Below are 66,765 nucleotides of genomic sequence, written 5' to 3' on the forward strand. Positions count from 1 at the left end.
TTTTGAAAAAAAAAAAACAATGGCCCAGATTCAGGTACGATTTGCCCCTTTTTTACGGAGGCACAGGGCAGCGTTTTTGCCCTGCGCCCCCGCAAATTATCTGCACTGCGCGCGATTCACGGAGCAGTAGCTCCGTAAATTGCGTGTGCGCACTTTAAAATTGCCCTGCGTAAGGGCGCCTAATGTAAATGATCCCGTAGGGGGCGGGAATCATTTAAATTAGGCGCGCCGAGCGTAGAGCGCATGCTCCGTCGGGAAACTTTCCCGACGTGCATTGCGGCAAATGACGTCGCAAGGACGTCATTTGCTTCCAAGTGAACGTGAATGGCGTCCAGCGCCATTCACGAATCACTTACGCAAACGACGTGAAATTCAAATTTCAAGACGCGGGAACGGCGGGTATACTTTAGCATTGGCTGCCCCTACTATTAGAAGGGGCAGCCTTACGCTAAAGACGCCGTACGGCACCCCTCCGTTACGGGGCCAATGGCGACCGTTATTCGAGTGTGGGCGACTTCTAGGGCTCGAATGTTGAAGCCCAACACCGTCTCCCCACATACCCCGCTTTGGGGTAACCCCCTCCTCCCCCACCTGAACACGGTCCCTGACCCGGTGGTCTGGGCTCGGCGGGGCGTCCTTACCCTCCGGCATATTATGCCGGGAGGTGTGGTGATGCCCTTTCAGGAGCTGAGCCGGATCTACAAGGTTCCATCCTCCCTTACTTTTAGGTATGCACAACTCAAGCACGCTCTTGCAGCCCAGTTCCCGGAACCGGTTGCGCTCGAGTCGGACTCGATTGAGCGCCTCCTGATTTCGGGTGTCATGGGGAAGCCCCTTTCATCCCTATACCTACGTTTCACGGTAGCATACGACACTACCACGGCAGAGGCCCTGGCCAAATGGAATGCGGACATTCCGGATCTGGACGAGGAGATTTGGGAGGACTGTGTCTCTTCCTTTCTTCCGTCTATGATCGCCTCCAGAGACCGATTTATACAATTAAAATTTTTGCACCGGGCCTACTACACTCCGCAGAGATTGGCTAAGATTTATCCCTCCAGGAGCCCCAGGTGCACCAGGTGTTTGGGGGAAACGGGCTCGTTCCTTCACATGGTATGGTCCTGCCCCAAGCTAGCTTCGTATTGGGGGGAGGTGGCGGAGGTCCTCTCGCACCGTTGTGGGGTGGAGCTCGTAAGGGATCCGAAAGTGTTCCTCCTTAGTTACCTGGGCGAGGTTGAGGGTGACAGGTACACCAAACTGGGTATCACCTTTGCTTTGTTCTATGCCAGGAGGGAGATCCTGCTGCGCTGGCGGGGCACTGAGCTCCCCACAGTGTCCTCCTGGCTGGCTACGATTAATAGAGTTCTCCCACTCTATAGGTTGACGTATGAGAGCAGGAACTGTCCAGCCAAATTTGAAAAAATCTGGTCGAAGTGGATTGACTCACCTAACTGATCTGTTGATAACCCCCCTGTGATGGCCCCTGACTGAGGTGTCCCGCGGGTCGCTGCCCCCCCCCTCTCCTCCCCCCCCCTCTCCTTCCCCCCCTCCTTCTCCTTCACCTCCCTCTCCTTCCCCCCCCCTCCCCTGCCCTTGTCCTTGTTGTCTCCCCTGCCTTTCTACCTCCCTCCTGCGGTTGGTGCCCCGAGACTGGCACTTGTTTTATTCATGAAGTCTGTCCTGTGAGTTGTGTGGCCGGCCTACTATCCCACCATAGCTATGCTATATATATGCTGATTTACTATGATTGTGTAATCACTCTGCTGCCCTTGTGGCTTGTACTGTCGTTGATTTGTGTGTGTCTTTGTTGTCTGTCTTCAAAATAAAAAAAATTTTACTGTTAAAAAAAAAAAAAAAGACGCCGTACGGAAACTCCGTAACTTGTGTACGCAGGGCCCGCGCAACATTGTGAATCGGTGTTAGTATGCAATTTGCATACTATACACTGAGCACAATGGGAGCGTCCCCTAGCGGTCATCGCAAGAATGCAGCCTAAAATTTGCGTATAATAAGAGCCTTATGCCACGCAGATTTTAGGCTGCAGTTGGCGTTACGATGTTCCTGAATCAGGAGCATTCGTAACGCCGGAGCAAGTAAGTAATTGCGCTGTGTAACCTATGGTTACGCAGGCGCAATTGCTTCTTGAATCTGGGCCAATATTTTTTACTTTTTGCTATAATAAATATCCCATTAAAAAATTTTTTTTTTTTTTTTTCAGTTTGGTCCGATACGTATTCTTCTACATATTTTTGGTATAAAAAAATAATTAAAAGACTTCTGCTGAATTTCAATTGTTATACGATTGCCATCGGGAACAGAACAGGATGCCGAGAAACTGTGCGCTACTTTGCTGACCTGATTCAGAGGAGATTTTTTGCACCCCTTAATGTTGCCTACTGCATTACCAATGAAGCGGGTGCATCCATCTATAGCGTTAGTCCAGATGCTGCCAAGGAGATGCCAGACCTAGATCCCGATCTGAGGAGTGCAGTTTCCATAGCGAGACGTGTACAAGATCCATTAGCTGAGCTTGTGAAAGTTGAGCCTAAACACATTGGCGTCGGGATGTACCAGCACGATGTCTCACAGGTGCTTTTGAAAGGCACCCTGGACAGTGCGGTGGAGGAATGTGTCAGCTTTGTAGGGGTGGATATTAACATCTGCTCTGAAACTCTATTGAGGCATATTGCTGGTTCAAACTCAGTACGGGCAAAGAACATAATTGAATATCGAGAAAAGAATGGACCGTTTTTGAACAGAGAGCAGCTGAAGTGTGTGAAGGGTCTGGGTCCAAAGACCTTCCAGCAATGCGTGGTATGAAAAAAAAAAAATTAAATTAAAAGACTTCTGCTGAATTTCAATTGTAATACGATTGCCATCGGGAACGGAACAGGATGCCGAGAAACTGTGCGCTACTTTGCTGACCTGATTCAGAGGAGATTTTTTGCACCCCTTAATGTTGCCTACTGCATTACCAATGAAGCGGGTGCATCCATCTATAGCGTTAGTCCAGATGCTGCCAAGGAGATGCCAGACCTAGATCCCGATCTGAGGAGTGCAGTTTTCATAGCGAGACGTGTACAAGATCCATTAGCTGAGCTTGTGAAAGTTGAGCCTAAACACATTGGCGTCGGGATGTACCAGCACGATGTCTCACAGGTGTTTTTGAAAGGCACCCTGGACAGTGCGGTGGAGGAATGGGTCAGCTTTGTAGGGGTGGATATTAACATCTGCTCTGAAACTCTATTGAGGCATATTGCTGGTTCAAACTCAGTACGGGCAAAGAACATAATTGAATGTTGAGAAAAGAATGGACCGTTTTTGAACAGAGAGCAGCTGAAGTGTGTGAAGGGTCTGGGTCCAAAGACCTTCCAGCAATGCGTCGGATTTATACGAATTAACCAGGAACAGGGACCGAAGAGCAGATGAGAACTCAAATATTTCTGGACCCTGTGCACAATCATCCCACATCGCTGCTCCCAAACAGGGCAAAAAAAATTTGCAAAATCTGCACTCAATGTTCCAGCCAAGCCAAATCCACTGGATCAGACTTGTATTCATCCTGAGTCGTACAGCATAGCAGCAAGGTTATTGAGTCTCGTAAGTGGAAGTGCTGAAGACATCGGATCAGAAAAAGGGGCAAATTAATGAGTTCGTCCAAAGAGAAGGAGTTGATAAATGATCTGAGAAGTTGAAGACGACTGTGCTCACATTGCAGCTAATTATAGACGGTCTCTGCCAACCTGAAGGCTATGACATTCATACAGCATTTGATAAATCGGATTTCAAGACCAATATCATCAGCATGGAAGACCTGAAGATTGGAACTATTCTCACTGGGAAGGTTGAAAGTGCCACATTATTTGGAGTTTTTGTGGACGTTGGTGTAGGAAAAGCTGGGCTAATCCCTATGCAATATATAACCAAGGATAAACTCTGCAAGGAGAAAAGACAGAGAAGTCTTGGGCTTGGACCTGGAGAGCGTGTGGAGGTTCGAGTTCTAAGTGTTGATGCTCGACAGTCAAGAATTGCACTTGAACTTTTGCGTGTTTTAAAATGAGGTTTGGCGGACTCAGTAGATGCACTCAGTTCTGTTTTTAAATATGAAGTGCCTTTTTTTTTGTATCCCCAGCCCGGGAATAAATTGCCGTGGCCTTTTACCAGGATCGCGGCGAGCTGCGGGCAGGATGTTTTAGGCGAGGCTTCGGCCTTGTCCGTGGATCGCCGGTCCTAAGTTTTTAGGTGAGGCCGCGGCTTTGGCCTAGTCCGCGGCCTTTTCCCAGGATCGCGGCGGACTAGACCGAAGCCGCGGCCTCGCCTAAAACATCTTGCCCGCAACTCGCCGCAATGCTGTGATGCCGCTCGCGGCCTTTTCCCAGGATCGCGGCGAGCAGGATGTTTTAAGCGAGGCTTCGGCCTAGTCCGCGAGCGGCATCCTGATCAAAGTCACCACACACTTTTACAGAGGCTTTTTCCAGATCTGCCAGGCTGAAGAGAAAAGTTGCTTTACGCCCCAGTTGCATGAAGATGGGAGTATGAAAATAAATAATACATTTTCTATACACACACTCTAACCTATTGGCCACCCATTGTTCTTGGTGTGAGATGCACCATTAGATATTTGTGTTGCATTGTTGTCTTTTATTCTAATGCAGGCAGCGTTTCTATGGAATCACAGTAAAATCAATCAGGACCTGACACTAGAAGAACGGAGGGGGACTAATGGGGACTAAGGAAAAAGGTTGGGACCTGACACTAGGCCAGTCGGCTGTCTGTTTCTTTCAAGATAGAGGTATATCTGTTTTTTTTTTCTTTTGTATATATTTACCTTTTAAAATTGCTTGGCTATGTTTATTGGTCACATGATCTGTGACCAATGAATATCCATAAGTAGGGTGATAAATATACATCACTTAGGGAGGCACTTTATATAACAGGAATTTTTAGGTGTTTTTTCTTTCTTCTTTTAGTTATTGGGTTTGGAATGCACTTTTACAGAGACATTTTCCAGATTTTTTTTTTTGAAGAACCCATGTACGGGAAAGAAGCTGAAGGTGAGCAAATAGTTTACAATAAGCTCCATTGTTGACCTTTTGAGACTTTTTTATTTTATTTAATCTTGCCTCGGATTATCCTGAACGCGCTAAGCAGCTCAATCCTTTTCTTCCAGAAACATCCTGAGTTTCCCAAGAAGCCCCTGACCTCCTACTTCCGCTTCTTTATGCAGAAGAGAGCAAATTATGCCAAGCTGCATCCAGAGATGAGCAACTTGGACCTCACCAAGATCCTTTCTAAAAAATATAAAGAGTTGCCAGAGAAGAAAAAGGTAACGTAACACAACATTTGGTTTGAATGGGTTGACCCTTAAAAGTGAGATATATGGCAGACCTAAACACATATGGACGGTTATACATACTTTTAGGCCGGGTACACACGGGCAAACATGTACGATGAAACCGGTCCGTCGGACCGTTTTCACCGTACATGTCTGCCCGGGGACTTCTGTACGATGGCTGTACTAACCATCGTACAGAAGTCCGCGCGTAAACAATACGCGTGGCGTGTCCGCGCCATCGCCGCGCCGATGACGTGGGCGGGCCTGCCTTTTAAATGCTTCCACGCATGCGTCAAAGTCTTTAGACGCATGCGAGGGACGGTGGGCACTCGGACATGTACGGTAGGTCTGTACAGACGACCATACATGTCCGAGCGGGCAGGATTCCAGCGGACGGTTTTAAAACAAGTCCAGGAATATTTGCCCGCTGGGAAAAGGCCCGGCGGGCAAATGTTTGCTGGAATTCTGCCCGCTCGCGCCTACACACGACCGAACATGTATGCTGAAACTGGTCCGCGATTTTTATTTAAATTTTTTTTTTTACCAAAAATATGTAGAAGAATACGTTTTGGCAAAAGGGGGAATAAATATTTTTATATATATTTTTATTATTAATAAACGTGAACAAGCCAAAGGTCAAGGGTCACAAGCAGGCAGGGATAGTCGAGAACATGCCAAAGGTCAGGGTCATAAGCAAGCGGGGATGGTCGGGAACACGCCAAGATCGGGAACACGCCAAGATCGGTAACAGAGACAAACATAAAGCACACAGCAAGCAGGAAACCAAACACACAATAGTTGAACGGCAAGGCAGGCTTGGAGAACACGGTGTTAAATAGTGGTTCCTGTTGAGGCGAGGGTGGAGCCACACTGAGGGAAGATTACTTTACCATGCAGGTGTGAGGAGGCAAACCCTAAGGCTGATTCACAGACAAGGTAAGAGACAGACAGGTCATGAAGGTATTACTGCAAGGTCATGACAAGTACCCATTTAAATGATCACTGAACTATATCTACATCACCACTTTTTAGTGCTTTGTTCCATAGGAAACCTACCTTGTTAAATGGACTGTAGTGCAAATCTTCAAAAAGCACTCTAAATGCATCGGTGTGAATCCAGCCTTACACACACACTGCTTGTATTCATTAACAGTAGAATTCGGCTTCTTGGAATTGGAGCGTCGGCAGAACACCCTCTCAGCCCTGCTTCACACCTATGCATTTTTTTTGGTGCGTTTTAAGTTTTGCAAAAGCACACTACTACAGTCCATTTAACATGGTTTCCTGTAGTAGTTGACATCTGTGCATTTTATGGAAAGGGCCATGGATTTTTTTTCTGTTTTTTGGTTACCTATAATTAAATTGATCAAAATAAGCATGTATTTAAAAGCGCAAAATGCACCTGCCATATGAAAACTGTAACCTGCATAGCAGGTTTGAATCAGGCCTTAGCGAATGAATGCCTAGATATCACAACATTTACACCTGCCTTTGAGAGATCAAAGACCTGAAACCGTGTGTGGGCCAGGTTTTGGTAGATAAAAAATGTGTCAAGTGATTTTCACATTTCCAGTGGGATGTTTCCAGCGCACTCTTGCAACAGCGAACAAATGCTGCAGCCTGTAGTGAATAGTGGGTGTATACTTTTTATATACAAAAATAAATTAATCTCATGAACACTAAATACACATATTAAGTTAAAAAAAACGATTTAGACATGGGAAAATTAAGGTATACCAAGTTCAGGAAAGCAAACTCTAAATTCGAAATAATTTCTTCATAGGATATGGATATCAGAATGTTTTTCAGCAAAAAAGGGGCATCGGGAAAAGCTGAGCCTGAGTCTCAGGAAGAAGCCGTGAGTACCGATCAAATTTCAGAATGTGAGGACAGTATTTTACTTGCAGAGGAAGGCACTAGTACCACAACAGATACAGAAGTGGGTGATGGGTCCATTGATATGACTGCAGCAGTGTTGCCAACCGTTCGTATTCTTACGGACAGTTCGTAAAAACGGGCACTTTTTTCCCCCGTTCGTAAATGTCCATGGTTGCGGGAATGTGCCAGTAAAAATAGTCGAGATCGGTTCGGCTTGGAACTGCGCATGGAGATTGGAGGCAGGGGGTGATGGTGGCTGCGGTGGCACCACAGAGGGGAATGGAGGCAGGGGGTGATGGTGGCTGCGGTGGCACCACAGAGGGGAATGGAGGCAGGGGGTGATGGTGGCTGCGGTGGCACCGCAGAGGGGAATGGAGGCAGGGGGTGTTAGTGGCACCGCATAGGGGGGTGGTGGCACCACAGAGCGTGGGGGGGTGGAGGCAGGGGGAGATTGTGGCACTGCAGAAGGGGGTGAAGGCAGGGGGTGTTGGAGGCAGGGGTTGTTGGCACTGCAGAGGGGGATGGAGGCAGGGGGAGATTGGAGACCGGGGGCCTGGGGGAGATTGGAGGCAGGGGGGTGAAGGCAGGGGGTGTTGGTGGCAGAGGGGGATGTGACTAAATAATATTCCCTTATATTGAAAATAACAAATATTTTTTTTACCTAAATATCTACCTTAAATCACATTGCTATTTGCCTAGCGTACTTGTTTGTAGCCTAAATACTGAAATTTGCACCTAAAAATTAAATTTAGTAACTTTTGTGAAATGCCAGTAAAAATGTGGGTGCGCCAGTAAATTTCGGGTGTCGTGCCAGTAAATTTCAATCTGGTAGGTTGGCAACACTGGACTGCAGTTTGTGATGTTACTGATATAGGAGATGTGGATAGTTGTCCCATGCAGCCTAAACTATAGCAATATCCTTATGAAATGTTTGGTTCACAAAAGCGATCATTCCAATTCCACTGGTTTGAAAGATATTATTGGCTAGAATATTCCTGCAAAAAAAGCAGGAACAGGAGGTGAGAAATTCAGACAAATAAAACATTTAGAAGGGAAATTGAAGGAAAAGGCAAGTGAACCAACAATGCACTAGCTTAAGGGCTCTTTCACACGGGGCGGATCAGTAATGATCCGCCTCCGTGTGTCAGTAAGCTCATCGGGGATCGCTCCGTAAATCCCTGCTGAGCCGTCGGATGACGGGGCGGTCTCCGCACATTGTGCAGGGACTGCCCTGTCTTTTCTCTGCTCTCCCCTATGGGGGAGCGGATGAACACGGGCCGTGTGTCTGTGTTCATCCGATTCGATCCGCAGACGGAAGAAATCGGATCTTTGCGGAGGCGGGTGATTATGGGTGCCAGCGGATGTTCATCCGCTGGCACCCGCAATCACATAGGGACCAATGTATGTCCCGTTTTCATCCGCAAACGGATGGATGAAAATGCGGACATACTATCCGCACATGTGAAAGGAACCTATTTAGAAAATAAAAAACTACCGTATTTTTCGCCGTATAAGACGCACCCAATTTTAAAGGAGGAAAATCTAGAAAAAAAAGATTCTGACCCAAATACTGTAGTAAAATATTTGCCCCCCACTCGTCATCACCATCACACCACCCCCACATTAGTAATAGCCAGTAACATTGCCCCCACATAATAATAGCCAGTAACATTGCCCCCACATAATATTAGCCAGTAACATTGCCCCCACATAATAGCCAGTAACATTGCCCCCACATAATAGCCAGTAACATTGCCCCCACATAATAGCCAGTAACATTGCCCCCACATAATATTAGCCAGTAACATTGCCCCCACATAATAGCCAGTAACATTGCCCCCACATAATAGCCAGTAACATTGCCCCCACATGTTAGCCAGTAACATTGCCCCCCCATGTTAGCCAGTAACATTGCCCCCACATAGCCAGCAACATTGCCCCCACATGTTAGCCAGTAACATTGCCCCCACATAGCCAGCCAGTAACATTGCCCCCACATGTTAGCCAGTAACATTGCCCCCACATGTTAGCCAGTAACATTGCCCCCACATGTTAGCCAGTAACATTGCCCCCACATGTTAGCCAGTAACATTGCCCCCACATAGCCAGCCAGTAACATTGCCCCCACATGTTAGCCAGTAACATTGCCCCCACATAGCCAGCCAGTAACATTGCCCCCACATAGCCAGCCAGTAACATTGCCCCCACATAGCCAGCCAGTAACATTGCCCCCACATAGCCAGCCAGTAACATTGCCCCCACATAGCCAGCCAGTAACATTGCCCCCACATAGCCAGCCAGTAACATTGCCCCCACATGTTAGCCAGTAACATTGCCCCCACATGTTAGCCAGTAACATTGCCCCCACATGCCAGCCAGTAACATTGCCCCCACATAGCCAGCCAGTAACATTGCCCCCACATAGCCAGCCAGTAACATTGCCCCCACATAGCCAGCCAGTAACATTGCCCCCACATGTTAGACAGTAACATTGCCCCCACATGTTAGACAGTAACATTGCCCCCACATAGCCAGCCAGTAACATTGCCCCCAACTCACTGTTGCAGATCGCTCTGGTAGGAATAGAAGATCCCACGCGAGTACCAAGATGGCCGACCGCTCCGGGGCTAGGCCAAAGCCGCGGCCTTTCCTAAGACCGCGGCGGCGGTGCGCTCCGCTCCGCGGATCGGTGAGTAAAAAAAAGGTATATTCGTCGTATAAGACGCACCAACTTTCCCCCCCCCAGTTTTGGGGAAGAAAAAGTGCGTCTTATAAGGCGAAAAAAACGGTAACCTTTACAACCCCTTTAAATGAGTGTTATAACAGGTGTCTTAAATATTGCCTAAGAAACCCATGCCAATGTGCCATGTTTAGGGTATCTTTCCTTACAGTATACCTCTATGACCCTAAAAGTGGGATAGTTATATCCACACTCTTCAAAGGTTTACTATAGGCCAACACTGTATCCTGGTCTAGGCCAACAAGGCCCAGGCCTAAAACAGTACTTTGCAGGGGGCAGCACGGAAAGGTTCCCTGCCAGCTTGCGCTACACTGTTAGTGTAACACAAGCTGCTTCTAATTTTGACTGTCCTATCATCCTGGACCACAAACCTTCCTCACTGTGCTATGTTTTATGCTGCACCACTGACATGTTATATCTTCTTAGTCCTCTCCATAAAATTATCAGAAATTAGTGCCTAAAGTAGAACTATAGGCAACACTTTTTATTTATTTTTTCATTTTGGATAGACGAAGGGAGGGTTACAGCCCCTGTCAGTTTATTTTTTTATCACTGCAGAGATTTCCCTTCACTTCCTGCCCCATAGCCAAACAGGAAGTGAGAGGAAATGTATGCAAATTAAGGCAATCCAATGTCCCCACGCAAACATTTTAGGGTGGGTCTTAAACAGAAAGGGGTGTGGCCTTGACAGGAAGGGGTGGGTCATGTTTAAATTAGGGGTGACCGAGTTTAGTCAGGCCTAGGGCAGCACAAATCCTAAATACACTACTGCTATAGGCACCAAAATAACTTTAACTTAATGAAGCAGATCCCATGTGTTAGGAAGCTTTCTCTACTTCATGTGGGGCCCCTCATGTAGGTTCCTTCTGTCCGGGCTGAATAAAGGTAGGTTCCTTTTTTTTCGGTGACTGTGGCAGCGCACATTTTTGCACATGTATAAATATATATATATGTTATAAGCAATTGTGTTTCTTATATATTGATTTTGTTTCTTTGATAGAGCTGGCTGTTTAAAGTTTGGTGGTCATAGCGTACTCCACTGAGGAAACCAAGTTGGCGAAATATATCGGGATATGACATCTCACCTGACCACTGCTATCAGAATTGGGAACACCAGCGACCCATGCAGTCTATGACATCTGTTTGATTAATTTGTTTTGTTTTTATGTAAATATTTCTACTATATATTCTGTACATTAGTTACCTGATATATTTTAATAAAAAAATTAAGTTTTATTGATGTTGACATTGTGATATTTCAGCACCGCTATAATCCATTACCTCTTTTTCCTACATCTCCATATTGGCTATTTTTATCCTGCATTTTGCAGTGTGATCTTTGCTATCGTTTGGCATTTATTGAAGAAACCCGTGTTAGGGCGCGTACACACGATCGGTCAAAACCGATGAAAACGGACTGAACGTCCGTTTCATCGGCCCAAACCGATCGTGTGTGGGCCCCATCGGTCAGTTATCCTTCGGTCAAAAAAAAGAGAACTTGCTTTAAAATTGAACCGATGGACGCCTGACCGATGGGTCAAAAACGATCGTTGGTATGCAAAGGCATTGGTCAAAAGGCCGCGCATGCTCAGAATCAAGTCGACGCATGCTTGGAAGCATTGAACTACGTATTATTCAGCACGTAGTGTGTTTTACGTCACCGCGTTCTGACACGATAGTTTTTTTAACCGATGGTGTGTAGGCACATCAGACCGTCAGTCGGCTTCGCCAGTTAACCGATAAACGGTCCTTAGGACCGTTCTCGTCGGATGGACTGATCGTGTGTACGCGGCCTTATGTGTTACATGAGTGTCATATAACAAGTGTCTTTAATATTGCCTAAGACCTCCATGAGGCATGGGTTCATTGAGGTAGACTGGAAGGAGAGAATAACCTAAACATGGCATAGGCCATGCCATGTTTTGGGTATTTTCTCCTTCCAGTCTACCTCTATGACCCTTGGGCCTGGTTCACACCTATGCATTGTTTGTGCTTTTTCCATTTTGCAGATTTGCATTGCACTATTTAACATGGTTTCCTATGGAGCAAATTCTGTAGTGCAAATCTGCAAAATGCACTATAAATGCATAGGTGTCAATCAGGCTTAAAAGGTATACTGTAGGCACCAACATAACTTTATCTTAATGAAGCATGCAGTCTCACTGCTCAATTCTATGCCATTTAGCAGTTAAATCACTGATTTTTTTTTCTTTTTTTTTTGTCTTTCGCACCCCTGCCTTGTGTGACTCACACAGCCAGGCCATTAGGATTTTTCTGTCAAGAGACATCCAATGTTTAGACTTCCTTTATTGTACATTGGGGTTGGTTTTCTAAAACGGGAGAGTGCAAAATGTGGTGCATCTGTGCATAGTAACCAATCAGCTTCCAGGTGGTATTGTGAAAGCTGATCTGAACAAGCTGAAGTTAGAAGCTGATTGGCTACCATGCACAGCTGCACCACCAGATTTTGCACTCTACCATTTTGTGTTTAAAATGTATCATCTGACTGCACTGTAATTCGCCTATAGGAGCCACCTCCTGTATATGCTAAAGCCGGGCTCAAAATTTCAAGTCTTGAGCCACTAGCCAGGCCTCAAGGGTTGCTCGCCACCAGTTTCCCCGCCCAACCCCTACCATGCCCCGCCCCTAATTCTGCCGCTAATTACGCCCTCATAAATTATCTCCTGAAATGACACTTAAATGTTTTATGCAGAATTAAGTTACAAAAATAAATATTAACAACTTTATCAGTTCCCCTCAGTACAGCCTCACCGTGCCCACCATTGGAGCCTCACCGTGCCCACCATTGGAGCCTCACCGTGCCCACCATTGGAGCCTCACCGTGCCCCCCCCATTGCAGCCTCACCGTGCCCCCCCCATTGCAGCCTCACCGTGCCCCCCCCATTGCAGCCTCATTGTGCCCTCACTGCGGACTCACTGTGCCCCTATTGGTGGCCAGATCATGACAGGAGAAAGAGGAGAGCTGCGGAATCACTGAGCGGTATAACCCACTGTCAATTAACACCTACACATTTCCCTTTAAATGGAAGAGCAGGTAATTGGCCACCCTTTACCTGACAACCTTAAATATTAAATGCGCCTCACCGCTTCATTGCATGATTGTTGTCAAAAAGTCTGATCGTGTGTATGGGCAAGCTGCCTGCTGTGGGGGCACTCGGCAGGAGGGATGGGTCAGAAGAGCCGGCGAGGGACGCAAGAAGAGGGATTTGAGCTGCACTGTGCAAAACCCCTGAAGAAAACAGACTTTAGTATCACTTTAAGGCATTGGGAAGACACAGTAGAACACTCACGTTGCAGGAGGCTGATTGGATGATTTGCTGCAGTGTCCGGGATGCAGGGAGGAAAAGTCTCATTTTCTGGTCTGTAGGACCCCACTATCAAGTCTAATGTTGCCCCCTGGTCATAGGGAAGATGTCACAGCAGCTGGCATTGCTGAGCCCCGGACGGAGAGTGGGTGGAGACAAGTGGTCAGTGAGAGGCCTTGGGTCATACTCTTTGCTCACCTTTAAAAGGAATAGTATTGCCACACCGTTTAGGCACTTACAGCTGTGTTTGTGGGAAAGGGTATAGACGCTGTTTCGGTTCCTCCACAACCCACACATCTGTATCCTGCAGTAGACACACCTGCAGGGATATAAGACTATTTGCCTTAAAAAAGCTAGGGTGGGACACAACTATCACACCACCTATTTCACCTATGCTCGTGGGGTCAGCATCTTAGTCTGGAAATCTGCCATTTCGGCCTATTGAAATAAGGACTGACAGGGAGGGCAGGTATGTTATTATCCATGCCTCGATATATGACAGGAACGTGGTGTTGGTGGGTCTGTATCTACCCCCACCAACTCCACTCAGATCCTCCATAAAATTATGCAAATTGTAGTTCAATTAGATTCCAATCTTGTTTTTCTACTTGGTGATTTTAATATGGTTCCACATGCAACAGTTTGTATCCACTCCTGATGATGTCCATTAACAAACTTGGCAAGAGGCACTACGTAGCTGTCAGGTCACCTGTGGCCAGATGACCGATGCACCCCGTTGGAGTCAGGAGTGCACCACAAGTTAGTGAACCCTTTGGCAGACTGCTGCGGATGGACCATGGATATGGATATGGAGGACAGGCCCACTGGAGCTCAAACAGGGATCCCACAGGAAGCTTGAGCCCAAGATTCCCCAGGGCGCGGAGTCTAAGATCCAGCTGGTATTCACCAGAGCCCCTAGTGGTGAGGATGGCCTTAGCTGCAACTGGATCCAGGTCGCGGCCCCCAGGGTCCCCCAGGTCACGCTCCGTAGGGAGAGAGGGGAAGCAGCCACACAGGACACAAAATAGTGAAGGGTTAAGCCAAGGTCAGAGCGACAAGCAGACAAGAATAAACAAGGGACAAGCCAAGGGTCAGGGTCACAGGCAAACAGGAGTAGTCGGGGACAAGCCAAGATCGGTACACAGAGATAAACGTAGCACACGGCAAGCAGGAACCCAAACACACAAAGCTTAACAAACAACGTTGGTCAACAAGGGAGACCTGCAGTGCACTGGTTAGCAAGGTAAGCTGCCAGACATTACTGCATATCCATGACAGTAGCCTCCATGATGCCAGAGAGAGGAAACAGATAGGGCCCTTTTGTACTCAGTTTAATGTGTATTTGAATTTGGAGGAAAAAATGGGAAACTTCTGGCATGGCTGGCTAGGGGTGCTACCCCTTCTACTCCCATTGGCTCTATTAGAGACAGTTGCTCCCAGCTGCTTACCACGCCTTCTAGATTCAGTATCTTTCCCAGTTTTGACCCTGGCTGCCAGCGAGGGTCTGGAGGCTGATATCACCCTGGAGGAAGTAAAGGTTGCTGTGGGAGGGCTGAAGGGAGGTAAGGCCCCCAGGGGCGGATGGCTTACCGTCCAAATTTTATACCACTTTTACCGAACTCCTGTACCTTAAACTGACAAAGTTGTTTTCTAGGTTTGCTTCCCTGGAGGCCCTGCCTGACACCATGAATGAGGCTATAATAGTGCTGGTCGCTAAGCCAGGTAAAGACCCCCTCAACTCTTTGTTCTACAGACCCATCCCCCTACTGAACCTGGATGCCAAGATCTTTGCTAAGATCTTGGCCAACAGACTGACTCAAGTGATTAGGACTTGATTGATATAGACCAGACAGGATTCATGCCGGGAAAGGGAGTCGATATTAATATTCGACAACTCTTTTTAAATACATCTGTGACATATGACAACCCAGGAGTAATTGCTTCCTTAGACGCCAAAAAGGCGTTCGACTCTGTCAAATGGCCATACTGGTGGGAGGTTTTGCGACGGTTTGGTTTTGGGCCTTAGTTTATCCACGGCATCCGGCTCCTGTACTGGGCACCCAGAGCACGTGTTCGGACGAACAATTGGCTCTCGGAGACATTTGACCTTTTTCAGGGCACGTGACAGGGATACCCAATCTCCCCCAGTCTGTTCGTCCTGGCTCTGGAACCCCTGGCAATTCTGATCAGGGGTGCCCCGGGTGTGCTGGGTTTTAGGCTGGGCAAGCTGGAAGAGCGGCTATCCCTATACGGCTGACTGCTGCGGATGGAACTTGCGGTGGTTAAGGAAGGCAGGTCCACTGGAGCACCAACAGGGATCCCACAGGGAGCTAGAGCATAAGATTCCCCAGGGCGCGGAGTCTAAGAGCCAGCAGGTTTTCACCAGAGCCTCTAGTGGTGAGGATGGCCTGGGCTGCAACTGGCTCCAGGTCGCGGCCCCCAGAGTCTCCCAGCTCACGCTCACAGTAGGCTACAGGAGGATAGAGAGGAAGCAGCAGACCAAGATAACAAGAGATAGTAAGGAGATAAGCCAAAGGTCGGGGTAACTAGCAGACAAGGATAAACATAACACACCAAAGGTCAGGGTCACAAGCAAGCAGGGATAGTGGAGAACAAGCCACGTTCCCCCACGTTCCCGCTGAAAAAAAGCCCTGGGTGGGACCAATAAGGTAACCCACTTGACTAAATGGTTAAAGTGAAAAAGCTCTATATGCATGTGTACATAGAGCAGGGCTCGACAAATCCCGGGCGCCAGGTCGCCATGGCGACTAGAAATAGGGTCCTGGCGACTTGAATTGGAAGGGGGGGCAAAAAAAAAAAATTTTTTTTTTTTTTTTTTTTTTTTTTTGAGCTGGGGCCATCTGGTGGTGAGCCGTTGGTATTACAAGTTATTACCACCAGATGTGAGCTGGCGCCATCTGGTGGTGGCCGTTGGTATTACACGTTAAGCATTACAAGTTAAACAGCAATTCTAATGTTGTTTTTCACTATTTTCACTGCCATCTTCTTCCCTCTAATTAGAACCCCCAAACATTATATATATTTTTTATCCTAACACCCTAGAGAATGGCGATCGTTGCAATACTTTCTGTCACGCCGTATTTGCGCAGCGGTCTTACAAGCGCACTTTTTTTGTGAAAAAATTACACTTTTTTAAATTAAAAAATAAGACAACAGTAAAGTTATCCCCATTTTTTTTTATATTATGAAAGATAATGTTACGCCGAGTAAATTCATACCCAACATGTCACGCTTCAAAATTGCGTCCGCTCGTGGAATGCCGACAAACTTTTACCCTTTAAAATCTTCATAGGCGACGTTTAAAAAAAATCTACAGGTTGCATGTTTTGAGTTACAGAGGAGGTCTAGGGCTAGAATTATTGCTCTCGCTCTACCAATCGCGACGATACCTCACGTGTGGTTTGAACACCGTTTACGTATGCGGGCGCTGCTCACGTATGTGTTCGCTTCTGTGCGCAAGCTCGTCGGGACGGGGCACGTTTTCTGGCTCCTAACTTTTTTACCTGGCTCCTAGATTCCAAGCAAATTTGTCAACCCCTGCTGTAAATAGCACATATCTGCATTCTGCACCCTGTACATAGCACATATCTGCATTCTGCACCCTGTACATAGCACATATCTGCATTCTGCACCCTGTACATAGCACATATCTGCATTCTGCACCCTGTAAATAGCACATATCTGCATTCTGCACCCTGTACATAGCACATATCTTCATTCTGCAACCTGTACATAGCACATATCTGCATTCTGCACCCTGTAAATAGCACATATCTGCATTCTGCACCCTGTACATAGCACATATCTGCATTCTGCACCCTGTACATAGCACATATCTGCATTCTGCACCCTGTACATAGCACATATCTGCATTCTGCACCCTGTAAATAGCACATATCTGCATTCTGCACCCTGTACATAGCACATATCTTCATTCTGCAACCTGTACATAGCACATATCTGCATTCTGCACCCTGTACATAGCACATATCTGCATTCTGCACCCTGTAAATAGCACATATCTTCATTCTGCAACCTGTACATAGCACATATCTGCATTCTGCAACCTGTACATAGCACATATCTGCATTCTGCACCCTGTACATAGCACATATCTGCATTCTGCACCCTGTAAATAGCACATATCTGCATTCTGCAACCTGTACATAGCACATATCTGCATTCTGCAACCTGTACATAGCACATATCTGCATTCTGCAACCTGTACATAGCACATATCTGCATTCTGCAACCTGTAAATAGCACATATCTGCATTCTGCAACCTGTAAATAGCACATATCTGCATTCTGCAACCTGTACATAGCACATGTCTGCATTCTGCAACCTGTACATAGCACATATCTGCATTCTGCAACCTGTAAATAGCACATATCTGCATTCTGCAACCTGTACATAGCACATATCTGCATTCTGCAACCTGTACATAGCACATGTCTGCATTCTGCAACCTGTAAATAGCACATATCTGCATTCTGCAACCCCCCCCCCCCCCACCAATCAGGTCAGCTACAGTGCTACACTATACACATGGCAGGGGGTGAGGGACACAGCAATCAATCCGCCCCCCCCCCCCCCCCCCCCAGACTAACACAGGGTGGCAGGGCAGACAGACACACTCCTCCAGGCTCCAGCCTCTTCTTCTTCTTACAAGTACAAGTCCAAGCATTAAAAAAAAAGGCATGACCACTCATCATCCTTGTAGTTCTCCATTGTTTCCTGGGGCTCAGGTGCATGCTATCCACCATCTTTGTCCAGTTTTTCTCTCAGTGCTGGGACTTGTAGTCCCATAGAAGGTGGATTGCATGCACCTGAGCCCCAAGGGAAGATGGGGAACTACAAGTCCCAGCAGGTTATAATATAAGGCTATATAAGTCCAGACACCCATCCACCTCGGAGCCTTACATTATAACCTGCTGGGACTTGTAGTTCTCCATCGTCCTCGTCTTTTATAATATAGCCTTATATTATAACCTGCTGGGACTTGTAGTTCTCCATCGTCCTCGTCTTTTATAGCCGCTAGGGGGCGCACCCACCACTTTACTGGGAACACGATGTGCGTGCCCGGCGGCCATCGCGATTGCCCAGTAACTGAGCGGGGACGTGGAGCTCTGTGTGTAAACACAGAGCTCCACGTCCTGTCAGGGAGAGAGGAGACCGATGCTGTGTGCCTTGTACATAGGGACACAGCATCGGTCACCTCCCCCAGTCACCCCCCTCCCCCTACAGTTAGAACACTCACTTGGCTACACATTTAACCCCTTCCCCGCCCCCCTAGTGGTTAACCCCTTCCCTGCCAGTCACATTTATACAGTTATCCGTGCATATTTATAGCACTATTCCCTGTATAAATGTGAATGGTCCCAAAAATGTGTCAAAAGTGTCCGCCATAATGTCGCAGTCCCAAATAAAAAATCGCAGATCGCCGCCATTACTAGTAAAAAAAAAAAATAATAAAAAAAATCACAATTATGTCCCCTATTTTTGTAGGCGCTATAACTGTTGCGCAAACCAGTCACTATACTATTGCGATTTTTTTTTTTTTACCAAAAATATGTAGAAGAATACGTATCGGCCTAAACTGAGAAAAAAAGTTTTTTTTAAAAAAAAACTGGGATATTTATTATAGCAAAAAGTAAAAAATATTGGGCCAGATTCTCGTCCAGCGGCGTATCTTTGCGGCGTAACGTATCCGATTTACGTTACGCCTCCGCAACTTAGACGGGCAAGTGCTGTATTCTCAAAGCACTTGCTCCGTAAGTTGCGGCGGCGTAGCGTAAATCGGACGGCGTAAGCCCGCCTAATTCAAATTTGGAACAGGGGGGGGCGTGTTTTATGTAAATGTTCTGTGACCCGACGTGATTGACATTTTTCACGAACGGCGCATGCGTCGTCCGTGGAAATCTCCCAGTGTGCAATGCTCCTAATACGCCGCAAGGACGTATTGGTTTTGACGTGAACGTAAATTACGTCCAGCCCCGTTCACGGACGAGTTACGCAAACGACGTAAAATTTTCAAATTTCGTCGCGTAAAAGACGCCCATACTTAACATTGGTACGCCGCACTTACGCCACCATATAGCAGGGGTAACTTTACGCCGGGAAAAGCCTAACGTAAACGGCGTAACTGTACTGCGTCGGCCGGGCGTACGTTCGTGAATTTGCGTATCTAGCTGATTTACATATTTCGACACGTAAATCACTGTACACGCCCCTAGCGGCCAGCGTAAATATGCAGTTACGATCCGACGGCGTAAGAGAGTTACGCCTGTCGGATCTAAGGGAAATCTATGCGTAACTGATTCTAAGAATCAGGCGCATAGATACGACGCCGCAACTCAGAGATACGATGGCGTATCTGGAGATACGCCGTCGTATCTCCACTGAGAATCTGGGCCATTGTGTTTTTTTCAAAATTGTCGCTCTTTTTTTGTTTATAGCACAAAAAAAAAAAAAAATCGCAGAGGTGATCAAATACCACCAAAAGAAAGCTCTATTTGTGGGAAAAAAAAGGACGTCAATTTTGTTTCGGAGCCACGTCGCACGACCGCGCAATTGTCAGTTAAAGCGACGCAGTGCCGGAAACTGAAATTTCGCCTGGGCAGGAAGGGGGTAAAACCTTCTGGGGCTGAAGTGGTTAAAGGGTTAGTTCACCTTTACCACAAAACTGCCTATGTAGATAAGGGGTGTCTGACTAAAGCTGAATAATTCCCTTGCTGGTGTAGGCCATTTAGATACCTCATGAAGCCTGACTGGAATACTCCCAGGATATTTCTAAGTACTCCCAGGACGTTGTTAGGTGAGGCCTAGTCATATTCCCAGGAAATCGCTAAGTACTCCCAGGACGTTGCTAGGTGAGGCCTAGTCATATTCCCAGGAAATCGCTAAGTACTCCCAGGACGTTGTTAGGTGAGGCCTAGTCATATTCCCAGGAAATCGCTAAGTACTCCCAGGACGTTGCTAGGTGAGGCCTAGTCATATTCCCAGGAAATCGCTAAGTACTCCCAGGTTGTTGCTAGGTGAGACCTAGTCATATTCCCAGGATATCGCTAAGTACTCCCAGGATGTTGCTAAGTGAGGCCTAGTCATATTCCCAGGATATCGCTAAGTACTCCCAGGTTGTTGCTAGGTGAGGCCTAGTCATATTCCCAGGAAGTCGCTAAGTACTCCCAGGACATTGCTAGGTGAGGCCCAGAGACTAAAGCTGAATAATGCCCTTGCTGGTGTAGGCCATTTACATACCTCATGAAGCCTGACTGGAATACTCCCAGGATATCGCTAAGTACTCCCTTGCTATAGATGTAGGCAGGGCTTTTTTTTCCTCAGAGAATTGGCACAGGGACTCCTCCCTTCTGAGTCACCCCTTGACTCTGCCCCCTATTCACCTCAGAGCACTGTTCCTTTTAGGGAATACAGAACAAAGTAATATTTTGTGGTGCAAAGTATTTTGTATGGAATTGGCAATGATAACAAGAAATGCAGTAAAATAGATATAGCAACAATGGACACCCCAGTGAAAATAGATTCACCCCAGCAACAATGGACTCCCAACAGCCAGCATCAATACACCCTCCAGCACACCCCAGCACCCCTTGCCGTTACATACGTTCAGTTCTGGAGGTGCCAGAACTGCGTTCCCCCGCGTTCCTGCTGAAAAAAAGCCCTGGGTGTAGGCCATATATAAACCTCACGAAGCCTGACTGGAAGGCCCCGTACACACGACCGAGTTTCTCAGCAGAATTCAGCCAGAAACTCGGTCGGAGCTGGATTACACTTTTCAGCGAGGAAGCGGACGAGGAACTCGTCGGGCCGAAAAGAGAACATGTTCTCTATTTTCTCGTTGTTCGATGAGGAAAGTCGGCCCTGGGCGGCTTCCACACTGAACTCGACGAGGAACTCGATGTGTCTGGCACGTCGAGTTCCTCGGACGTGTGTACGGGGCCGAATACTCCCAGGGTATTTCTAAGTACTCCCAGGACGTTGCTAAATTCTCCCAGGACATTACTAAGTTCTCCCAATCCGTACCAACCAGCAGGGGCGTCCCTAGGGGGGGGCCAGAGGGGGCCCTGACCCCCCCAACATCATTTTTTTTTTTTTTTTTTTTTTTGCAATTTTTGTATTTTGCTCCCCGAGAGGGAGAGCGATCCCAGTCAGCTCTGCGGGGAATTCCTCCCCCTCCTTGTGCTCGTCGACACTGCATAATGCGAGCGCTCACACAACCAGATATTCTAGCCTGGGCCGTGTTTAAGTGTGTGCACTGCAGACTGCAATACACTGTAATCACTGAACTACATTATCTCCATCCCTTCTCTCCCCCCCATCTGTCTCCCTCCCCCTCTCCTGTTCTTTCAAAACATTCACAATTTACTTTTACTTTCAGTTAGGCAGATAATATACGGTGCAAATTTCTTTCCTGCATCCACAGATTGCAGGAAAGAAACTTGCATGATTCCCCCATCAACAGACAGTGGTGACAGGGGAATATCCCTCCTGCCCAGCAATTATATTCTCCCGACAAACAGTGACTATCACTAGTGACTATACAGCAACCACTAGTGATAATTATAAGAGAATCTGCTCATTAATGGTTCAAATCTCAGCCAGTTTCTGCTGAACCAGCTGAGATTTAAACTGTCTATGGCTGGTCTTAGCTCTTAGGCAGCCCATACATTGATTAGCACTGTGGAGTGTCGGCTTCCTGGCGGGATCGGGTATGTGGGATTTCAAACACACCCGAGCCCATCTCTATTGGTTGTAGACAGTTGAGCTCCCTGCAGGTTGCTTAGCAGCAGTGGAGCCTTCTCTGACATGCTGATCGGGATGCAATCCAGGTGATGCTCCCAGTCAAATCCTAGTCATAAATATCAGAGATTTTATTGATCAAAGCCCACACTTTACAGGCATAGAGCCCACACTTTACAGGCATACATAGTTGCCAACATTTAAAAAAAAATTCCAGGGACACTTTGCAGCACAGCTATTAATTTATTACCACACTCACTTCCCCGAAGCTCCACCCACTCCGCATAATCTTCGCCTACTTATCAGATTATAGCAGGGGTCTCAAACTCAAATTACCTGAGGGCCACAAGACAAGTTTTCATATCCCATGGGGGGCCGCATGCAAACTTTCAAACTTCAAAAACAACAGTACTGGTGTCAGCGAACACATTATTAACCCCCAGCACTTGTGTCAGCGAGCGCATTATTGACCCCCAGCACTTGTGTCAGCGAGCGCATTATTACCACCAGCACTGCTGTAAGTGGACGCATTTTTACCCCCAGCACTGGTGTCAGCGAGCGCATTATTACCACCAGCACTGCTGTAAGTGGACGCATTTTTACCCCCAGCACTGGTGTCAGCGAGCGCATTATTACCACCAGCACTGCTGTAAGTGGACGCATTTTTACCCCCAGCACTGGTGTCAGCGAGCGCATTATTACCACCAGCACTGCTGTAAGTGGACGCATTTTTACCCCCAGCACTGGTGTCAGTGGATGCATTATTAACCCTGACCACTACACTGCACACTGACCACTGCACTACACGATGACCACTACACTGCACACTGACCACTACACACTGACCACTCACCATCAGGGCACAGCACATTAGGTCACAGAGCCCAGCACATTAGGGTACAGGGCACAGCGCACATCAGGGTACAGAGCCTGGCACATCAGGGCACAGGACACTGCACGACAGGGCACAGAGCCCGGCACATCAGGGTACAGAGCCCGGCACATCAGGGTACAGAGCCCGGCACATCAGGGTACAGAGCCCGGCACATCAGGGTACAGAGCCCGGCACATCAGGGTACATCAGAGCACAATCGGGGCACATTAGGGTACATGGGGCGCATCAGAGCACATGGGGCGCATCGGAGCACATGGGGCGCATCGGAGCACATCAGGGTACATGAAGCAGATTCAGGGTACAAACACGGTACATGAGGGCACGTACATGAGGGCACGTACATGGGGCACATCGGGGCACAATCGGGATACATGGGGGCACAATCGGGGTACAATCAGGGTACATGGGGCACATTAAGGTACATGGGGAACATGAGGTCACAATCGGGGTACATGGGGAACAAACAGAGCACATGGGGCACAATCAGTGTACATGTCAGCGTTTACTTGTTTTTCTTTTTTCTTCACATGCAGAGTAGCGCAGGAAGCGTCTGTCATATGTTCGATTCTCTGTCTCGTGCTGCGGCTGTTCCCCGCCCCCCGGCGGCCCCCCCCTCTCTTCTCGTCCATCCCAGGTGATATCACAAGCAAATAGGGATGGACGAGAAGAGAGAGGGGGGGCGCCGGGGGCGGAGAGCAGCTGCAGCGTGAGACAGAGAAGTGAACTTATGACAGAGACGCTTCCTGCGCTACTCTGCATGTGAAGGAAATCTACTCCCCCCACTTCCGCCCTGCCTGCGGGCCATTTATAACTGGTCCGCGGGCCGCAAATGGCCCGCGGGCCGGTACTGAGACCACTGGATTATAGGGTCTACTCAATAAAGAGAGAATTACAGGAAATTGATACAACCTCTGTGATTGTGTAAGAGGGGAGAGGAAGTCCTTAGGGTAAGGGAAGGTCCAATATAAAGGACTACAAGTATCAGCACGCCTCCTGCCTTGTACACCTATGACTCACTGCCTGTGATTAGCGCAGTGCTGACTTCCTGGTGGGCTCTGCACATGGGCTGTGTGAAAACGCTGGAACTCATCCTTAGTCAGAGACTGCAGACATGGTACAGAAGATGGTCAGAAAGTGTGCGGACATAATTGGGCTGAAATTGCACAGAACGCACAACGTGTTCCTGTATTTTTCAGTGTGAACCTGGACCTGTGACCTGGAACCTACACTTTGCTAACTTGCCTGGAAAGGGGGCATTAGTATGGGCACCTGGAGCAATTTGCCACATCTCTTGTGGGATGCCAAGGGCCACCCCCTCTGTGGCAGACAGCAGCTTTAATTTGGGGGGAGGAATATGTGCTAAGGGGGTGGATTTCATATCCAAGCCCCCTTGCAGCATACATCATAAAGTGCCCCCTAGAACATATCCTTTCCCCCAAAATGACTCACAGTAAACTGTAACCCGCAGACATGACCCCCTCCCTCCCCTCCGGAAGGCTCACTTACTTTGCATCAGGACATGTGTCATCTTGTCAGACGAGCAGCTTTTCTCGGCAGCAGCGTGGTGAGCCTCCTCCTCCTCCCCTCCTCCTCTGTGTATACAGTAAACATCACACAGCAGGAGAAAGAGGAGGGGGCGGGCTCACTTCACTCCGTCTCACTCTGCACTGTGTGTGTCATGAGTCAGGACCAGGCAGCCGGGGACTGCAGGGAGAGATATAAACATACTGTCGCACCTGCCTTCCCCACTAGCCGGGACAAGTCCCGGCAGGCTAAATTAGCCGGGACTAGGTCCTATTTCACGGGACTGTCCCTTTAAAAACGGGACAGTTGGCAAGTATGGGCATAGAGCCCACACTTTACAGGCCTAGAGCCCACACTTTACAGGCCTAGAGCCCACACTTTACAGGCATAGAGCCCACACTTTACAGGCCTAGAGCCCACACTTTACAGGCCTAGAGCCCACACTTTACAGGCATAGAGCCCACACTTTACAGGCCTAGAGCCCACACTTTACAGGCCTAGAGCCCACACTTTACAGGCCTAGAGCCCACACTTTACAGGCCTAGAGCCCACACTTTACAGGCCTAGAGCCCACACTTTACAGGCCTAGAGCCCACACTTTACAGGCATAGAGCCCACACTTTACAGGCCTAGAGCCCACACTTTACAGGCCTAGAGCCCACACTTTACAGGCACAGAGCACACACTTTACAGGCCTAGAGCCCACACTTTACAGGCCTAGAGCCCACACTTTACAGGCCTAGAGCCCACACTTTACAGGCCTAGAGCCCACACTTTACAGGCCTAGAGCCCACACTTTACAGGCCTAGAGCCCACATGACTGCTGATCATACGGTTGATTATATTTATGTGGTTGTACTCTTGATGCTAATAAATACTGTGTTTATTAGATCTGACTTGGAGCATCACCTGGATCACATGCCGATCAGCATGTCACCAGAGAAGGTTATACAGCATTACTGCTACTAGGTGACCTGCTGGGGGCTCGGCTCTCTATAACCAATAGTGCCAGCCTTCCCCTGCATGCACCCATAATGTCACCAGCACTAGGTCCTAATAGATTACCGCCGCTACCAAGGAGACAGATGCCAGACCAGCGCTGTAAATAGCAGGGACAGGACAGCTGGGGAACCCTAGAGTGGCAGAACACCAGGGCCCGGTGGCAAGACAACCTTTGCAATGTGTTCTGTATTTTTATATGTTGGTTCTATGAGCGCATCAAGGCCTGCTGGTAATGACTGCTCTCCCAATAAGCATTTTAAATAAATAAATAAATAAACCCTGATAGTTCTCCCACTGCTTTGGACCCTTATATTTTCTTGGTGTGCTGGTGACATATATCTCCTGGGGGGCCCCAGTATAGTAGGAAGGGAGCTCACTGCAGAACATGTGAAAGGGCCCATAGTGGGATCGTAGTAAAGGGCCCCAGGATATATATATAATTGCATTTTATAGTTGGCCCCCCTACTTTTGTCCCTGTCCCCCCATGTGCCCCCCCTAAATATGAAAGCTGGAGACGCCACTGCCAACCAGTGCCCACAATTGCCACCAATCAGTGCCCACAATTGCCAGCAATCTGTGCCCCCAATTGCCAGCAATCAGTGACAATAGTGATGTCAGTCAGTGCTGGCTATCACTGCTGCCTATCAATGCCCATCATTGCCGCCTATCTGTGCCACCCATCAGTGGCGCCTATCAGTGCTCATCAGTGTTACCTATCAGTGCCCATGAGGGCGGCATATGTGTGCCTCCTCATCAGTGCCACCTAATCAGTGGCCATAAGTGCCGCCTCATCAGTGCCCATAAGTGTCACCCTATCAGTGCCCATCAGTGCAGCCTTTCAGTGCTAGGTGAGGCCTAGTCATATTCCCAGGATATCGCTAAGTACTCCCAGGATGTTGCTAGGTGAGGCCTAGTCATATTCCCAGGATATCGCTAAGTACTCCCAGGACGTTGCTAGGTGAGGCCTAGTCATATTCCCAGGATATCGCTAAGTACTCCCAGGACGTTGCTAGGTGAGGCCTAGTCATATTCCCAGGATATCGCTAAGTACTCCCAGGATGTTGCTAGGTGAGGCCTAGTCATATTCCCAGGATATCGCTAAGTACTCCCAGGACGTTGCTAGGTGAGGCCTAGTCATATTCCCAGGATATCGCTAAGTACTCCCAGGACGTTGCTAGGTGAGGCCTAGTCATATTCCCAGGATATCGCTAAGTACTCCCAGGACGTTGCTAGGTGAGGCCTAGTCATATTCCCAGGATATCGCTAAGTACTCCCAGGACGTTGCTAGGTGAGGCCTAGTCATATTCCCAGGATATCGCTAAGTACTCCCAGGATCTTGCTAGGTGAGGCCTAGTCATATTCCCAGGATATCGCTAAGTACTCCCAGGATGTTGCTAGGTGAGGCCTAGTCATATTCCCAGGAAATCGCTAAGTACGCCCAGGACGTTGCTAGGTGAGGCCTAGTCATATTCCCAGGATATCGCTAAGTACTCCCAGGATGTTGCTAGGTGAGGCCTAGTCATATTCCCAGGAAATCGCTAAGTACTCCCAGGACGTTGCTAGGTGAGGCCTAGTCATATTCCCAGGATATCGCTAAGTACTCCCAGGATCTTGCTAGGTGAGGCCTAGTCATATTCCCAGGATATCGCTAAGTACTCCCAGGATGTTGCTAGGTGAGGCCTAGTCATATTCCCAGGAAATCGCTAAGTACTTCCAGCATGGCCGCTGATAAGCCGGTACAGCCAGCCCTGTTGTACTGGGCCCCGGCCAGCAGGGGGGCCCGGCAATCTGAACAGAGGGGTAGATTCAGTAACATTTGCGCAGTTTTTACGTAGGCGCAGGGCATCGTTTTTGCCCTGCGCCCCCGCAAATTTTCTGCGCTACCCTCGTTTCACGGAGCAGTAGCTCCGTAAATTGCGTGGGCGCTCCGGCAAAATGCCCGGCGTAAGCGCGCGCAATTTAAATGATCCCGTAGGGGGCGGGAATCATTTAAATTAGGCCGAGCGTAGTGCGCATGCTCCGTCGGGAAACTTTCCCGACGTGCATTGCGGTAAATGACGTCGCAAGGACGTCATTTGCTTCAAAGTGAACGTGAATGGCGTCCAGCGGCATTCACGATTCACTTACGCAAACAACGTAAATTTCAAATTTCGCGACACGGGAACGACGGGTATACTTTAGCATTGGCTGCCCCTGCTATAGAAGGGGCAGCCTTACGCAAAAAAAACGACGTACGCAAACGACGTAAACTGCGTACGCAGGGCTCTCGTAGGGTAGTGAATCGGCGTTTGTATGCAATTTGCATACTATACGCTGAACCACTACCGGAACGCCACCTAGCGGCCTGCGTAAGAATGCAGCCTAAGATATGAGGGCATAGGAGCCTTATGCCACGCATATCTTAGGCTGCAGTCGGCGTAACGAGCTCTCTGAATCAGGAGAAGTCGTTACGCCGGGGCAAGTAAGCAATTGCGCTGCGTAACTATGGTTACGCAGGCGCAATTGCTCTTTGAATCTGGGCCAGAGTCTCTGCCTGTGCCTCTCCTGGGTCCTGAAACTCCCCCCCCCCCCCATAGTCGGCAGTGTTATCTCCTGTCAGATGAAGAATGATCCCTCCAGAACATTCTCTCACTGCACTGTGTTAATGGTGAACTCCAGGGTTTGGATGCAGAAGTGTTTCTGCTGGAGGGCAGTGCCGGCCCAAGACATTGTGCTGCCTGGGACCAAGAATGAAATGCTGCCCCCCCCCAGAAAAAAAATCACGCCAACCAAAAGGCCCCCACATTCATTATCATGGCTCTATACATGTATAGGAGTATAAAGAGGACCTGTCATGGCTCTATACATGTATAGGAGTATAAAGGGGACCTGTCATGGCTCTATACATGTATAGGAGTATAAAGAGGACCTGTCATGGCTCTATACATGTATAGGAGTATAAAGAGGACCTGTCATGGCTCTATACATGTATAGGAGTATAAAGGGGACCTGTCATGGCTCTATACATGTATAGGAGTATAAAGGGGACCTGTCATGGCTCTATACATGTATAGGAGTATAAAGAGGACCTGTCATGGCTCTATACATGTATAGGAGTATAAAGGGGACCTGTCATGGCTCTATACATGTATAGGAGTATAAAGAGGACCTGTCATGGCTCTATACATGTATATAGAGGACCTGTCATTACTCTTTACATGTAAAGGAATATCAAGAGGACCTGTCATGGCTCTATAAAGGTATATAGGACTATAAAGAGTACTTGACATGGCTCTATACATGTATAAAGGAGTATAACGAGGGCCTGTCATGGCTCTATAGATGTATAAAGGAGTATAACGAGGGCCTGTCATGGCTCTATAGATGTATAAAGGAGTATAACGAGGGCCTGTCATGGCTCTATAACATGCACTGCTTGTTCCAACATAAGCGAGGGAGAAAAGGAGAAGTTCTGGAGCTCGGAGGCAGAAAAACACAATAGTGGTTTTAATTTAATTTTTTTTATTATGAAACGTTTTTTTTTTTTTTATTGGGTTTTATAAACCAAGTGTCACAATAAACAAGAACCAGAAATGCACTGGCATGACAGTAGGGGTTTCATGAAAAAATACATCAGGATTGATCAATTTTCAAGTATATATACCAAAGTTACATAATTAGTGTGGTTGAAAAAAGTACATCTAGTTCAATCAATAAACTATAACTTTCACACAAACAACTTAACAACACTTTTTTTTTTTTTTAACCAAAAACATGAAGTTAGAATACATTTTGACCTAAATTTTATGAAAAAAATATATTTTTAATTGGATGTTTTATAACAAAGTTTTTTTCTCTAAAATGTTGTTTTTTTTGTTTCTGTAATAATACAAAATAAATAAACCCAGTGGTAATCAAATACCACCAAACGAAAGCTCTTTGTGTGAAAAAAAAATATTAATTTTATTAGTTTTTTTTTTTTTTGCATGACTCAGAGATTGCCCATTAAAGTAGCACATTGCCAAATGGAAAATGGCCTGGTCATGAAGGGGGGGGGGGTAAAACCTTCCAGAGGATAAGTGGTTAAGAATATTGCACCTTGAGAACAAAGTAAAGTATAATTGTGCTATAAATAGTTGATTCCATACAAAATATTTACAGATTTCTATTTGTACAATTATTGCATACACAGTGAAAGAAATGCCATTACAATAAGGTCCATATCAGCACTTTCGAGAGTCAACCAATTGGCTACCAGCGCCTTATTGGTGTTGACTGTTAGCACAATGGATGCACCATGTGGTAGGTGGCTGTGGGGTTGCTTTACAAAAACTGGAGACTGCACCTCTGCATGGCAGCTTCTTTTCCAATTTTTTTTTTTTTTAAAGCCGTACAAATATATAAAACTGTACAATACAAAATGACACTAGTAATATATACCAGTGGTCGCTAAGAAAACGGAAATATGCAATTTTTTTGGCTATGACCAGGATTCTTAAGAGCAGAGAAGACCTCCTCCAAAGAGGAGCTGCATGACCTAGGAGGACTCCCCCAACATAGACAAGGGGGTCGTCGCAGCCATGAGTCAATCGCGGTAGCTGGTCTTTTTGCTTGTATACACAGCCTTCAAACTGGGAGTGGGACTGATGGCGGCCGACCAGCTGCCCCCACGCCACTATCCAAGGGGTAGTAAGAGGAGGGACAGCGATCCTCTCCCAAGGCACTATAAGGTTAGATTCAGATCTAATGAGGCCATCAGGTTATTCAGGGGTCCCAGTTTTTTTCGAATTGGGGAAGCTTGTCCTGCAGAGTGTCGTTCGTTTTAACATTATCCAGGATATATTGTGCTTTGAGGTCAAAGGATAGCACCATGGATTTCCAAGCTCTTGCGATCGTTATTCTGGTTGCCATAAAAATTAAGCATATTAGGCGTTAGGTGGGTATTGGGGCTCCCCCAACAGGGTACCTGAGGAGTGCCTGTTGCCAGGACCATCTTAATGCAAGGGCACTCCTGGGCACTGCCCAGGGGCCCCACAATAATCTTGCATTACATCATATTTGCCAACTGTCCTGGGACATTCATGCCTTTTACTAAACTGTCCCGAGATGGCCATGTCCCGGGAAGCATCCCAGAACCTATTCTCTGCCCTCCTGATCCCAGTATTGTGCCCTCCTAACCCCTCCTGTACTGTACCCTTCTGCATTCCCCCCTGTACGGTGCCCTTTGTGTTGATTAGTCTTTGATTTATGGAATGTTTTTCTTTTGTAAAATGTGTTTTATTGAAAGTTTTAATGAACCTATGTTTAATTATATCAACTATTTATACTCTTAAAAGTAGGTGCGTAAATTGGGGCAAGCTGGCAGGGGCCCAAGTGCATTACTTTGCCCAGGGGCCCATTAAGCTATTAAGACGGCCATGCCTGTTGTGGGAACTTGGTCAAATTAGTCCCCGTAAGGGAATAAGATTGTAGACTCTGCTCCAGAATCTATGAACTTTTGGGCACTTCTACCAAACATTGATACGCTGTTCCTTCTTGGCCGCACCCTCAAAAACACAAGGGGGAAGCTCCCGACACCCATTGGACAATTCGAGCCGGGGCTAAGTACCATTGTATTAGTACTTTATAGTTAGCTTTTATTAGGGAGGTGTTTATGATTGATTTTGCAGCTTCTTGTGCACTCTGTGGGGTCCAAGACCTTCCCTATATTTTGTTCCCATTTTTCCAAGCCAATGAGCTTCTAACTTTAGCTTCTTTAAATAACGCTTTGATAAAAAAAAAATGGAAGCTTTCTGTGCAGAGCTGAAACTGATTTTTCGCTCTCCAGTTTTGGTAAACCAACCCCTGTACGTCCCAGATGCCTGCCAGCCTTTATTGTTGGCTACGGCAACCCTTCTTCAAGGCACCATTCTTCAAGGCATGCTTGCCTTTGAATTTCCTAGTAAGTAATAACCAGACTTCATTCTGTCAAGTCACTATAAGATACAACAGGGGTGCCCAACCAGTGGTCCGGGGGCCACATGTGGCCCGCTGAGCCTTTTGATGTCACCCTTGACCTCCTGCTCTGGGATGGCAGGTTGGCAAGCCAAGATCATGGGTTTGCCGACCCGCCATCCCAGAGCATCAGTGTTGTGAATGAAGCTGGCGGTAGAGGAAGCGGGCAACTGTGGAGCAGAGCAGCATAAGCCGATGCTTCCTGTATAGCACCGGCTCCTGTCACAGGCAGAGTGATACCTAATGCACTCTGAATGGGACAGCAAACCTTAAAGCCCTTTCACACGATCGGTTCAACCCAATCGGATCTTCCATTCTCCTCTATGGAGCGGCAGATGTAGACGGACTTGTGTCCATTTACACCCGCATAGAATAAAGGGGATCCACCCCCTTTCATCTGGGCAGATCGTATAAGAGGGCCCATTCAGTAGAGTGGGCTGTGTTCGTGTCTGCTCTGCATATGCAGAACGGACACGGACCAGACATCCGCCCGCTCCGCTCATTGTGGCCCACGACCGGTTATTAAGTCGCTTAAGTGGCCTTCGCTCTTCAAGAGGTTGGGCACCCCTGACATACAAGGTTCTTTCTTTTTTTATAAACATGACAGAATTCACAGGCATTGCTTTGTAGAATACATTTCTGTGTCCCATCCTTATCTTGTTTTTTACTTTTTAGCAGCTGAATGGCAAAAATAAATAAAAGATGAACCGGTCCTATGAATAATCTGTTGGCTTTACATTCAATTTATAATCGATGTCGGCATAAGCATGACAGGGTGGCTTTAATTTCGCTGGTAGCTGGATTGTTTATCAGGCTTGAACAGTTTCAGAACATTCTGGATTACCTTGAATTTGCAAGATTCCAAGAGGTTTTTAATCTCTTTCTGCAATTTATCCTTGTGTTCATTGATGAATCTTTTTTCTATGGTCTCTCTACTCACAATCTCTCCATTACTATCATAAGTATGTATTGTTCTTTTTATGTCCTCGTTTTTACGTAACAGATTATTTAGAGACTCTGTTTCCGCACAATTGCCAAATCTCCAATCTTCTTGTTTGCCGGTATTCTCAAATTTGGGAACAAATTCAGCAAGATACATTTTCTTACATTTAGTACAGGGTGATATCGGCTTGTAGGTTCGAGTAGTAGTATTAAACTTGTAGGAATAACAGCACACGTCGTTGGGGAACTGAATCCCATGGCCACTTTGTCCACATCTCACTTCGTATGAAATAACTTTGTCCCACACCAACAGGGTAGATATGCCAATCATTATCTTTCTAGGCACTTTGCCTTTGTAGGCTATGGATGACCCGTAGGTATTGACACTGTGGGGATCATTAACACAGCTGTGGCAAATGACGGCAGCGGACAGTGCAAAGTCTTTGGGTCTAAGTTGGTTTTTTTCATCGTCATAAAACTTAGTCAAAAACTCGTGGTTCCTCTTCTCCAGTTCTTTCAAGATGGATTCTCTCTTTCCATCATAAAACTTGGTAATCTGAAAATTGGATGAAAAAACAAAAAGTAATGCAGATTGGATTATCATATCCATTTCTAATAGTTAAAGCTTAAAGGGGTTGTAAAGGTTTGTTTTTTATTTTCTAAATAGGTTCCTTAAAGCGGTGGTTCACCCACACTAACAACATTTTAGCATTAAATGAGGCATAGTAGCGCGAGCTACAGTATGCCTGTATTGATTTTTTTAGCCCGGTACTCACTGTGCAATCCTCTATAGAAGATTCCGACTCCCCGCGGGGAATGGGCGTTCCTATCAAGAGGGAGGATGATTGACGGCCGGCTATGGCACGTCACGCTCCCCGAAGATAGCCGGAACAGGTCTCGGCTCTTCACGGCGCTATACGGCGCCTGCGCACAGACTATGCGCAGGCGCCGTGAAGCGCCAAGTCCTATTTCGGCTATTTCCGGAGAAGCGTGACGTGCCATAGCCGGCCGTCAATCATCCTCCCTCTTGATAGGAACGCCCATTCCCCGCGGGGAGTCAGAATCTTCTATAGAGGATTGCACAGTGAGTACCGGGCTAAAAAAATCAATACAGGCATACTGTAGCTCGCGCTACTATGCCTAATTTAATGCTAGAAAAAAAAAAATGTTTCATTAGGGTGAACCACCGCTTTCACCACTTAAGGTCCTTTAGGCAGCTAAAGGACCCGGCCAGGTTTTGCGATTCGGCACTGTGTCGCTTTAACAGACAATTGCGCGGTCGTGCGACGTGGCTCCCAAACAAAATTGGCGTCTTTTCCCCCCACAAATAGAGCTTTCTTTTGGTGGTATTTGATCACCTCTGCTGTTTTTATTTTTTGCGCTATAAACAAAAATAGAGAGACAATTTGGAAAAAAATGCAATATTTTTTACTTTTTGCTATAATAAATATCCCCCAAAAACATATATACAATTATTTTTTTCCTCAGTTTAGGCCGATACGTATTCTTCTACCTATTTTTGGTAAAAAAAAAAATCGCAATAAGCGTTTATCGATTGGTTTGCGCAAAATTTATAGCGTTTACAAAATAGGGGATAGTTTTATTATTATTTATTTTTTTTACTACTAATGGCGGCGATCAGCGATTTTTTTCGTGACTGCGACATTATGGCGGACACTTCGAAAATTTTTGACACATTTTTGGGACCACTGTCATTTTCACAGCAAAAAATGCATTTAAATTGCATTGTTTATTGTGAAAATGACAGTGGCAGTTTGGGAGTTAACCACAGGGGGCGCTGTAGGAGTTAGGGTTCATCTAGTGTGTGTTTACAACTGTAGGGGGGTGTGGCTGTAGGTCTGACGTCATCGATCGAGTCTCCCTATAAAAGGGAACACACGATCGATGCAGCCGCCACAGTGAAGCACGGGGAAGCTGTGTTTACATACGGCTCTCCCCGTTCTTCAGCTCCGGGGAGCGATCGTGAGGGGTGGCTAGAAACGAATAGCCGCGCCCTCGTCCCGGATCGCTCCCCGAGGGGACCCGACCGCCGCAAGATCGGACCCCCCACCCACGTCTAGGCAGGGACGTACAGGTAAGCCAATGTGCCTGTACGTGCCATTCTGCCGACGTATATGTACATGCGGCGGTCGGGAAGGGGTTAACATTGGTACGCCTCATCTACGCCTCATATGGCAGGGGTAACTTTACGCCGGGAAAAGCCTAACGTAAACGGCGTATCTGTAATGCGACGGACAGGCAAGCGTTCGTGATTTGGCGTATCTAGCTGATTTACATATTTCTAGGCGTAAATCAGCGTACACGCCCCTAGCGGCCAGCGTAAATATGCAGTTAAGATACGACGGCGTACGAGACTTACGCTGGTCGTATCTTAGTGAAATTTTGGCGTATCTGATTCTTCGAATCAGGCGCCAAGATACGACGGCTCAGACTCAGAGATACGACGGGGTATCTGGAGATACGCCCTACGAGAATCTGGGTCACTGTGTGTTTTTTTTAGCTCTTTAGCGCCACCCTTTGGGCATCTTCTGCTAATGTTGTGTCTGAGCATTGCTTCCGAGCATGCGTGTTTGTACTTTGGAGTTTTGTCCGACGAATTTGAGTACACACGATCGGAAAACCTGACAACAGACCGTTGTTGGCGGAAAATTTTAAAGCTTGCTATCCAACATTTGTCCGCAAAAAATCAGACAACATATATAATAATTATAGTTTTGTTTTTTTAGGAAAAGTACTCTGATTAACATGTGATTGGGAGAAAACAAGATACTTACATATTCCAAGAGGATGGAGTATGGCGTCTGAGATGGCAAGTGTGTTTTGTATTCTGCTAAAGGCTTTTTAAACACCTTTTCTATGATATTCCATGCATTGGGAGGAACAAATTCCTCGGGTTTGACTTGTGGGTCATTTATGTGTCCAAAAAAGAAGATGGAATGATACACCTAGAGGGAAGCAAAATATAAAATCAGCTGGTTGCAAAAATGTAATATTGAAGTACAGATAAACCTGTTCAACTAAAAGCTCCTCAAGCAAATGTGAGGGGGGAACATCGCAGGTTCTGTAAGGCCAGGCCACCATAGGCGTACGCAAGGGGTGTGCCTAGTGTGCCTGGGCACACCCTAATCCTGGGTTTGGCAACCCATCAATGGCGGGTAAACCACGATCCTTCCTTGTCGACCCTCAGAACCGGAAAAGCAGCAGGGGTGGAACTTAGTGGAACCGTTCTGTATTTTCAGGCTGCAGCAGCTGAAAGTAGGCTTCTCCTCCTCTCCCTCTTTTAGACATTCAGCTGCCACAGGCGGAAAATAGATAGGATCGTGCCACTCCTGACATCCCTCCATTGTTTCAGGAGGGAGAATGGGGAAGAGGCCGGTAAATATGTCAAACGCATATTCGTTGGAGCTTTGGGGTGCACACCCTAATGCAATACGCTGTGCACACCTATGATGGCCACCTTGCGGACACCTGCATGAAGCCTTAAGTTGAATGTCCAGCTAAAACCTTTTTTCTTAGCTTGGACAGAATATGGAAGGTTTGGTGGGGAATGTTGTGTTTACTTCTATTCTAGGCTCCTTATAAAGAGATTTTCCCCTCATTTCCTGTCCTGCTGACAACGTTTTTCCAAAAGTGGAAAAGGCCAATCGATGGGTAGGGAGCCATATATCATGTGCAGCTGTGTAACGACTTGCAAGTTCTTACACGATGACGCATTCTGTCCCATATCACTGCACACTTAGGCCCAGATTCACGTAGACCGGCGTATCTTTGTGCAGGCGTAACGTACGTACGTTACGCCTCCGCAACTTAGACGGGCAAGTGCAGTATTCTCAAAGCCCCTTCTTCCGTAAGTTGCGGCAGCGTAGCATAAATAGGCCGGCGTAAGCCCGCCTAATTCAAATGTGGAACAGGGGGGCGTGTTTTATGTAAATAACTTGTGACCCGACGTGATTGAAGTTTTTCACGAACGGCGCATGCGCCGTCCGTGGAATATCCCAGTGTGCATTGCTCCAAAGTACGCTGCAAGGACGTATTGGTTTCGACGTGAACGTAAATTACGTCCAGCCTCATTCACGAACGACTTACGCAAACTACGTAAATTTTTTAAAATTTGACGCGGGAACGACGTCCATACTTAATATTGGTACGCCGCATGTACGCCTCATATAGCAGGGGTAACTTTACGCCGGGAAAAGCCTTATGTAAACGGCGTATCTGTACTGCGTTGGCCGGGCGTACGTTCGTGAATTCGCGTATCTAGCTGATTTACATATTTCTAGGCGTAAATCAGCGTACACGCCCCTAGCGGCCAGCGTAAATATGCAGCTAAGATCCGACGGCGTAAGAGACTTACGCCGGTCGGATCTAATACAAATCTATGCGTAACTGATTCTAAGAATCGGGCGCATAGATACGACCACTCAGACTCAGAGATACGACGGCGTTTGTAAGACCGCTGTGCAAATACGGTGTGACAAAAAGTATTGCAATGACCGCCATTTTTTTTTCTAGGGTGTTAGAAAAAAAATTATAAGGTTCCAAGTAATTTTCTAGCAAAAAAAATAGTTTTTAACTTGTAAACACTGAGTCTGAAAAACAGGCTCGGTCTTTAAAGTGGTTAACCTCCCTGGCGGTATGATTCTGTCTGGAATTACGTACCAAAAGCGGTACAATTATTTTGCAAGGAAATTTGGAGTTTTATACTGTTGGCCTGTAATTTTTAGAAATAACTCACTTAAATCTGACCAAGCAAGAGTCTTGTAGGCATCCCGGGTATGATTTTTTTTTTAAAACAAAATTATAAATAATTATAACAAATAATAATATAATTATAATAAAAAATATTCAATAATGTAATCAACTCAAAATCACTGAAATTTGCTCAGTTGCAGAATTGTCGCTGTCATTATTTTTTTTTTTTTTATGACGAATTTCCCCACAAATCGCTATCGCACATTTCTGCAAGTGATTATAATTTATTATCGCTGTTTTCTAGCTGATCTAAAACCATTTTTGACATAAAGGGACACTTTTGGACAATCTACAGTTTTTAGGCAGAAATGACATTTTTTATTTTTTATAAAAGTACATGCAGGACACTGGGCAGACCACTAGGGACAAGGGGGGTGTGTATTTTTTACATACAGTACTGTAATCTATAAGATTACAGTATACTGTATGTAAAGTGTTTGTTTACTTTTTTGAATTTGGCGCCGTTCTCCGCTCCCGTGCGTCGTAACGTCGCAGGGAACGGAGATTGGCGGCACACGGGGAGACTGTGAATCGAGCGAGGAGGTCCCGCTCGCTCACACAGCGGGGTGGCATCGCTGGATCCAGGGACAAGGTGAGTAACTTGCCTGTGGATCCAGCGAGAAGGTAAGCCGCGCCGCTGCACACTCTGCACGTCCACCCCGAGCGTGACTCGGGGTTACCGATCCTAACATGAAAAACCAACCCCGAGTCACGCTCGGGTTTACCGCCAGGGAGGTTAAGGCTGAGTTTTTGGCAGATATTGATAACAATTTAATCATTCAGTATTAACACTAATACTAAACAATACTAAACATTATTCTTTCAAAACTTGATTCAAATGTTTTTAACCAGAGTTCAGTGTCGCCTGTATTTGTGCGATACACTTACCCTTTGCATGTACAGAAAGGCTTCCTCCCCATTAGCTTTCGTTTCCTCCAGGAGATTATGGAAAACTTCCAGGAAAGTTGCTCCACTAGCTCTGATGGTTTGTTTCAAGTAGACTTTATCTTTACTTTTTTTGGTCTTTTTATTTTGCCTACAAAAAAAGAATGAAAAGATGCTAGGATTACAAAGATATATTTTATATATTTATATACAGTTTATTTTTCTTTTGCAGACCTTTTTATATATATATATATATATACACGTGTATATATATATATATATATATATATATATATATATATATATATATATATATATATATATATATATATATATATATATATATATATATATAATTATATATTATATAAAAAAAATTGGGGTTTACATCCACTTTAATGGACATGCAGTGAAATGACCAAAATAAATATATATTTATTTTGGTCATTTCACGTCCATTAAAGTGGATGTAAACCCCAATTTATTTATTTTTTTGCTGTCACAATGTAGAGTATAAGATTTCCTATCCTCTGCGCCCAGTCTTGCCACAAACGGTTAATCCAGCTCTGAGCAATCCTCTTTTCTTTTTTTCAGTGAGATAAACGGACAAACAGGAGAAAACTTTTGTCTGTTCTTCCCCCTTGCTGTGAGTGACAGGTTATTTACATATCTCATGCACTAGCCTGAGACGGGCATTATTTTGTAATTCCCACCCCCCACTCCTTTTCTGAAGTCATGTGGTTTCTTTTCTGGATGTTAGTGATCATAGCAGAATTTAGTGTAAGGAATACACAGGAGAAAATGCATGTTGACAAGGAGTGCAGAGGTGGGCGGGGAGTCTACTGACATCACGACTCCACCGACCGAGCTCCAGACAACAGATCCACCCACAGAATCTGCAGTTTTTCAGTTCTTATAACAGACAGAGGGGAGACATGTGACAGGTAAGGATACATGCAGGAGGCATCTATATCCTTATAGATCAGCACTATGGCAGTAGATTAGAAAGGATGAGGGGGCTTTACATCCAATTTAAAGGGAGGAGAACGTGTGTGTGTGTGTGTGTGTTGTATATATAAATCAGCGGCCCATAAGGGGTGCAGGGGCGCTACCCCCTAATTCCTTGCTGGACGCATAGATTTCTACAATCATTTTTCTTTTCTTTTTTTTTATTTGAAACACCTGATTAGAGACTGATGCTCTAATTGGCTTCAAAAGGGTTGGGCTCGGGGGAAAGAGCACTGTGCCCAGAGCCCACCCACTTGTGACATTAGCAAATCAACATTCACTTTTGTCTTCCTGCTTCTCCTCCCCGGCCAATCGGGGCACGAAGCAGGCCTTAAGAAGCGATTGGCCAGAAGGAAAAGCTGGGGGAAGCCACCAGCACCCTGGATGGGGTAAGTGTGGATTGGGAGGGAGGGAGTTTGTTTGCCCCCCCTCCCCCCAAAAAAAATGGAGCACCATCCACCACTGGTATATATCCACTTCCCGACCGCCTCATGTAGATGTACGTCGGCAGAATGGCACGGACAGGCACATCAACGTACCTGTACGTCCCTGCCTAGACGTGGGTCGGGGGTCCGATCGGGACCCCCCCCCCCGCTACATGCGGCGGTCGGGTTCCCTCGGGGAGCGATCCGGGACGACGGCGCGGCTATTTGTTTATAGCCGCTCCGTCGCGATCGCTCCCCGGAGCTGAAGAACGGGGAGAGCCGTGTGTAAACACGGCTTCCCCGTGCTTCACTATGGCGCTGCATCGATCGAGTGATCCCCTTTATAGGGGAGACTCGATCGATGACGTCATTCCTACAGCCACACCCCCCTACAGTTGTAAACACACACTAGGTGAAACGAAACTCCTACAGCGCCCCCTGTGGTTAACTCCCAAACTGCAACTGTCATTTTCACAATAAAGAATGCAATTTAAATGCATTTTTTGCTGTGAAAATGACAATGGTCCCAAAAATGTGTCAAAATTGTCCGAAGTGTCCGCCATAATGTCCCAGTCACGAAAAAAATCGCTGATCGCCGCCATTAGTAGTAAAAAAAAAAAAAAAAAAAAAAAATGCAATAAAACTATCTCCTATTTTGTAAACACTATAAATTTTGCGCAAACCAATCGATAAACGCTTATTGCGATTTTTTTTACCAAAAATATGTAGAAGAATACGTATCGGCCTAAACTGAGGAAAATAATATTTTTTATATATGTTTTTGGGGGATATTTATTATATCAAAAAGTAAAAAATATTGCATTTTTTTCAAAATTGTCGCTTTATTTTTGTTTATAGCGCAAAAAATAAAAACCGCAGAGGTGATCAAATACCACCAAAAGAAAGCTCTATTTGTGAGGAAAAAAGGACGCCAATTTTGTTTGGGAGCCACGTCGCACGACCGCGCAATTGTCTGTTAAAGCGACGCAGTCCCGAACTGTAAAAACACCTTGGGTCTTTAGGCAGCATATTGGTCCGGGGCTTAAGTGGATATACAGTACATTTGTACTGTCATATTTCAATTGAATGTAATTAAAAATGACCTTTCCCTTTCAATCTGTTTTTTTTTTTCTTCTGTAAAATACAATAGGGCTACCTGGAGGTGTTCTGCGCCAAGATGGTGTACAGATCACCCCCCCAGATATGTATTTTCCCGCTTGTGTGATTGGCTTACTCATATTCCCAGAAGTCTGTACTAAGATACAAGTGAGATTTTGGGCATCCCCTGCAACAAAAATGTCATGTCTAAAGGGGTGCAGACCCTGCCACTTTCCTCATTAGAGCCCTGAAGGTGCAGCAGCCGATTGATAATTATGAAACCACTCCCATACAATCCAAATCCTGGCTTGGAGATCAAAGGGGGTTCTTTATCAGGTATTAGAAGAGGTGAAAACAAACCGGAGCTTTGAAACGCCAACAAATACGGCAAACTAAAACAAAATTACCTCGGTCCCCTCGGCTCTTTCATGTTTTCCTATGGGAAAGAAAAAAAAAATACCATCATACCAGCTATTTATAAGTAACAGACAAACTTCAGAAAGATCGGCGTAATTTTCGGCGGGCGTAGCGAATCTCATATGCGCTACGCCGCCGTAACCTAGAGAGGCGAGTACAGTATTCAGAAAGAACTTGCGCCCTAAGTTACGGCGGCGTAGCGTAAATGGGACAGCGTAAGCCCGCCTAATTCAAATTATCAAGGCAGTGGGCGTGTTGTATTGAAATGAGCCGTGACCCCATGCAAATGAGGGGCCGAACGAACGGCGGAACAGTCGTCGAATTTTACGTTGTTTACGTAAGTCGTACGCGAATAGGGCTGTGCGTAAGTTACGTTCACTTCGTAGGCAGTGTTCGACGTATCTTAGGCATTCTAGCTGACGTGATTTTGGAGCATGCGCACTGGGATACGTCCACGGACGGCGCATGCTCCAAAATCACGTCGGCTAGAATGCCTAAGATACGTCGAACACTGCCTACGAAGTGAACGTAACTTACGCACAGCCCTATTCGCGTACGACTTACGTAAACGACGTAAAATTCGACAACTGTTCCGACGTCCATACCCTAACATTGGCTGCGCCTCATATAGCAGGGGTAACTTTACGCCGGTCGTACGCCTTACGTAAACGACGTATATCAATGCGCCGGGCGCAAGTACGTTCGTGAATCGGCTTATCTAGCTCACTTGCATATTCTACACGTAAATCTACGGAAGCGCCCCTAGCGGCCAGCGCAAAAATGCGCCCAAGATACGACGGCGTAAGAGACTTACGTCGGTCGTATCTTGGCCAAATTCAGGCGTATCTGATTCTTTGAATCAGGCGCCTAGATACGACGGCGCTCATTCGGACTTACGACGGCGTATCTGGAGATACGCCGTCGTAAGTCCTTTCTGAATCTGGCCCATTGTGTGCTGGATGGGGGCTGGCATGGCTACTTCTTTTGAAATTGCTAATTGCTTGGCTATCTCTGGCTTTAGTACTCTCCATTAGACATGTGCAATTCGTTACGATTTGGCTTTTCGTAAAAATATTGCATATTCGTTCATTCGGAAGCACCCAAATAAACGAAAGACTATTTGACAAATTCTTTCGAAAAGAATGAAAATTCGAAAGAAAATCCCAACATCTGAAAGAACGACAATTCGAAAATAACGAAAATCCGAGCATCAGAAAGAACGACAATTCGCAAATCTGAAAATCTGAAATAATTCATTCAAAAATAACGAAAATCCGATCAGAAAGAACAACAATTCGAAAATCAGAACGAAAATCGAAAAAATCGGAAAGAAAACCAGAAAACAAAAATCTGAGAGCGAAAATTCAAAAATCAGAAAGGACGAAAAATATTTGGATTGTTTTGTTTTTCGTATTTTCTATTATAATTCAATTAAATTATTAACCATTATTATAGTTTTTTTTTATTATTATTTATAAATAATAATAATAATAATAATAATAATAATAATAATTATTATTATTATTATTATTATTATAATAATAAAACCTATAATAGTAATAAATTATTAAATTATAGGTATTGGAATTTCCTTTCAAATTTGGCTGTAACGAAGATGAATTATCCGAAATAATGAATGCCACATTTAAACATAACAAATACGAATGCATCCGAAGTTATGAATTATTGAAATAACGAATGCCGATCATAACGAATGATCCGATAAACAAGAAGAAAAAAAAATCACTTTTTTTTTTTCCGGCAGTGTCTCCTCTCCATGGCAGTGACCTGTATATAGGGAAAAGTGAAAACTCCTGGGGGCAGAACCTCGTACAGCGGCGCATTTAAGCTCCAGGCGTAGCGTATCTAAGATACATTACGCCGCCGTAACTTACCGTATTTATCGGCGTATATCGCGCACTTTTTTGCCCTGAAAATCAGGGCAAAATCGTGGGTGCGCGATATACGCCGATACCCGCTTTCCCGCGCCGAGTTTGAATACTGCGCCGGCATATACCGAGCGCAGTACACTCGGGCAGGCTCGGCCAGTCTCGGCTTCTTCCGCGGTCACGTCCTGGACGTACAGGACATGAGCGCGACAGTTGCCGAGCCTGCCCGAGTGTACTGCGCTCGGTATATGCTGGCGCAGTATTCAAAACTCGGCGCGGGAAACGTGCGGGGAGGACGCGAGGATGCCGGACCCGCCGAAGAGGACACCGGACCCGCCAAAGAGGACACCGGACCCGCCGCAGAAGGACACCCGAAGCCGCAGAAGGACGCCGGACCCGACGAGGCCGCCGATGGACGCCGCGCAAGACACCAAAACTGTAAGTACAAAAATAACTTTTTTTCCACAGGATTGGGGGTCACTTTGGGGGTGCGCGGTATACGGGGGAGCGCGTTATACCGCGATAAATACGGTACTTTTTTTTTTTAAATCCAAATAGAATCCGCGCCGTAAGTTACGGCGGCGTAGTGTATCTTTGCCGGCGTAATGGCGCCTAATTCAAATGGATGCAATGGGGGCGTGTTTTATGTAAATACGTCGTGACCCGACGTAAACAACGTTTTTTTTTAACTGCGCATGCGCCGTCCTTGGGGGAATTCCAGTGCGCATGCTCGCAATTAACCCGGAACAAGCCAATGCTTCCGACGGTGACGTCATTCTACGCAAATCCCTATTCGCGAACGACTTACGCAAACGACGTAAAAATTTCAAAATTCTACGCGGGAACGACGGCCATACTTAACATTGCCTCATAACAGCAGCTTTAACTATACGCCGGAAAAAGCCGAACGCAAACGACGTAAAAAAAATGCGCCGGCCGTACGTACGTTCGTGGATCGCCGTAAATAACTAATTTGCATACTTGACACGGATTTCAACGGGAAAAAGCCACCTAGCGGCCACCGAAAGATTGCATCTAAGATCCGATGGCGTACTAAGACGCACGCCTGTCGGATCGATCCCAGATGCCGTCGTATCTTGTTTTGTGGATACAAAACAAAGATACGACGCGGGAAATTTAAAATTACGCCGGCGTATCAAGAGATACGCCAGCGTAATGCTTTTGTGGATCTGCCCCCTGATCTGCACACCCACTTCAGATGAGAAGGTCAGAAGGTATTGAAGCCAGAGACAGCCAGGCAAATAACATTTTCAGGAGTTCAAACCTGGGCCCAAAGCATGTATTATTTTCTGAAAAGGATTCGATTTCTAGGTACTATTATGTACAAAGTACTTTCACTTACCTGGTCCTGTGAAGAGTTGGAATCATTTGTCTCCATGGGCTCTGGTTCTTGGTTATTTTGGTCCATTGCAATTTTCTGGTAAGTAGTCCTGATTTCCAACAAAAAAATGGTATTGATTGTATATGATCTTTAGGGACTAAATGCAAGCAGTGTGTAAGAACCCCAACACACAGTAACCAAGCACATTTTAGGAACACCCTTTGACCTCCCCTGATGTTAACCCAGTGTCATTAGTACAGTGACAGTGCATATTTTTTGTGCTGAAAAAGCCCCCCTCGGCTTATACTCGAGTCACCTTTTTGCGCCTGACCTCCAGGACTTTGGGGAATGGGGATCAGCTGGCCGTAGGTCCCTTAGACCCCATGTAGCTCCACTCTTCCTCTACAAGTGTGCAAAGTTTGTTGTCTGGGGGACCTACCGCCTACGGCTGGGGAGCACCGATTTTTCAAAGCTGGGCACCCCTTCCATAGACTCCCATGTTAAAAGGTAATTTCTCCGGTGATTTTGGGGACCCGGTACCGGCCGGTCGTAGGTCCCCTGGCCTCGGAACTTCGCTCACATATAGACCCATTTCTCCTATATAAGTGTGCATAGTTTGTTGTCCAGGGGACCTATTACCGGGTAGCACCGATTTTTCAAAGCTGGGCACCCCTTCCATAGACTCCCATGTTAAATGGTAATTTCTCTGGTGATTTTGGGGACCCGGTACTGGCCGGTCATAGGTCCCCTGGCCTCGGAACTTCGCACACATATAGACCCATTTCTCCTATATAAGTGTGCATAGTTTGTTGTCCGGGGGACCTATTACCGGGTAGCACCGATTTTTCAAAGCTGGGCACCCCTTCCATAGACTCCCATGTTAAACGGTCATTTCTCCGGTGAATTCAGGGACCCGGTACTGGCCGGTCGTAGGTCTCCTGGACCCGGAACCTGGCACACATGTAGCCCCAATTCTCCTCTACAAGTGTGCATAGTTTGTTGCCTGGGGGACCTATTACCGGGTAGCACTGATTTTTCAAAGCCGGGCACACCTTCCATAGACTCTAATGTTAAACGGTCATTTCTCCGGTGAATTTGGGGACCCGGTACTGGCCGGTCGTAGGTCTCCTGGACCCGGAACCTGGCACACATGTAGCCCAATTTCTCCTCTACAAGTTTGCAAAGTTTGTTGTCTGGGGGACATACGGCTAGGGAGCACCGATTTTTCAAAGCCAGGCACCCCTTCCATAGACTCCCATGTTAAACGTCAGTCTAGTCATGGGCACAGTGAGGCATGGGTATAGGGAGGCATGGGTATAGTGAGACATGGACACAGTGAGGCATGGGTATAGTGAGGCATGGGTATAGTGAGGCATGGGCACAGTGAGGCATGGGCACAGTAAGGAATGGGCACAGTAAGGCATGCACATGGACACAGTGAGGCATGCAGATGGACACCCTAGGCTTATTCTCGAGTCAATACGTTTTCCCGTTTTTTGTGGTAAAATTAGGTGCCTCGGCTTATACTCGAGTATTTACAGTATTTGTATATATTTGGGGGGTTCTAAGTAATTTTTTTGCAAAAAAATACAGATTTTTACATGTAGAAGAGAAATGTCAGAATAGGTCTGGCCTTGCAGTGGTTTGAAAATGAAAAAGTTAGTTATGACGACAATAATAGAGTATAGTAACTTTTCTGAGCATGCAAAAGACAAAATGACGGGTAAAGTACAATCAGGAAGAAAATCGTTCTGTAAAACCCTACGACTTTTTCTACTGTCAGAAGCAGAAAGCCTCTTTGCTCGTGTTATTCAGAATCTAGCAATGGTAAATAGGAGAACCCTACCTTCAGGTGGACAGTCCTGAATCAATGGTCTGGATTTTTCTTTCTGCACGGTTCTACCCGTCCTCAGACCAGATAAACCCTCCAGTCTTACTAATACTAGGAAATAGAAACTGATCTGTAGAAAGGAGGGGACAGATTTGAAACAGGAAGGGCAAGCCGTATGTGATTCACATTCCATCCTCCTAATCGTCACGGCGTACAGTTCAAGTTCAATATCCCTGACTGTTGTCTGGGCAAGTTTCATAACAGTAATGTGTATACTGTACCTGCCTTTCTCAGGGAAATCCCCCAAGTAGGCGAGGTTCAAAAAATACATCAAAACACTTGTGCACAACGGAAAAATTCATTGGCCCAGATTCTCGTAGAATCGCGCAAAACTGTGCGGGCGTAACGTATCTCATTTACGTTATGCCGCCGCTAGTTTTACAGGCAAGTGCTTTATTCACAAAGCACTTGCGTGTAAAGTTGCGGCCGCGTAGCGTAAATCACCTGGCGCAAGCCCGCCTAATTCAAATTAGGCGGGTAGGGGGCGTGTAGTATTTAAATTAAGCGCATTCCCGCACCGAACGTACGTTCGTAAAATATCCCAGGGTGCAGTGCAACAAATGATGTCGCAAGGACGTCATTGGTTTCGACGTGAACGTAAATGGCGTCCAGCCCCATTCACAGACGACTTACGCAAACAACGTAAATTTACAAATTTCGACGCGGGAACGACGGCCATACTTAACATTGATTGCGCCTCATATACCCAGGGGCAACTTTATGCCGGGACAAGCCTAACGTAAACGTCGTAACTTTACTGCGTCGGCCGCGCGTACGTTCGGGAATTCGCGTATCTAGCTAATTTGCATACTCGACGGGGAAAACGACGGAGGCGACACCTAGCGGGCAAAAAAAAAAATTGCATTTAAGAGCCTTACACCTATCGGATCTAATGGTTATCTATGCGTAACTGATTCTAAGAATCAGTCGCATAGATACGACGGCCCAGATTAGGACTTACGACGGCGTACATGTTGTTGCGCCGTCGTAAGCCCTTTGAGAATCTGGGCCATTTAGTTTAGTTTAGTTTAGTTTAGTTTCTTTTCCGTCCTGTTGATTCGTAATCATTCGTAATTTTGCTAAACGGGATTTTTCGTGTTCGGACTAATTCGTATTTTTGCAAGCGTAATTTTTCGTTGAATCGGAATGATTCGTATTAATGTAAGCCTTATTTTTAGTCGATTTATAATTTGTGCTTTCCGTAGAGTACATTGACCCGGATTCACAAAGCATTTCAGTGCATTTCACCAAAAAAGCCGCTTCCAGACCAGGCATCGTGTGACCATGTGACCACCACGATTGGCTGTCACGGCGGCAGTGTTGCCAACCGTCAGTATTTTTACTGGCAGACAGTAAAAAACAGGCAAATTTTTTCCTGCCAGTAAATGTCAATAAAAGGAAAAGGTTGCCAGTAAAAAATATGGCTGTGTAGGGTTGGTCACGGACGGCTTCGGACCGAGTCGAGCGAGTGCCTGTTACAGTGTGTATGGGCAGCTCTGGCGGAGGCGGTGCGTGAGCATGCCGTGTGATCTCATAGTGCAAGGGAGCCAAGCAGAGCGGGCCAGAGCCTCGTGTGTGGGTCGGGAGGAAGGCAGGCCGGAAGCGGGACTGTCTGTGCTGTTAAGACTGGAGTGGACTGGAGGGACCACCAGGCTTGGAGAGAGACTGTCACTGTGACTCAGGAGAGGACGTGCCGTGTCGGTGATCTGTGGTGCTGCACAGAGCTGTCATTATCATTGTGAGAGTCAGTTTCATGTGTGTTTCATGTGTGTGCTGACCCAATCTAATTTCTTATCCTCCCGAGTCCTGTCCCTGAGCTACTTACTTACTATATCGAAAATAATATAAGATATATGTTTTTTGCCTTATTATCTACCTTAAATCATATTTCTAATTGCATATTGTACTTGTTAGTAGTCTAAATACTAAAATTTGCACTTAAAATAGTATTTTTTTTACTTTTGGAAAAGCCAGTAAAAACTTGGCTGTGCCAGTACATTTTGGGTGTTGTGTCAGTAAATTTCAATCTGGTAGGTTGGCAACACTGCACGGCGGCCATATGATCGTAAAACTTTTGATCGTAAGAAGAGATTGGGAGCTTTTCGTGAGCCGCCGGTTACTGCCGGGAATAAGAAGGGCGAGCGCTCTCGGCACAGCTTTAATGCACGCAAATATGCAGCCCCTCTGCGCCAAGGCCCGGCCGCCGAGAGGCCACGTATTAGCGTCCAGTTGGTGCCTAGGGGTTAAACATGAATGGCGCTGTACAGAAACCACAATGCTTTGGGGGTGCTGAGTTTAGGATAGTTGTTTCTATAAGAGTAGAGTAGGGGCAAAGTCTACCGCTTTTTTTTTTGTGTTGTAGATTACATTTAGTGAAAACGGTGTAATTTCATCACTAGCCATTGGCTGTAAAAGTACGACTGGGGGTTGAGATGTTTGCCCCATTGCCAACCTTTGGCCCCGTACACACGAGAGGAATTATCCGCTGGAAATTATCCGCGGATCAGTTTCAGCGGATAGATCTGCTGGTGTGTACAACCCAGCGGACATTTATCCGCGGATATTTTTCGGGCCGATGGATTTCCAGCGGATAAAAATTTCTTAGCATGCTAAGAAATCTATCCGCTGGAATCCAGTCCAGCGGATTGATCCGGTGGTCTGTACAGACTCACCAGATCAATCGGTCCTATTCCATCCCTCGCATGCGTCGTAATGATTCGCGGAAGTCCTTATATTACAGCGTCGCGCATGTCGCCGCATCATCATCGCGGCGATGGCGCGACACGTCACCGCGGAGGGAATTCCGCGCGGATTTTGATCTGATGGTTAGTACAACCATCAGATCAAAATCCGCCAGAGGATTTATCCGCGGAAACGGTCCGGAGGACCGTTCCCGCGGATAAATCCTCTCGTGTGTACGGGGCCTTATACTGTAAGAATTTTATGATGCAGACAATGGAACCAAACAAAGGTTGTCTGTAAAAAATATATCTTTATATATTGCATGCTTTTTGTATAAAACCGAACAAATACAGTTGTGCTCATAAGTTTACATACCCTGGCAGAATTTATGATTTCTTGGCCATTTTTCAGAGAATATGAATGATAACAGAAACTTTTCTTTCACTCATGGTTAGTGTTTGGCTGAAGCCAACTATCAATCAACTGTGTTTACTCTTTTTATATCATAATGACAAGAGAAATTACCCAATTTATTATATTGAGCGACTGAAAGACCTTACCTCGACCCTCCGTGACAAAACCAAGGAGCATAAGACCAGATGGTTCTATTGGAGTCTCTTTTGCTTCTCTGGGGAATACCTGACATACGCCTGATGCCAAAAATGATTAGGCCTGCGATCTTCACTAAGTCATGACATATATTTTTTTTTCTGCCCCTCCCTTTTTTTTTTTTGACCCCTCTTCTTTCGTTTTTCCTTTTCTTTCTCTATACTGTATTAACAGAAAAACTTTTGGATATGCTCAGTTTAAAACACTTATAGCCCTACCTGACTTTGATATATCTAGATAACTTGATTATTGGGGTTTCCGAGATGCAGGCTGATGGCCGATGAAGCAGACTGATGGTCTGATGTGCCTACACACCATCGGTTCAAAAACCGATCGTGTCAGAACGCGGTGACGTAAAACACACGACGTGCTGAAAAAAACCGAAGTTCAATGCTTCCAAGCATGCGTCAACTTGATTCTGAGCATGTGCGGCCTTTTGACCGATGCCTTTGCATACTAACGATCGGTTTTGACCCATCGGTCAGGCGTCCATCGGTTCAATTTTAAAGCAAGTTCTCTTTTTTTGGACCGAAGGACAACTGACCGATGGGGCCTACACACGATCGGTTTGGACTGATGAAACGGTCCTTCAGTCCATTTTCATCGGTTTTGACCGATCGTGTGTACGAGGCCTTACTGTTTACTCTCAACTGTCAATCTGCATTGCAAGTGTTTCAAAATAAATGTCAGACTTGTTTATATAGCACTGTATTCTTTTGTTACTGATGCAAATCCTTTAAATAAAAAAAAATTATGTTTTTGGTTGTTGTATGACAAAATGTGGAAAATATCAAGGGGTATCAATACTTTTTTAAGGCACTGTATGTATTCTTATGTATTTTTTTTTTCTGCTTCCTGTTGGAGGGTGGATGTGTCTGTTGTCCATGGTCCCACTGTGTGTAGTACCATAGCCACCCTACCTTGCTCGCTCCTGAGATGGGCTATGGGATCTCCAAACTACGGTGTATTGTCACATTCTGCTGCCTATCTTAGAATGCTCCGGAAGTCACGTGGCGGCCAACTGCGCATGCGCGATGCATTCCAAACGCAAATGCGATGCGTTCCAATTGATTCACGACAGTACACACCAGTGAAACCTCGGTCGGCATCCAGGCTCTTTCCTTAACATCCCCGTGGATTGGAGGATGTTAAAAAAAGAGCCAGGAGGCCGAGCGAAGCGAGGACGTGAGGCCGACTGGCCACTTTCCTCTAAATCCACTTCGCCCTGAATGCCGGGTTCGCTGGTGTGTACTGTCGTAAATCTATTGGAACGCATCGCACTTGCGTTTGGAACGCATAGCGCATGCGCAGTTGGCTGCCACGTGACTTCCGCAGCATTCTACGATAGGCAGCAGACTGTGAGGCCTCGTACACACGACCGAGTTTCTCGGCAGAATTCAGCCAGAAACTCGATCGGAGCTGTATTCTGCCGAGAAACCCGGCGTGTGTACACTTTCGGCCGAGGAAGCCGACGAGGTTCCTCGTCGAGCCAAATAGAGAACATGTTCTCTATTTCCTCGTTGTTCAATGAGGAAAGTTGGCCCGCCGAGATCCTCGGCGGCTTCACACAGAACTCGACGAGCAAAACTATGAGTTTTGCCCGTCGAGTTCCTCGGACGTGTGTACGGGGCCTTGACACTACAACGGCCCTCCAGCTGCTGCAAAACTACACTTCCCATGAGGCATTGTAAAACTCTGACATGACTAGGCATGATGGGAATTGTAGTTCTTGAACACCTGGAGGGCCGTAGTTTGGAGACCCCTTCAGATGTGTAGTGTGCAGAGAGCACTGCTTGTTCCAACAGAAAGGAGGGAGAAAGGGAGAGGCTTCTGAAGCTCATGGAGAATGACAAAAAACAGTAAGAATTGTTTATTTTTTTTAATATAAAATATACATTTTTTTTTATTGGGTTTTACAATACAAAGTGTCACAATAAACAGGAACCAGAAATGCACTGGCATGATGGGTAAGAACTGATTTTCATAAAAAAAATACAGGATCAATAAGTATTGAATATGTATAGATTATTTTTTGAGAATAACAATATCATTTACTGTCATTCATAGCCACAGAAGATAAAAGACCACTTTATGTGCACCAAATACCTTTTTCAACTTGTTATTACTTAAAGAGGAACTTTACCCATAACAACATGATAAACAATAATGCTCTAGAAAGGAATATAAATATATACATATATACAAACACGCACATAGATATATATATATATATATATATAAAACAATGTAAACAACCTTTCATGTCTTTCCATTCATGAACAGCTTGCTTAATGTTGTGATTGACCCAAAGCAATCACAAGCTACCTAGCTACCTGTACCATGTGATTAGCTTAGCCAATCTCAGATCACAACAAAAAGCAAACTGTTCCCGAAAGCTAACTCTTTCATATCAGCTAAAACTATTTCTTAGACAGTGATCATCACTGTATAACCAATAGCAGTGTAAAAAAAAAAAAACACCCCCACCCTTGGAAAACAGGGCAGGTTAAACTGTCCAATGACCATAGACACACAGGTCAGGTGTGTTCAAACTTCTCATCAGTAAACAGTCTTATCAGAGGCGGCTGCTGGAGGAGTCCCCCTCCCTCTTTCCTAACAGCAAACACACATACACATCCCATAATATTTGAGGCAGACAGCCACCATAGAACAATAGAATACAGTCACACCCTAAACAATCACAGCAAAGACTACACAACAAAATGAGTCAATATACAATATATACATATATACAAGATTGAGTCTGATTAGTACAGATCAGACTGGATTTCTCATTCACCCTGTGCCCCTATTAGAGACACAGGGTGATTTACACAAGAGGGTCCAGGGAAGCTGGACACGGAGTTACCAGAGCTCTCCAAGGTAAGCTGAGTTGCACAAACCCCCCACCCAAAGTGACTCCTGTCACAGTGCCCGATAGGCACGTGGTTAAATATATGCAAAGGCAGCAGGAGTGAACAATTCTAAGCCATTCTGGTTTACATAGAACCTGCAAGGTTCGAGGAGGCTTTTAACCTTGTTTTGCAATTCATCCTCGTGTTCATTGGTGAATCTTTTAATTATGGTCGCCTGTGACGAACCCAGGACTATGTCCGCCGTCAATGCTTCCTATGTCCAGAACCAGCACTATCCAAGACTCTAGCCCCCCCCCCCCCCCAGTCACCAGCCGTACTTCAGTGTAGGGTGAAAACCAGCAGACTACTTTATTTGAACACATGTTACACAGATATCCCACTTCAAGACATCTCCCCCCCACCCTTGGAAAACAGGGCAGGTTAAACTGTCCAATGACCATAGACACACAGGTCAGGTGTGTTCAAACTTCTTATCAGAGGCGGCTGCTGGAGGAGTCCCCCTCCCTCTTTCCTCACAGCAAACACACTTGCACATCCCATAATATTTGAGGCAGACAGCCACAATAGAACAATAGAATACAGTCACACCCTAAACAATCACAGCAAAGAGTACACAACAAAATGAGAAAATATACACTATATATACATCTATACAAGATTGAGTCTGATTAGTACAGATCAGAGTGGATTTCTCATTCACCCTGTGCCCCTATTAGAGACACAGGGTGATTTACACATAAAAGGGTCCGGGGAAGCTGGACACGGAGTTTCCAGAGCTCTCCAAGGTAAGCTGAGTTGCACAAACCCCCCACCCAAAGTGACTCCTGTCACAGTGCCCGATAGGCAAGTGGTTAAATATAAGCAAAGGCAGCAGGAGTGAACAATTCTAAGCCATTCTGGTTTACATAGAACCTGCAAGGTTCGAGGAGGTCTTTAACCTCATTCTGCAACTCATCCTCGTGTTCATTGGTGAATCTCTCTATTATGGTCTTTCTATTCACAATCTCTTGATTATTATCATAAGTATGTACCACGTTTCTTATGCTCTCGTTATAACGTAGCAGATTACTTAAAGACTCTGTTTCCGCACAGTTGCCATGCGGCCAATCCTCTGGTTTGCCAGTTTTCACATGCTTGGGATCAAATTTAACAATATACGATTTATAACATTTAGTACAGGGGGAAACCGGCTTATATTTATTGTTGCTAAACCTGTAGGAATAACCACACACTTCATCGGGAAACTGAAGACCACGACCACTTTCTTTACATCTCACTTCGTATGAAATAACCTTGTCCCACACCAACAGGGCAGATATGGCAATCATTAATTGTCTGGGCTTATTGCCTTTGTAGGCAATGGATGCCCCGTAGGTGTTGGCACTGTAGGGTTTGTTAACACAGCTGTGAGAAATGACGGTAGCAGACAGTGAAAAGGTATTGGGGTTAAGTTGATTTTTTTTCATCTTTATAAAACTTAACCAAAAATTCCTTGTTCCTCTTCTCCAGTTCTTCCAAGATAGGCTCTTTCTTTCCACCATGAATCTTGGTAATCTTGATTGGGGGAAAAAAACAATAGTAATGCAGATTAATGATCATAGCTGGTTCAAATAGTTAAAGCTCAACTACAGTTTTCCCAAATGAAGCTGGTCAGTGCATCCCATACCAGTTGAAGAGATGCAGAGTATGTTCTATCAAAATATATTCCAGAGCTACACTATATTACCAAAAGTATGGGGACATCTGCCTTTATACGCACATGGGGCCAGATTCATAAAGACTTACGACGGGCGTATCAGTAGATACGCCGTCCTAAGTCCGAATCCGCGCCGTCGCAACTTTAAGCGTATGCTCAAACTGAGATACGCTTAAATGTTGCTAAGATACGACCGGCGTAAGTCTCCTACGCCGTCGTATCTTAACTGAATATTTACGCTGGCCACTAGGGGCGTGTACGTCGATTTACGCCGAGAATATGTAAATGACGTAGATACGCCTATTCACGAACGTACGCTCGCCCGTTGCATGTAAGATACGCTGTTTACGTAAGGGGTTTTCAGGCGTAAAGATAAACCACCAAAAAGATGGCGCAGCCAATGTTAAGTATGGATGTCGGAACCGCGTCAAATTTTTCAAATTTTACGTTGTTTGCGTAAGTCGTCCGTGAAGTGGGGCTGGACGTAATTTACGTTCACGTCGAAACCAATAAGTCCTTGCGGCGTACTTTGGAGCAATGCACACTGGGATACGTCCACGGACGGCGCATGCGCCGTTCGTTAAAAACGTCAAATATGTGGGGTCACTAGTATTTTGCATAGAACACACCCCCAACCAGCCTATTTTGAATTAGGTGGGCTTACGCCGGCCCAGTTACACTGCGCCGCCGTAAGTTACAGCGCAAGTTCTTTGTGAATACATGACCTGCTGCTCTAACTTACGGCGGTGTAGTGTATCTGAGATACGCTACGCCCGCTGAAATCTATCTGAATCTAGCCCATGAACTTTAATGGCATCCCAGTCTTAGTCCGTAGGGTCCAATATTGAGTTGGCCCACCCTTTGCAGCTGTAACCGCTTCAACTCTTCTGGGAAGGCCGTCACAAGGTTTAGGAGTGTGTCTATGGGAATGTTTGACCGTTCTTGCAGAAGCACATTTGTGGCTTCAGGCACTGATGTTGTATGAGAAGGCCTGGCTCGCAGTCTCGCTGCCCACCGCCACCTCTCTGGGTTCTCCTGTGTGATTGGATGGTCAACACCATCTCTATTATCCTGGGAGGCCGGAAGTGACATCATGCCATTATTTTTTTTTCTGGAAAGCAGAGATCAATGGTTCTCCAATGGTTTTCTTTTTGAGCTTATGTTTTCCAGGGTAGAGGAGACATTTGGGGGCAATAAGACCCCAGATGTCTCAATAGAGAGACATGCCTTGTTTCTATCACAAGGAATGTTTACATTTCTTGTGATAGGAATAAAGTGATAAAAAAATTTAAGGGACAGTGTAAAAAATAAAAATTACTTTTTTTTTTAACGTGCCCCCCATCCACTCGTAGGTCATGCCCGCATATGTAAACAGTGTCCACAAGACACATATGAGGTATCGCCGCAAACGTTTTAGCAAGAGAAATAATTCTAGCGCTAGACCTCCTCTGCAAACCTGTAAAAAAAAATATTAACCCATCAACCGGCCCAGCAAGTTCACTGTATAGCGAAAAGCCCTTTTGATCTTTGATTTTCTTGTAGTAATTTATTTGTGTGTACGAAAAGGAAATGCTCTACTGACATGGGATGGGGGAGATCAATATACTTACATATTCCAGGAGGATGGAGTACGGCGTCTGAGATGGCAAGTGTGTGTTGTATTCTGCTAAAGGCCTTTGAAACACGTTTTGTATCATATTCCATGCATTGGCAGGAAAAAATTCCTTGGGTTTGACTTGTGGGTCATTTATGAGTCCATAAAAGAAGATGGCATGATACACCTAGAGGGAAGAAAATATAAAGTCAGCAGAAAAAAATAAACAGTGATGAATTATAGATCGTTGAATGCTTATGAAACTGTTAATTGTCCAACAAAAAGGTCCACCAAAGAGGGGGGGGGGGGGGGGTTAGAGGAACCCACAGTGCATTTCCGCTAACTACTTGCCGCCAAACGATATATAGGTGCGTTGCAGCAGTTTCCTTTTTTTTAACACAGTGCGTTGAGCAGTTTAAGTGGTTATACCAGGGTACAAGGGCCAGCTGCAGTCATGACCCTGGCATTCATTCTTTTATTTTTTTAAGAGCCAATGATGCTGTGAAGTGTAATGTAAAAGCAATCCTAATTAGCCGCTGGATAGATTTTTTAGGCAGCAGGTTGCCATATTTTCTTCAAGCCAAACCCTTTAGCAGCTTTTTTATTTTAATTTTTTCAAAACGCTGCGGACTGTGGTGTTAAGGGGAACGCTGATATAAGGGTTTTTCTGCTCACCAAAGCTCCCACTTACTTTAGCGTTCCCAGCATTTCCCATTAGATCAGGGTTCCCAAAGCCCCCCCCCCCTACAGGGCACCCCTTATATCTGAGTCCCCCCGTTACCGTTCTTGTACTCATTTGCTCAGAGGCAGGAGAGAGAAGCGGGGGACAGACTTCAGCAATGCCGCGCACACACGATCGGAATTTCTGACAAGAAGGTCCAATGTGAGCTTTTGGACCGTGTGTATGCTCTATTGGACTTTTGGTGTCGGAATTTCGGCCAACAAAAGACTGAGAGCTGGTTCTCTATTTTTTTTATCGGAAATTCCAATCGTCTGTAGCAATTCCGACACATGCTCGGAAACATTTCGACTTAATTCTCTCGGCTCGTCGTAGTGTTGTACGTCACCGCGTTCTTAACGCTCGAAAGTTTCCGAGAACTTATGTGTGACCGTGTGTATGCAAGCCAAGGTTGAGCGGAATTCCGTCGGAAACACCATCCAAGGTTTTTCCCGTCGGAAATGCCAATCGTGTGTACGGGGCATTTACAGGATATTGGAGGGTGAGCTCACTCACCCGATGATGAAGGCTCAGGCATGGACGCCTTTCACCCACAGTGTATCTGCCGGCTGTACGGGCTCCGCTGTCAATTTACACCTGACTACCCTTCGATCTGCTCCGCCCAAACAGAAGTCTTAACTTTTTTTTGCGAATCGGTTTGGACCCTGATGTAGGCACATGTTAACAGACACAAGTCCATTTATACCCGCCTGTCCTTAGGGATGAATATATCTTCAGATCAGGTCCACCTAAAAAAACGTCAGGCAGACCTGATTGGAATGGCCGTGTGAAAGGGTCCTAACCCAAGTGAGAATGACATTGAAAGCAACCTCCCCTTGCTGATTCTGCATATGCAGAGATGTGCTGCAGGGTTCCCGGTCCAGGCAGAGCCATGTGGCACATCTGTAGAGGAGCCAACCATTCAAAGATGGCACCACGCGGGGGGCGGAGACAAAAGCTAGTGTCACTTTAACATATTTGTGTGTACCGCACATTCCTGGGGTGGTAAACCCCCCTTCAGGGCCATCTTTAATATTGATTGGACCCTGGGCAAACATTTTCTTGGGCCCTCCCAAATCCACTTATCACTTTTTGGGGCAGCTGCTTTGGCCCCCACAACAATGACTGGGCAGCTTCCCCTTTTGCCCTGCCTTAAAGACGGCCCTGCCCCCCTTCTATTACAGAAATACACTTACCCTTTGCAGATACTGGAATACATCGTCCTTGTTGCATTGGTTTCCTCCAGTAGATTTTGGAAGACTTCTAGAAAAGCTGCTCCACTAGCCTTGATAGTTTGTCTCTTGTAGTTCCTATGTTTTATCATGTTCTTTTTCTTCCTACAAAAAGGAATGAAACCCGCCCTTATAATTTATATAATTTCTTTTTATTTTTCAGACCTTTTCTATATTTATCTTTTGGTCATTTTAAAGCGGAGGTTCACCCTCAAAATAAACATTCTATTTATCTGAACTGCAGCCTTAATACATGTCTAAACCGCTGTGTTTTTTTCCAGGTCTCTACCATTACCTTAATTCAGTTGCATTTAGCCCCACTTCAGGTCTTGTTCCCCACGGTAGTGGGCGCGTCGATCCTTTTCCCCGACGCCTCAAGGGTTATGGGAGCAATGTCTCCTGGTAATGACGTTTACAGACTCACAGGAGACCATCAGAAATAGCCAGGTGTTCTACCGATGAGTGTCCCCCCTGGCGCAGCGCTTGCCTCCGAAAATAGCCGAACATGCGGCGCCTGCGTGGACCTCGCTGTAAGTGGCCAGTCAGCCTCACGTCCTCGCTACTCTCGGATGGCTCGCATCGCTCGGCTCCTGGCTTTTTTTTTTTAACATCCTCCATGTCCACAGGGATGGTAAGGAATGAGCCTGGATGCAGAAGTGTGCGCAGGCGCCATCTAGAGATACAAGTTTCGGCAATTTTCTTAGGCAAGCGCCGCACCTGTGCAGTACATGGAGGGGGGCATAATCCTCCGGGGGACCTTTTTCGACAAGACACCGGCAATCGGCTTTTTGTTCCCTTTTACACTGACAGAGGAGAAAAAAAAACAGATTACCGTCTGCAGTAAACGGGACATCCGTCACGCACACTCCAGACCCCACTGCTGCTAAGCAGTGCCCATTGGTGCCACCTATCAGTACCCACCAGTGTCACCTACCAGTGCATATAAGCACTGCTAAGCAGTGCCTACTAGTGCCACCTATCAGTGCTGCCTACCAGTGTCTAACAATGCCTATCAGTGCCACCTATCAGTACCCATCAATGCCACCTATCAGTGCCCATCAGTGCAGCCCATCACTGCCAATTAGTGTAGCCTATCAGTGCCCATCATTGCAGCCTCAGTGCACAATTTTCTGTCTTTTCTTTTTTTTTTGTTTAGAAAAATAAAATAAAAACCCCAGTGGTGATTCAATACCACCCAAAGAAGGCTCTAGGTGTGTGGGAAAAAAAATGATAAAAATGTAATTTGGGTACAGCGTTGTATGACCGCGCAATTGTCATTCAAAGAGTGACAGCGCTGAAAGCTGAAAATTGGCCTGGGCTATAACCCTCCCTTACTCCAAAATGTAAAAAAAAAGTGTTGCCTATAGTTCTACTTTAGGGGGAAAAGTGCCTGGTAAGCAAATGGTTAAGGCAGAGCTAAAGTGTTACCCAGAACCTTATAACCCAACCACTTTTTTACGAGTTGAGACTGCTCTACGGAACCTTTCAGACGTCACAGGATATTACCGTGTTTCCCCCGAAAATAAGACTGGGTCTTATATTAATTCTGGCTACAAAAAACAAACTAGGGCTTATTTTCAGGGGATGTCTTATTTATTTATGGTATGTACAAAAAAGTGTTTCCCCCTGTCAGCTCTGGAGTCAGCATTCTGAAATTCTGTAATCCCAAAAATAAACCTTTGTTTAAAGACCTTATAAAATATGTAATCTGTTCTGTAAAAAGATAATATCATGTGCAGTGTGTCCCCTTGTGGAAAATACCTTATTTACAGTGCCGCTTACATGACCCGCTGGAGCTCTTCTTCCCTACTCCAAATACTGCAGAGGAGGGGCCAAGATCCTCTATGACGTCAGCCCCACTCTGAGTACTGCAGTGGGTAGGGGCTTAATAAGGTTTTATTGAAAAAAAAAAAAAAAGCTGACATCAGCCGGGAGGAGAGAGAGCTCCAGTGGGTCACGTGAGCGCCAAGCAGTGCTGTAAATAAGGTATTTTCCACAACAAAGTTAAAAAAGGGAGACACACTGCACATTATATAATCTTTTACAGAACGGATTATATGTTTTTACAAGGACTTTAACTAGGGCTTATTTTTGGGGGTAGGGCTTATATTGCAGCCATCCCAGAACTCACGCTAGGTCTTATTTTCGGGGTAGGGCTTATTTTAGGAGGACCAGGGTAGTTTACATTGTGGAATGGGGTTCGCTGTAGAAGTTCAGCCCGCTCGGTAAAATGTTGAATGCCCCAAATCCTGGCTTGGAGGTCAAAGGTGGTTCTTTATCATACTTTTTCGCTTTTACTCTACTTCTATGTGAGAAGTGAAACTCTAATGCCGCGTACACACGAACAGGAAATTCCGACAAGAAAACTGTGTTTTTTTTTCCGACGGAATGTTGGCTCAAACTCGTCTTGCATACACTCGGTCACACAAACGCTGTCGGAAATTCCGAACGTCAAGAACGCGGTGACGTACAACACGTACGCGAGCTGAGATCAATGAAGTTCACTAGGCAGTCCGGCTCTTCTGGTTGATTCTGAGCATGCGTGTTTTTTTTTTGGCGCGTTGGAATTGCATACAGACAAACGGAATTTCCGATTTGAGAACCAGCTCTCAATCTTTTGTTGGGGGAAATTCCGACAGCAAAAGTCCGATGGAGCCTACACACGGTTGGAATTTTCGATCAAAAGCTCACATCGACTTTTCTTATCGAGTTTTCGTTCGTGTGTAAGCGGCATAACAAATATGGCAACCCAAAACCAAAATTACCTTACCGATTAAAAAAAAAAAAAAGTTACCTTTGTCTGCTTTCTGCATCCATGTTCTCTTTTCTATGGGAAAGAAACAAGCATCCTTTGAATTTAGCAGGTATGATTTTACCAAGCAAACTAAATGTAAAAGAGAATTCGATTTTTTTTTTTTATTCAATATGTTTTATAACAGTAGAAACATATATATGTTTTTTATTTTCGGTCTTTTTTTCATTTTGTAAGAAAGCTCTATTTGTGTGAAAAAAAACAAATAATAATTTGTTTCCACTTTAATCACTTCAGTACTGGGAACTTTTACCGCTTCCTTCCCAGGCCAATTTTCAGCTTTCAGCGCTGTCACACTTAAAGACAAATGCGCAGTTCAAACTACATTTTTATGATTTTGTTCAACACAACTAGAACTTTCTTTAGGTGACCAAGTTTTTTTTTTTTAACCACTTGCCGACCTCCTCATGTAAATATACGTCAGCAGAATGGCACGGACAGGCACATGCACGTACCTATACGTCGCTGCTTGACGTGGGTGGGGGGTCCGATCGGGACCCCCCCCCCCCCCGCTACATGCGGCGGTCGGTAAGCCTCGGGGAGCGATCCGGGACGACGGCGCGGCTATTCGTTTATAGCCGCCCCGTCGCGATCGCTCCCCGGAGCTGAAGAACGGGGAGAGCCGTGTGTAAACACAGCTTCCACCCGGGCTTCACTATGGCGCTGCATCGATCGAGTGATCCCTTTTATAGGGAGACTCGATCGATGATGTCAGTCCTACAGCCACACCCCCCTACAGTTGTAAACACACACTAGGTGAACACTAAATGTTACAGCGCCCCCGTGTTTAACTCCCAAACTGCAACGGTCATTTTCACAATAAACAATGCAATTTAATGCATTTTTGCTGTGAAAATGACAATGGTCCAAAAATGTGTCAAAATTGTCCGAAGTGTCCGCCATAATGTCGCAGTCACGAAAAAAATCGCTGATCGCCGCCATTAGTAGTAAAAAAAATAAATAAAATAAAAATGCAATAAAACAATCCCCTATTTTGTAAACGCTATAAATTTTGCGCAAAACCAAACCGATAAACGATTATTGCGATTTTTTTTATCAAAAAATAGGTAGAAGGAATATGTATCGGCCTAAACTGAGGGAAAAAAAAATGTTATATATGTTTTTGGGGGATATTTATTATAGCAAAAAGTAAAAAATATTGCATTTTTTTCAAAACTGTCGCTCTATTTTTGTTTATAGCGCAAAAAATAAAAACTGCAGAGGTGATCAAATACCACCAAAAGAAAGCTCTATTTGTGGGGAAAAAAGGACGCCAATTTTGTTTGGGAGCCACGTCGCACGACCGCGCAATTGTCTGTTAAAGCGACGCAGTCCCGAACTGTAAAAACCCTTGGGTCTTTAGGCAGCATATTGGTCGGGGGCTTAAGTGGTTAAAGACAAATTTCGTATTTTTTTTCTTAGGTTCGGTTCTAAAATTTTGCATATAGATAATTTTTCTCCTTCACTGATGAGGAGGCACTGATGGGCACTGATATGCAGCACTGATGAGGAGGCACTGATGGGCACTGATATGCAGCACTGATGAGGAGGCACTGATGGGCACTGATATGCAGCATGATGAGGAGGCACTAATATGCAGCACTAATAGGTAGAACTTATGGGTGGCAATAATGGGCACTGATGAGTGGCACTAATGGGCACTGATAGGCAGCACTGATGAGGAGGCAATCAATGGTTGCCATCACTGGTTGGCATTGACAGGCATTCGCGGAGAGGAATGCTGATAACTGGCATTTCCTGTCTACGCTGTGATCAGCTGTCATTGGACACAGCTGATCACATGGTAAAGAGCCTAGGTCATAGACTCTTTACTATGTATAGGAGAGAAATGTCAGAATAGACCTGGTCTTGAAGTGGTTAAAAAAAAAAAAAAAAACATTTTGACAGCAATATTCTATTCTATTATTCTGTAATAATTATTCTATTAACAATACTAGTATAGTAACTTTACTGAGCATGCAAAATAAGAGTTTTTTTTTTATTATTATTTCAGTTTTTTATTTCAGTCTTTATTTTTTATTCTATTTTATTTTTTAATTTTTTTTTTTTTTAAGACAAAATTACTGGTAAATACAATCAGGAAGGAAACATTCTTTAAATCCTACTACTATTTCTACTGTCAGAAGCAGAAAGCCAAATTCATTACTAATTAAAATGATTTCTTTGCTCGTGATATTCAGAATCTAGCAATGATAAATAAGAGTCCTACCTTCACACAGTCCTGAATCAATCGTCTTGTTTCTTCTCTGCGTGGATCTACCGTCTTCAGACCAGATAAAACTCTCCAGTCTTACTGAAACTGGAAACAGAAACTGATCTGTACAGAGGAGGGAATTCTGTACACAGCCTGAAAACGGGAAGAGCAAGCAGTGCGATTCACATTCCATCCTCATATACGTCACATCTACAGTTCAAGGGAGAGTCCATATCTCTGACTGTTGTCTGGGCGACTTTCATAACATTAATCTATATACATACACCAGTCCTTAACCTTTTTATCATGGAGGAACCCTGAAATAATTTTCAGGTTTCAGAAAACTAACCCCCCCCCCCCCACCCCAACGGTCAGTCCGGCTGGCACTTACCCCCATCTAGGTGTGGCAGGGTGCGGGCATTGGCTCCAGTGTCCGCTTCCTCCATGGCATCCGCCGTGCTTCTTCACTCTCTTCCTCCTGGGCGTCCAATAGGATCGTCTGACGTTTTGGCCAAATCGAGGAAACGTGTCTCATGAACCACCTCCTGATTGGCGGGGAGGAAATTTCTGTGTGAAAATAGCGAATATTCATTTATTATTGTCACACAACTGGGTGGGTTTGGGGCGCAGTGCTCTGTGCCCTGAGCCCACCCTTTTTCGAAAACCTATCAAAGCCTTTGGCTCTAATCAACATACAGTAAAAAAACAAACCCCCCTTTTGGAATCCATAGTCCGGTGCCCTGTATGTAGATTAGGGGGCTGGACACATTGACAGTGAGGCAGCGCCATGAGCCCCTAATGGATGGGCTGTCACTGGTCCAATCACAGCTGGTATCATGTAAACAAATGTTGGATTTCGGCATTTCCTTTCCTAAGCGGAGCCCAAAAGGGAATATGCCTGTGAGTGGTGCTGGATAAAATGTAAAACAGTATATATATATATATATTATATATATATATATATATATATATATATATAAAAAATTCAAAATGTATTTCAAAGTACCACTTTAGGTCACGTGCTTCCCAAAAAAAGAAAACCCCCATTGAAATCCATGCGTCCGGCGTAGGGTTGCCACCTTTTTCTTCAAGCAAATCCCGAACACTTTAGTGACCTGGGACACTTTTGGTGCCCAAGGAGAGTAGTAATGCGGTGGGCATAGCTGCTGCAGCGAACAGTGAGTGCAGCCAAATTGCTCTTGCTGACATCATTGCCCTGCCGCCACCCCCCCTCCCAGTGATGCCGCACCTGCCCCCAGACAGCCACTGCAGCCCCGGACAGCAACAGATGTGTGTGACTATCTAGGTTACATGTGGAGCCACAGCCCAGTCTGAATAATATGTCTGGGTTTCAGTCTGCCTGAAACCTGGACACATGATTCAAACCCCCAACTGTCCAGGTGAATCGGGACAGGTGGCAACACTAGTCCGGCCCCCCCGCATGTAGATTACGGGACTGGCGCTCTGCTTTAAATGGATTTGTTTACAAACAAACCTGCTGGTTTTTACTCCCCCATGGAATCTCACGGTAACAGCTGAACAGCACAGAATTGGAAACATACCGTATATACTCGAGTATAAGCCGACCCGAATATAAGCCGAGGCACCTAATTTTACCACAAAAAAATGGGAAAACGTACTGACTCGAGTATAAGCCTAGGGGCCATCTGCATGCCTCACTGAGTCTCACTTTGCCTCACTGTGGCCATGTGCATGCCTCTCTGTGTCCATGTGCATGCCTCACTGTGTCCATGCCCCACTGTGTCCATGCCCCACTGTGTCCATGCCCCACTGTGCCCATGCTAGACTGACGTTTAACATGGAAGTCTATGGAAGGCGTGCCCGGTTTGAAAAATCGAGTGCACCCCAGTCGTAGGTCTCCAGACTACAAACTTGGTACACTTGTAGAGGAATGGGGCTACATGTGTGCTAGGTTCCGGGTCCAGGAGACCTACGACCGGCCGGTACCGGGTCCCCAAATTCACCGGAGAAATACTGTTTAACATGGGAAGTCTATGGAAGGGGTGCCAGTTTTTGAAAAATCTGTGCTCCCCGGCCATAGGTCTCCAGGACAACAAACTTTGCACACTTGTAGAGGAGAAATGGGGTACATGTGTGGCAAGTTCCGGGTCCCAGGGAACCTATGACCAACGGTACCGGGTCCCAAAATCACCAGAGAAATTATCGTTTAACATTGGAGTCTATGGAAGGGGTGCCCGGCTTTGAAAAATCGGTGCTCCCCGGCGTTAGGTCCCCAGACAACAAACTTTTACACTTGTAGAGGAGAAATTGGGCAACATTAGTGGCAAGTTCTGGGTCCAGTGGGACCTATGACCAACCGGTACCGGGTCCCAAAGTCACCAGAGAAATTATAGTTTAACATGGGAGTCTATCGGAGGGGTGCCTGCTTTGAAAATCGGTGCTCCCGGCCGTAGGTACCCCAGACAACAAACTTTTCACACTTGTAGAGGAGAAATTTTGGCAACATGTGTGGCAATTCCGGGTCTAGGGGACCTATGACAGACCGGGGACCGGCGTCCGCAAAGTCACCAGAGAAATTATCGTTTAAATTTGAGTCTATGGACGGGGTGTCCGGCTTTGAAAAATCGGTGCTTCCTGGCCTGTAGCTCCCCGGACAACAAACTACGACGGCCGGTATGGATCCCTCAAATTCAGGGAGACCAGGCGCAAAAAGGTGACTCGAGTATAAGCCGAGGGGGGCATTTTCAGCACAGAAAAATGTGCTGAAAAACTTGCTTATACTGAGTATATACGGGTAGTTAAAATAACTTGTTTATATTGAGGAAAATGTAATGTAAATGTAATGTTTCAAATAAAAAAACAAGAGCAAGGTTAAGGCGGGGGTTTACCCTAAAAAATGTTTTTTTTTTTCTAGCATGCCATCAAGCATACTAGCGCGATCTACAGTACGCCTTTATTTTATTTTTTGGCGCCGTACTTACAGTTTACTGCCCGTAGTGAAGTTTCAGACTCCCCGCGAGGAATGGGCGTTCCTATGCAGAGGGAAGATGATTGACGGCCGGCTATGGCGCGTCACGCTTCCCGAGATAGCCGAATAGGACTTTCCCTCTTCACAGCGCCTGCGCAGTCAGCTCCGATGTCTGTGCGCAGGCGCCGTTATAGCGCCGTGAAGAGGCAAGTCCTATTTCGGCTATCTTCGGGAAGCGTGACGCGCCATAGCCGGCTATCAATCATCTTCCCTCTGCATAGAACGCCCATTCCCGCGGGGAGTCTGAAACTTCACTATGGCAGAAAAATGTAAGTACAGCGCCAAAAATAAAAGAAAGGCGTACTGTAGCTCGCGCTAGTATGCTTGATGGCATGCTAGAAATCTGTTTTTAGGGTGAAACACTGCTTTAATCAACCTTGTACCCAAATAAAGCCGTAGGTGTAAAAATTATTTAGGTAGGTATAGTAGCCATAGTTATTATCGGGCTAACTAAAGCATACTGGCACTGCTAAATTTTGGCCGGGCATTGAGGGATCAAAGGCCTCTGGTCATGAAGGGGTTAAGTGTTTCTACATCCACATACAGCAAGGCTGTGAGTCACTTGTAGGCGGGGCAAAGATGCAGAAAAAAATAGGTTTCGGTTCTCGAGAAATGAAACTTGGGGAACTGGCGGGCCAACCCTTTCAGACACTAGGTGGCGTGTTGCGTTCACCGCGAGAGCAACAGAGGATCATTACAGGGGAAAAAGCAGCCGATGAATTCGGAGATGACAATAGAACATAAAAAATAAAACTTTCCAATCCAACTCCACAAGTGCATGCAAGGGGGGATAAAACAAACAAAATGAAACCTACAAGAAAAGGTATCCCCTGTAACAAATGTCCACAGCAAAAAAAAAATTTAATTAAATTAAATTATTAAAAATATAAAATAGTTTGTTTGAATGTACAGTATCTCACAAAAGTGAGTACACCCCTCACATTTTTGTAAATACTTTACTCTTATCTTTTCATGTGACAACACTGAAGAAATGACACTTTGTTACAATGTTGTGTAGTGAGTGTACAGCTTGTATAACAGTGTACATTTGCTGTTTCCTCAAAATAACTCAACACACAGCCATTAAAGCGGAGGTTCACCCTTAGAGGGCACTTTTCCCCCTTAGATTCCTGCTCGTTTTTACTAGGGGAATCGGCTATTTGTTTTAAAATATGTGCAGTACTTACCCGTTTACG

General features: G+C 45.8%; 2 protein-coding genes, 2 long non-coding RNA genes and 1 pseudogene across 4 annotated transcripts in view; 3 read left to right on the forward strand and 2 right to left on the reverse strand.

Annotated features, from left to right (window-relative positions):
* The window catches only part of LOC120918935 (S1 RNA-binding domain-containing protein 1-like), an 8,969-nt gene extending 5,581 nt beyond the window's left edge, over window positions 1-3,388 (forward strand). The window contains exon 3 of the mRNA XM_040330837.1: window positions 2,783-3,388. Within this exon, the coding sequence (XP_040186771.1) occupies window positions 2,783-2,820 (38 nt within the window). The 3' untranslated portion in view covers window positions 2,821-3,388. The remainder of the gene's footprint in view (window positions 1-2,782) is intronic.
* LOC120918934 lies at window positions 2,842-5,023 on the forward strand (annotated as a pseudogene).
* A 1,597-nt stretch (window positions 5,024-6,620) lies between these two features.
* Window positions 6,621-11,189, forward strand: LOC120918936. Its single transcript, XR_005744486.1, has 2 exons — window positions 6,621-7,193; window positions 10,954-11,189. It is a non-coding gene; the product is annotated as an uncharacterized LOC120918936 (long non-coding RNA).
* A 21,022-nt stretch (window positions 11,190-32,211) lies between these two features.
* Window positions 32,212-46,232, reverse strand: LOC120918937. Its single transcript, XM_040330838.1, has 6 exons — window positions 46,081-46,232; window positions 44,256-44,343; window positions 40,994-41,022; window positions 38,059-38,206; window positions 35,193-35,363; window positions 32,212-32,953 (listed from the first exon to the last, which is right to left on the reverse strand). Exons 2-6 carry the CDS (start codon window positions 44,319-44,321, stop codon window positions 32,237-32,239), a joined length of 1,131 nt encoding a protein of 376 aa, XP_040186772.1. The 5' UTR covers window positions 44,322-44,343; window positions 46,081-46,232; the 3' UTR covers window positions 32,212-32,236.
* Window positions 46,233-51,985: 5,753 nt separating this feature from the next.
* On the reverse strand, window positions 51,986-60,407 carry LOC120918938. The gene is made up of 4 exons (XR_005744487.1): window positions 60,327-60,407; window positions 57,497-57,637; window positions 55,599-55,769; window positions 51,986-53,846 (listed from the first exon to the last, which is right to left on the reverse strand). It is a non-coding gene; the product is annotated as an uncharacterized LOC120918938 (long non-coding RNA).
* Between the last annotated feature and the right edge of the window lie 6,358 nt (window positions 60,408-66,765).

The sequence above is a fragment of the Rana temporaria genome, chromosome 12, assembly GCF_905171775.1.
Source record: "Rana temporaria chromosome 12, aRanTem1.1, whole genome shotgun sequence".
Lineage (NCBI taxonomy): Eukaryota > Metazoa > Chordata > Amphibia > Anura > Ranidae > Rana > Rana temporaria.

Coding starts and splice junctions, on each gene's coding strand:
- LOC120918937 (XM_040330838.1), bottom strand. CDS start 44,321: ATGGACCAAAATAACCAAGAACCAGAGCCCATGGAGACAAATGATTCC. Junction 38,207..40,993: donor AAAGAGCCGAGGGGACCGAG/GTAATTTTGTTT, acceptor CTTTTTTTGTAG/GCAAAATAAAAAGACCAAAA. Junction 35,364..38,058: donor CCTTTCTGTACATGCAAAGG/GTAAGTGTATCG, acceptor GCTTCCCTCTAG/GTGTATCATTCCATCTTCTT.